Source organism: Canis lupus, chromosome X (genome assembly GCF_011100685.1).
Source record: "Canis lupus familiaris isolate Mischka breed German Shepherd chromosome X, alternate assembly UU_Cfam_GSD_1.0, whole genome shotgun sequence".
NCBI lineage: Eukaryota > Metazoa > Chordata > Mammalia > Carnivora > Canidae > Canis > Canis lupus.
Genome location: NC_049260.1, coordinates 42,067,482 through 42,137,914, shown reverse-complemented (window position 1 = coordinate 42,137,914; position 70,433 = coordinate 42,067,482). Strand labels below are relative to the sequence as shown.

The 70,433-nt window shown below is 47.3% G+C and overlaps 2 protein-coding genes across 3 annotated transcripts; both read right to left on the bottom strand.

Annotated features, from left to right (window-relative positions):
* Positions 1-25,310: 25,310 nt before the first annotated feature.
* Positions 25,311-40,177, bottom strand: SUV39H1 (suppressor of variegation 3-9 homolog 1). 2 transcript variants are annotated; one of them, XM_038587375.1, is made up of 6 exons: positions 40,081-40,177; positions 36,173-36,318; positions 34,007-34,669; positions 27,820-27,966; positions 27,608-27,737; positions 25,311-26,894 (listed from the first exon to the last, which is right to left on the bottom strand). In XM_038587375.1, exons 1-6 carry the CDS (start codon positions 40,118-40,120, stop codon positions 26,761-26,763), a joined length of 1,260 nt encoding a protein of 419 aa, XP_038443303.1. In that variant the 5' UTR covers positions 40,121-40,177; the 3' UTR covers positions 25,311-26,760. The 2 variants fall into 2 exon arrangements, with proteins under 2 accessions (XP_038443303.1, XP_038443304.1); XM_038587376.1 differs by lacking the exon at positions 40,081-40,177 and adding an exon at positions 38,397-38,569.
* Positions 40,178-43,111: 2,934 nt separating this feature from the next.
* Positions 43,112-50,323, bottom strand: WAS (WASP actin nucleation promoting factor). Its single transcript, XM_038587368.1, has 12 exons — positions 50,120-50,323; positions 49,678-49,818; positions 48,541-48,627; positions 48,338-48,440; positions 48,183-48,224; positions 48,037-48,090; positions 47,207-47,381; positions 46,126-46,168; positions 45,770-45,923; positions 45,158-45,567; positions 44,779-44,893; positions 43,112-43,414 (listed from the first exon to the last, which is right to left on the bottom strand). Exons 1-12 carry the CDS (start codon positions 50,249-50,251, stop codon positions 43,359-43,361), a joined length of 1,512 nt encoding a protein of 503 aa, XP_038443296.1. The 5' UTR covers positions 50,252-50,323; the 3' UTR covers positions 43,112-43,358.
* Positions 50,324-70,433: the final 20,110 nt, after the last annotated feature.

Here is a 70,433-nt window from a genome sequence, read left to right as displayed (position 1 = left end):
CACTAGTCACAGTGGATTAGGGGCCCACTGTGTTCCAGGAATATGACCTCGTTTTATATCTGCAATGGCCCTATTTCCAAATAAGGTCACACTCTGGGGTCCTATGGGTTAGGACTTCAACATATGAATTTGAGGGAGGTGGATATAAGTCAACCCATAAAAGATGTTTGGCATGGGAAAGGAAGGAAAGAGGGAGGGAAGAAGGGAGCAGCCCCCAACATCCAGAGTTGTCCCTGTACTTACAGTTAGGCCATGTTATTCTCCTATTAGACATAAACAGAATCTCACAGAATACTAACCTTAGACAAGGTTACTCTGAGACCGTGATGGGGTGAGACAAAGCAAAGCTAATTCATAATGTTGTCTCAGCACAGACAAAAACTGGTCATTGTGCCACCTACAAGATACCAAACATCCCCCTCTCTTGGTTAAAACGAGTGACTGCTTTTTTTTTTTTTTTTTAATACCAATTTCAGCTTTGTTCTCACTCTAGTCTGTCCTTGCTATAGATGAGATTTATTGAGATACCCAGTCATAAAACTGCTCTCACTTTCTGGCATTGTCCAATCTAGAGTGAGCTCCACTTCTTTTTTTTTTTTTTTTTTTTTTTTTTAATAATTTTTATTTATTTATGATAGTCACAGAGAGAGAGAGAGGCAGAGACACAGGCAGAGGGAGAAGCAGGCTCCATGCACCGGGAGCCTGATGTGGGATTCGATCCCGGGTCTCCAGGATCGCGCCCTGGGCCAAAGGCAGGCGCCAAACCGCTGCGCCACCCAGGGATCCCGAGCTCCACTTCTTTATGGCCTCCCCCAAACCACTTAACTGAAACCCAGATCCTATAATTGGTTCTTATTTCTTTTAAAAATATTTTATTCATTTATTTATTTGACAGAGAGAGAGGGGGAACACAAGCAGGGGGAGTGGAAGGCAGAGGAAGAGGGAGAAGCAGGCTCCCAGGGAGACTGACACGGAGATCAATCCCAGAATCCTGGGATCATGACTCAAGCCCAAGGCAGATGCTTAATGGACTGAGCCACTCAGGCACCCCACTTTTTTAAATTAAATAATTTTTTAGTAATCTCCCCCTATTTTTTAGTAACCCAACATGGGGCCTGAGCTCACAACCCTGAGATCAAGAGGCACATGCTCTTCTGACAGAGCCAGCCAGGTGCCCCTAATTGGTTCTTTCTGATACCCTCTTACTAAGGCATCTCTTGGCTCCCAAGGTGTGCATTCTCCCTCACTGAACTGAAATGAATAATGAACCCTACTTGTTCAACTATAGGTATGTTCCTGGGGGGTCTTTGGCTAAAGAGCACTGTCAAGTGGCATCCCTGATCTCTACCCACTGGTTGCCAGTAGCACCTCTCCCCTCCCAGCTATGACAACCAGAATGTCCTTAGGTATTGCCAGATGTTCCCTGGAGGGGAGGGAGGAGCAAGTTGCCTTCGGTTGAGAGCTACTGGTCCAGGGTATGAAGTGTTTGAGGAGCTTGGGGGTGTTTGTCTGAAGTTCTTGTTCTCTGAGAAGTGTTTGGGTCTGTTTCTCAGGATGTGAGGTCACCAGTCTATCTCAAGGTCTCTGCTCCAATGTTTGAGAGCCCTGAGCTCTTTGGGTTGCTGTATCCAGAAAGAGTGATCTCATCACGTGGCAAAATTCAGCCATGAGGCATTTGGGGCATACACACAGTGCCCTGGCTATATGCCAGTTGAGAAAGGCAATGAGAAATCAGAGTCGTGTGGTAAGTAGTGAACTCCTCCACATGGATTCATAGCCACCCCAGCTTCCTCGTCTGGACCAGGAAATACAGGTGGCCACTTCCTTCAGAACTTCTATCTTTCCCTTTGTTCTAGAGGTCACAGAATCTCCCTTGATACCATTTGTGGAGATTGTGTTGTGGAGAGGTGGTTGTTGTGTTTCCTGATACCAGCCCCAGAGTGGAGAGCCCTGTCTTGGGATAGACATTGCTCAGATGGATGTTGGAATCTTTTTCCACTCAGGCCTCGTCCACACCCAGTACACATGGGTGTTTGCAGCCTAGTGGAACCTGTTTCAGAGCCTGTAACCCAAGTCCCAGTTGGGTGGTAGGAGAGTTCAGCTTTTTGGAGCATCTCTTTCTAAACCTTAATTTGACCTACTGAGGTTTTTGCAAGACTGCTCTGAGTCAGTAGGGCAATGTACAGTCCACATACCTGTACTCTCCATATTTCAGCCCCCTTCTCCCTAATCACACATCCCTTCTGAAAGCAAAATTCAGGGCTGGGGAAAGGGATGATATACAGGTAAATGACATTTCTGGCCAGGAGCCAGCATGGGTCTGAGACTGTCTCAGTTGGAACATAAGAGTCATGTGCACATATTGCTTACTATAAATGTCTGTTAGGTTCAATAAAGAGTAAATATTCTCCAGAATTATGTTTCTATCTCTAGTTAACCCACAGTTTTACTTCAGCTGTTCCTTTGAGAACATACATAATGGGCTGTGCATCATAAGGCAAGTCTGCACAGTGAGAAAAAACATTGTTCTTGTGAAAATCCGGTTATAAGAGAGATAGGTTTGTACTTTCTCTCTCTCTCTCCAGGTGCCTCCAGGTTTGTACTTTTATGCAAGAGACAGGGTCTGAGCTCTGGAGAAAGGATTTGGGGGAGGGTCCAGAGCATTGGTGAATCAAAAAAGTCATAAGAGAAGTTAAAAAATAGTTGGTATCTTTATTTTTTTAAGTAGGCCCCATGCCCAGCATGGAGCCCAACACAGGGCTTGAACCCATCACCCTGAGATCAAGACCTGAACTGAGATCAAGAGTCAGATGTTTAACTGACTGAGCCACCCAGGCATCCCCAAAAGTAGTTTGAACTATTTGAACAAATGAAAATGAAAAGAAAACTTAAAAAATTTGTGGGATACAGCAAAGCAATACTTATATAGAGGAAACTTTTAAAGGCATTTTGGCTTCTGTCTTGCTTTTTCTTGGATCACTAGTGGAAGCCAGCCATCATGTTGTGAGGACACTCAAGCAGCCACATGGAGAGAGAGATCTATGCACCAAAGAACTGAGGCACCCCACCCAACAGCCATCACTAAATTGCCAGCAATGTGAGTGATCCAACTTGGGAGCAAAGCTTCCAGCCCAACTTGAGCCTTCTGATAACTGCATCCTGAAGGACTTAAAGTCAGAACCATGCAGCTAAGCTGCTCTTGAATTCCTGACTCCCCAAAACTGTGTGAGATGATTAGTGTTTGCTGTTGTCTTACGCTGCTAAGTTTTGGGTAATTTCTGGCATTTCTGAGTTCTTTGAGGGTCTCTGTCTAGGGTTCGAGATGTCTGAGCTTTTTGTGACCTGTATGCATATCTGGGCATTTGGGGCATTCCCTGTTTTACATTTTTAGGGCTCTGATCTCTTTAGGGATCTCTCTCTGTGTTTTTAGGTCACTGAACTATTTGGGGATCTAAGCCTCAAAGTGTGGGGATTCTGAGCTGTTTTTGGTTCATGGCCAGAATGTGATCATAACTGTTTGGGATCCTTAGTCCCCGGGTATGATGTCTCTAAGATACTTTGTACTTGGGTACAGAATTTGAAGTCTCTGAGCTCCTTTGCAGTCTGTGTTCTGGATGTGAGGTGTTCTGGGTGTCTTAGTTTTCATAGCCATGAACTCTTTGGAGGGTCACGTACAGGTTTTGTTTGTTCTTTGAAGTGTATGGAGTTTTAAGTCCCAGGAAGAGATATCATGAAGGTGACTGGAATCTGTATCCAGGCTGATAGGTGATGGAGCAGTTTGGGCCAGTGAGTCTCTAGATATAAAGTCTCTGCTGTGTTCAAAAGTCTATGTCCAGATATTCGTATTTCTGGTTTTGAAGGCAGGGGAAATCTGTGTTTCTGGATGTCAGCTCTCTGAACTGTTTACAGCTATATGTCCCACGATATGAACTTCCTGAGTTGTTTGTGGGTATGTGTTCCAAATGTGTGGGGTCTCTGACATGCTCGTGGCTCTGTGTTGCAGTATATGAGGTCTCTGTTCACAGGTATATGTACCAGGGTGTGAGGTATCTGAACTCTTTTGAATGTGTGTACATGAGATTATGAGGTCTCTGATCTGTTTGGGTGTGTGTTTCCCAGGACGAGAGAGGTTTTACTTGTTTGTGGGTGTATATTCCATTGTGTTAGTTCCCTAATCTATTTGGATGTGTATGTCTTGGGATGTGTTTCTGCTCTGTGGGTGTATGGTCTAATGGTGTAAATGTTTCTGATCCACTTGTGGGTATATGTCGCAGAGTATGAGGTCTCTGATCTGTTCATCATTGTATTTCTCAGGATGTGAGGTATCTCTTCTGGATGCATATCAAGGGTATGAGTTCTCTAATCTGTTTTTGGTTTTATGTCCCTGGATGTTAGATCTCTGGTCTCTGTGGGTATATGTGCCAATGTGTATATTCTCTGACATGTTTATGGGTGTATTTTTCAGTATATGAGGTCTCTGACATATTTGTGGATCTGTTTTCCTGGTTGGTATGTTTCTGAGCTTTTTTGGTTATGTGTTCTGGGGGTTTGAGCACTCTGGCCCATTTGTTGGAGGTATGTTGCAGGATATAAGGACTGTTCTGTCTGAGGGTGTATGTCCCAGAGTGTGAGGTCTCTGCTGTGTTTGTGGGTGTATGTCTGAGTGTGAGGTCTCTAAAATGTTTGTGGGTGCAGTTCCCAAGATGTAAGTTCCCTGAACTCTTTATGGATGTATATACCAGAAAATGAAATCTGTGATCTATTTGTGACTGTATGTTCCAGAACGTAAGGTCTCAGTGCTGTCTATCCCTATATATGTCCCAATATGTGAGGTCTCTCCTCATGGGTGTATATCAAGGGTACATGTTCTCTGATACTTTTGTATTGGTACTTCCCAGGGAATGAGGCCTCTGAGGTGTTTGGGGTGGGAGAATTTCATATAATGTGAGTTCTCAAATATGTTTGTGGCTATATGACCTAGCGTAAAGGTCTCTGATCTCTTTGGATGTGTATTATTTGAAGTCTCTGAGTTCTTTGTTGACGTACATCCCGAGGAGGGAGGTCTCTGATCTGTTTGTTGTTATATACCAGTATGTGAATCTGTCTTCACTGGTATACGTCAAGGTCTGTTTGTGGGTGTATTTCTCAGTGTATAAGGTCCCCTACCTGTTTCTAGGTATATGTTCCAAAGTAAGAAGCTCCTGATATGTCTCTGCATGTAAGATCTCTGACCTTCTCATAACTGTATCCGGAGCCTGAAGTCTTTCATCCCTATGATTATAATTCCCAGGTATCTTGTCTATGTTTTGTTTGTGGCAGTATGCCCTAGAATATTATGTGTCCACGTTGTTTCTGCAAGTATGTCCCTGTCGTGAGGTCTCTGATCTCTCCGAGAGTACATTCACCAGAATGGGAGATCTCTGATCATGTTTGTGGGTATATATCCTGGAGCGTGAGGTCACTGATGTTTGTGCATGTAAGCGCCAGAATTTGAGGTCTGTGATGTTTGTCACTATAATTATTAGTGTGTGAGGTGTCTTTCATGAGTGTATGCCAAGGGTGTAAGTTCTCTGATATGTTTGTGGTTGTATGAATGTGGGGGTGAGGTCTGTGGGTGTATGTCTCGGTGTGTGAAGTCTGTGAGGTCTTTTTGGATTTGCATCCTGTGATGTGAGGTCTCTGATCTTTTCAAGGGTTCATGACCCACAGTGTGAAGTATCTCATCTATTCCTTGTGTGTTTCCAAACATGTGAGGTCTCTCACCTGAGTGAGAGTGTATGTCCCATCATGTGAGGCCTCTTATTTGTTTGTGGGTCTATTCCCAAGATGGGAGCTCTCTCCTCTCTCTTTTTTTAAGACTTTATTTATTTATTCATGAGAGACACACACAGAGAGAGAGGCAGAGACACAGGCAGAGGGAGAAGCAGACTCCATGCAGGGAGCCCGACGTGGGACTCGATCCCAGGTCTCCAGGATCTCCCTGGGCTGAAGGCGGCGCTAAACCGCTGAGCCACCTGGGCTGCCTCTCTCTCCTCTCTTTTGAGCAGGAGGTCCCAATTTGAGAAGACTCTGCTTTGTGTCTAAGTATATTTCCTGCTATGTGAAGTCTCAGCTGTTTGTGGTATGTATTACAGGATTGGAGTTCCCTGATACACGTATGTATGTATGATGTATGATGTATGTATGTCTCAGGCTGTGAGGTTGTTGATCTCTCTGTTGGTGTATATCACCCAATGGGAGTCTCTGATCTATTTGCGTTTGTCAAAGGTGTAAAGTCTGATCTGGTTGTGCATATATGTCTCAGGATGTAAGGACCCTAGTTGTTTGTGGGTATACGCCCCAGAATATAAGGTCTCTGATCACTTGTGGATATATGTCCCAGAATGCCTTTCTTTACTTTTTACAGGTATATGTTCCAGGCTGTATAGGCTCTATGATTTGCTAGGAGGGTTATTTGCCAAGATTTGAGGTTTCTGATTTGTTTGTGGGCATATGTCATAGAATGTGAAGTCGTGGATCTTTTAGGGTGTGTATGTCCAGAACATAAGGTTTCTGACTTTTCTGTGGTTGTTTCAGGGTGTGAGGTCTCCTCTTTGTTCCTTCTTGTATGTTTCAGTACGTGCTGCCCGGTTATGAATTTTGTTAAGGATGTAAGTTCTCTGGTCTGTTTGTTGTATATTCTAGGATGTGAAGTCTCTGCTCTGCTTGGGAGTGAGTGTCCCAGTGTGTGAGGTGTCTGAGCTGTGCGTGTGTGTGTGTGTGTGTGTGTGTGTGTCCATCCTAGGAAGTAAGGGCTGTAATGGGCTTGTGGGTATATCCCAGGTTATGAGGTTTCTGCTCTGTTTTGGAGTGAATGACAGCAAGTGCCTTATGTGAACTCTTTATGGGTGTATGTTCCAGGCTTCGAGGGCTCTCATGTGATAGTCAGTATATGTGCTAGGTGCAAGAACCAGAATCTGTTTCTGGATGTACTACCTAGTTTGTGAGAGGTCTCTGAACTGTTTGTAGGTTTGTGTTGCAGGATTTGAAGTCTGTTATTTCTTTTCTTTTTTTTTTTTAAAGTAAGCTCTACGCTTACCATGGGCTCACACTCATGACCCCGAGATCAAGAGTCACACTTTATGGACTGAGCCAGCCAGGCACCCCCAGTCTATGATTTCCTTATGGCTATACTTTACAGGCTGTTAAGTCCCTGATCCATTTGTAGGTATATATAAGAGGTGTAAGCTCCCTGATTGGTCTGTGAGTGTATTTCACATCTCTGTCTGTGCCATGTACATCATATCTGTGGTCAGTTTAACTAAGTACTGGCCTCCAGTGATACCTATGTCCCAATCCCTGGAACCTGTGATTATGTTAACTTTCTGGCAAAAAGACTTTGTCAGTGTAATGAAGTGAAACACTTTGAGACTGGGAGCTTTGTGAGAGTGATACAAGCACATCAAAGATGGTGATATAAAGATAGAAACAAACTGCAAGAAGGAGATACGACAAGTGAAGCCAAGAGAAGAGAGATTAGATTAGAGAGAGGTTTGAAAATGAAACCTGCAGGCTTTGAAGGTGGGGGAAGGGGCCACAAGCCAGGGAATGTAGGCAGCCCTTGGAAAAGGCAAGGAAATGGATTCTGTCTTGGAGTCTCCGGGAGGAAGGCAGGTCTGCTGACAACTTGTTTTTATCTCTCTAGGACTCATTTGCAGCGTTCTGGCCTGTAGAAATATAAGATAATAAATGCATGTTGTTTTACAACACTGAGATTGCAGTGACTTGTTACAGCAGCAATAGGAAATGAATACAGTGGCCCAGGTCGTGAGGTCTCTCTCTCGTGGTCAGCATACACCCCAGGATGTGAACTCCCCCATCTGTTTGTGAGTGTGTGTCTGATGGGGGGAGGTCTCTGATCTATGTGCAGGTGGATGAACCAGGGTGTGAGGTCTCTGACCTATTTGAGAGTGAGTGTCCCAACATTTGTGGTCTCTGAGCTGTTTGTTGGGGTATGTCTCAGAATGCGAGGTCTCTGATCTGTTTGTGTGTGCCTATCCTGGCATGTGAGGCATCTGAACTGATTTGGGGTATAAGTACAGTATGTGAGGTCTTTATGCTGTTTGTATCTAGAATACAACTTCTAGATTATTAGGCCTCTAATGTGTTTCAGATATATTTCTGATGATAATGAACTTTCTACTTTCTTTGGTGGTATATATGCCAGAATATAAGGTCTTTACTCTGTTTAGTTATGAGTGTCTAGGATGTGAGGTTGGAAAGAGCTTGCTGTGTGAGTGTATGTCCCTTGACCCTTAATTCTCTGATCTCTTGTTAAGTATATGTCGCAGGATATGAACTCTCTGATCTCTTTGTGGATATATATCACAAGGTATTAGTTCTGTGGTCTTTTGTGGATCTTTCTTCATAGCACATCTGGTCTCAGAAGCATACGTTGCAGGATTTGAGGTCCCTGATCTATTCATGGGCACTTCTGGTTGTATACAGTCTCTGATGCGTTTTGGAGTACATCCCAAGATGAGCCCCCCGATTTGTTTGTTGGCATATTTCTCAGAGTGTGAGGTCTCTGATCTCTTTGCAGGCATATATTGCCAGGTTTGAGGTCTGTGGTCTCCATGGCTACATGTTCAGGTTGTGAGCTCCTGATTCTGTTTGTTGAAGTACACCCCAGGATGTGAACTCTCTGATCATTTGTGTGTGGGAGAGTATATGATGTGAAGATTCTGGTTTGTGTTCTGCTAAGTGAACCAGGCTAAAAGGGCTAGCATGTTTGAGGGGGTTTTCCCAAGATGTGAATTCCCTGATCGGTTTCTGAATGCATGTCCCAGGATGTCAGGTCTTAGCGCTATTTGTAAATGTACATCCCAGGCATGAGTACCCTGTGCTGATTGAGGGTGTTCATCCCAGCTTGTTAGGCCTCTGATGCAAGTATATGAGATTTCTGGTTTGTATCCTTGAACGTGTAACGGGATGTGAAGCTTCTTATTTGTTAAAGTGTGTATATTCAAGGTCTGAGATTTCTGAGCTCTTTGTGGATATATGTCTCAGGATTGAGGCTTCTGATCTATTTGCAGGTATGTGCCCCAGGATTTGAGCTCTCATTTCCTTATGGGTCTTATGTTAAGCATCTTTTTTTTAATAGATTTTATTTATTTATTCATGAGACACACACACACACACATACACACACACACACACACACACAGAGTTAGAGACACAGGCAGAGGGAGAAGCAGGCTCCATGCAGGGAGCCCGATGCGGGACTTGATCCCAGGTCCCCAGGATCACGCCCTGGGCTGAAGGTAGCGCTAAACCGCTGAGCCACCCAGGCTGCCCCAATGTTAAACATCTTTAATTATTCTGGTTGTATTCTCCAGGATGTGAAGTCTCTAATGTGTTGTGTTTTTTTTTTTAAGATTTTATTTATTTGAGAGAGAGCATGCACGAGAAGGAAGGAGTCTGGTTCTCCTTCTCCCTCTGCCCCTCTCCCTTCTTGTGCTCTCTCTCTCTTTCTCAAATAAATAAAATCTTTAAAAAAATGTTTTTAGGGATACCTGGGTGGCTCAGTGGTTGAGCATCTGCCTTTGGCTCAGGCCATGGTCCTGGGGTCCTAGGATCGAGTCCTGCCTCAGGCTCCCCAGGGGGGCCTGCTTCTCCCTCTGACTCTCTTTCTCTCTGTCTCTCATGAATAAACAAAATCTTTTTAAAATGTTTCTAAATTTTTTTAAATCAAAAAAATTATTTATTTATTTATGAGAGAGAGAGAGTGCACAGGTGGGGGTAGGGTCAGAGGGAGAGGGAGAAGCAGACTCCCCGCTGAGCAGGGAGCCCAATGTGGGGCTCCATCCCAGGACCCTGGGATTATGACCTGAGTCTAAGACAGACGCTAAACTGACTGAGCCATCCAAGCACTCCGTGTGTTATGGGTTCTTGTTGCAGGGTTTGGGATCTCTAAGCCATTTTTGTTGTATTTCTCAGATGAAGTCTCTGATCCATTTGTGTGGGTATATCACAGTATGTGAGTGTGTTTTTTTGGGGGGGTTGTCTCTTTTGCTTGTAAACCAATGGTATGAGGTCTGTTCTATCTGTGAGTATGTGTCCCGATTTTTGAGGTCCCAGACCTGTTTGTGGGTGTATGTCCCCGAATGTGTGTTTCTCTGCTCTCTTTAGATGTGTATCTGAGGGAAGGAGGTCTCTGATCACTTTCTAGATGTATGACTGCAGACGAGGGATGGGAGCTATTTCTAGTCTATATCCCAGGATTTTAGGTCTCTGAGCTTCTTGGAGGTATGGGTTTTGTAATTTGAGGTCTCTTCTCTACTGACTTAAGGCCTCTAAAGATGCTTGTGTCCTAATCCTTGGAAACTGTGAAGATGTAACCTTACATGTTAAAAGGTACTTTGAAGGCATGATTAAATTAAGCATCTCAAGGGGCGCCTGCACATCTCAGTTGGTTAAGCGTCTGCCTTTGGCTCAGGTCATGATCCTGGGGGGATCTTGGGGAGATCGTGGGATCGAGTCCCACATCGGGCTCCCTGCTCAGCAGGGTGTCTGCTTCTCCCTCTCTCTGCCCCTCCCCCCTGCTCATGCACTCTCTCTCCCTCTTTCTGTCTCTTCTCTTTCTCTCAAATAAATTTTTAAAAATCTTAAAAAATATTTAAGCATCTTGAGATGGGAAGGTTTTCTTAGATTTTCTAGGTGGGTCCAATGTAATCACAAGAGACCTGAAATGAGGGGATCCCTGGGTGGCTGAGGATCCCTGGGTGGTTTGGTGGTTTGGCGCCTGCCTTTGGCCCAGGGCGTTATCCTGGAGTACCGGGATCGAGTCCCTCGTCGGGCTACCTGCATGGAGCCTGCTTCTCCGTCTGCCTGTGTCTCTGCCCCTCTCTCTCTGTCTCTGTGTCTCTCATGAATAAATAAATGAAATCTTTATTTTAAAAAAAAAGGAGTCCTGAAATGAGAGGGACAAGACACAAGGTAATGACACAAGCCAAGTCACATACAGTGATCTGATGATGGAGATGTTTGTGGGTGTGTGTCCCAGCTTGTGAAGTCCTTGAGCAGTTCATGGGGGTATGTCCTGGGATGTGAAATTTCTAATTGTGCATATATACCTGTACTAGCTAAATAATAGGACTCAAAAGATGTCCAGTGAAGGACATGTGACCAGGGAGCCCTAATTAGGGAAGAGATTGATGATGGAGGCAGAAATCAGAGAAATTTGAAGATGAAGCATGGAGGACTTTCCAGTGAAGGGGCCAGGGGCCAAGAATACAGGAGCTCTGGAAACTGGAAAAGGCAAGGAAATGAATTCTCCCCTAGAGTCTCCAGAAGGAACACAGCTCTGCTCACACCTGACTTTAATACTGTAAGACCCATTTTTGGATTTCTAACCTACACAAATGTAATATAGTAAATAAATTTGTGTTTTTCCATGACACTAAAATTGTGGTGATTTGTTCCAACAACAATAAGAAATAAATATTTAAGAAATATTTTTAAGTATTAATTAATATATTCTTAAATATATTTAAAGAAATAAATACAGTGATGTTTCTGTCCGGTTGTCTGTTCACATCCTAGGAATGTGTTTGTGAGTGTGTCTGATGGTGGAGGCCTCTGATCTGTGTGTGGCCTCTGATCTGTGTGTGGGTGTATGAACTAAGGCAAGAGATCTCTGACCTATTTGAGAGTGTGTATCTCTAAATTGTGGATTTTGTGGGGTGTACATCTTGGGATGTATGGTCTCTGGTCTCTTTGTGAGTACATGTCCTTGGATGTGAGGTCCCTCTACTGATTTTGTGTGTCTCTTTCTATGAGGTCTGAGGTGGTTGTGAGTTATATCTAGGTTGTTAGGTCTGATAGTTCATGGGTATTTCCAAGATTTCTGATTCGTTTAGTTATATATGTACCAGGATGAGAGGTCCTCTGATCTGTTTGGATGTGTATATCTAGGTGTGAGGTATACAGCAGGTTGGGGGTGTCCTTAATTTGGCTCGAGTCTCTGATCTTTCTGTGGGTCTATGTCCCAAGATATGAGCACTCTGAACTCCTTGTGGGTGTTTTCTGAAAAAGACAAGTGCATAATCAGTCTTGAGGTATTTTTCCTAGACTATGAGGTCTCTTACTTGATTGTAGGTATATGTTACAAGACTTGAGATCTCTGATCTGTGAGTATGTTTCTCAGGCTGTAAGGTCTCTCATCTGTGTGTGGGTACATTTCTCAGATTTCACAGGTTTGTATTCAGACCTTTCTATCACGGTATTTTAATTTATTATCTCTTTGTGTGTGTAAGGGTGTGAGGTGTCTTCTGTTTGTGGTTATGTGTCCTAGTTTGAGAGGTCCCTACCTTGTGGGTGGGTACATGACACAGAACATGTGCCTCGTTCTTTTTTTTTTTTAATGTATTTCCAAGGATGGGAGGTCTCTAATCTCTTCGGAATCATATGACATGGGATGTGAGGTCTTTGACCTACTTATGGGTGTATGTCTCAGGATGGAATGTTTTTATTTTTTTAAGATTTTATTTATTTACTAATGAGAGAGGCAGAGACACAGGCAGAGGGAGAAGCAGGCTCCATGCAGGGAGCCTGACATGGGACTCGATCCTGGGTCTCCAGGATCACACCCTGAGCTGAAGGCAGTGCTAAACCGCTGAGCCACTGGGGTTGCCCTATTTTTTTATTTTTATTTTTATTTATTTTTTTAAAATTTTTTTTAAAATTTTTATTTATTTATGATAGTCACACACAGAGAGAGAGAGAGAGGCAGAGACACAGGCAGAGGGAGAAGCAGGCTCCATGCACCGGGAGCCCGATGTGGGATTCGATCCCGGGTCTCCAGGATCGCGCCCTGGGCCAAAGGCAGGCACCAAACCGCTGCGCCACCCAGGGATCCCTATTTTTTTATTTTTAAAGTAAACTTCATGCCTAGTGTGGGGCTTGAACTCATCGACTGAGCCAGCCAGGCACCCCAGGATGGGATGTTTTTAATTGCTCATGTATGTATATCTAAGGTTGGTAAAGGTCACTGAAAGACGTCTGTATTCTAATCTCTAGAACATGTGACTATGGGACCTTCCATGTTAAAAGGTCCTTTGGAAAAAAAAAAGCCCTTTGCAGATGTGATAAAGTAATTATCCTGAGTTGGGAGAGATTTTCCTGGATTTTCCAGGTGAGTCCAATGTAATCACAAGGGTCCTTACAGGAGAGAGGCAGGACAATCAGTCGGAGAAGATGACAGATATAGAAATCAGAGAGAGAGATTTGAGGATGAAACACTGCTTTGAAGTCAGAAGGAAGGGGCCACCAGCCAAGAATTGCAGGCAGCTTGAGAAGTAAAAGGCAAGGAAATAGATCCTCTCCCTAGAGCCTCTGGGAGCGATACAGTTCTGCCAACAACTTGATTTTAGCCCTTTGAAACCCATTTTTAGCTTCTGACCTGTGGAAAGGTAAAATTGTAAATTTGTGTTGTTTTACAATACTAAGATTGCAGTGACTTGTTACAGCAGCGATAGGAAATGAATTCAGTGGCCCAGGTTGTGAGGTCTATCTGGTGGTAGGTTCGTATCTCAGGATGTGAACTCCCCCCGCACCCCCTTATCCATTTGTGAATGTGTGTCTGATGGCAGGAGGTCTCTGATCCATGTGTGGGTGGATGAACCACAATGAGAGGTTTCAGAATGTTTGTGTGTGTGGGGGGCATGTCCCAGAATTCGTGGTTTCATAGCTGTTTGTGGGAATATGCCTTAGAATGTGAGGTCTCTGATCAGTTTGTGTGCACATGTCCTAGGATGCCAGGTGTCTGAGCTGATTTGGGGAATACATTCTATTATGTGAGGTTCATCAGATGTGTGTGGGTTATGTGCCAGTTGTTAGGTCTCTGATCTGTTTGGGGGTGCTTCTGGTAATAGGTTTCTGATTTGTTTGATCATGTATATACCACCAGCATGTTATATCTCTGATTTATTTAGGTTCATACGTCCAGAGCATGTGAGGTTTCTGAGCGTTTTCTGGGTGTATGTCCTTTGACTTGAGGCCTCTGATTTGTTTGCTGGTAAATGTCCCAGCACATGAGCTTGCTGATGTGTTTGTGGATCTTCATTGTAAGATTTTGGGTCTTAAAAAAAAAAGAGAGATTTCAGGTCTATAATCTGTTTCTAGTATTTTCTTAGCCTCTGAGGTATCTGACTTGATTGTGGTTTTGCATTGCAGGATTTCATATTTCTGATCCATTTGTGGGTCTGCGCCTTGGGTACATGTGGCCTCTGCATTGTTTGTGGATTATATCCCAGGATGTGAGCTTTATGATCTGTTTGTTACATATGACTCAGGGCTTGAGGTTTCTGATCTGTTTGTGGGTACATGTTGCAGAGTTTGAAGCCTGTGTTTTCTTTGTGTGATTGAGAGTTCTCTAATCTGTTTGTGGGTACGTATCCCAGGATTTGAGATTCCTGATCTGTTGGATGGTATATGTTACATGGTGTGAGGACTCTGGACTGTTCACAGCGTTTGAAGTCTCTGATATGTCTGTGGCTATGTGAGGTCTGGAATCTCTGTTGGTGGATGTTCTAAGGTGCAAACTCCCTGATGTGTTTGTGGGTAGTGTCGGATGGTATGAAATGTCTGATGTATGCCCTGGTCAGTGAACCAGAGTGTGAAGCCTCTGACCTGTTTGAGGGTATTCTCCCAGGATCTGAGTTCTCTTACCTGCTGGCTTTTAGCATGCCCTAGGAAATGTTTGGTCTCTGAACTCGTTATGGGTGTATGTCCCAGGAAAGGAGTTCTCTGAGCTGCTGGGACATGCATATTCAAATCTCTAGCTTTGGGGGGTATATTTCCAAGAATAAGAGATTTCTGATTTGTTTGCTGATATATATATGTATATATGTCAATATATCTGTATGTTGATAAATATCTGATCTGAAGGCGTATGTCTAAGCTGTGAGGTTATAGAGCTCCTGGTGGGTCATTTGCCTTGGTTTGAAACCTCTGACTTGTTTGAGAGCATGTCCCAGAATACAGTGCCTCCAATCTTTCTATGGGTACATGTTGCAAGATCTCAGGTCTATGATGGCCTTCTGGCTCGTTTTCCCAGCCTTGAGGCCTTTGACTTGATTGTTGATATATATGGTAGGATTTGAGATCTCTGATTTGTTTGCGGGTAGCTAGCTATCTCAGGTTGTGAGGCCTCTGGTATCTGTGTGGTCTACATCTCAAGGTGTCAGGCCTCTGCACTTACTGTGGGTGTATGTCCTACATGTCAGGCCTCTGACCTGTTTGTAGTTGCATGTGGCAAAATTTGAGGCCAGTGATCTCTTTTTAGTTGTATTTCTCGCATGAGGTCCCTGATCTGTTTGTGAGTGTGTATCATGGTATATGAGTGTCTGGTCTCTGTGTGGGCTTATCAAGGATGTGAGGCCTATTTGGTTTGTGGTTACATGTCCGAATGTGTGAGGTATGACCTGTGTGTAGGTTTATGTTTTAAAAATGTGTTTCTGGGTGGCTCGGTGGTTGGATGTCTGCCTTTGGCCCAAGGCGTGGTCCTGGAGTCCTGGGATTGGGTCCCACATCGGGCTCCCTGTGTGGAGCCTGCTTTTCTTTCTGCCTGTGTCTCTGCCTCTCTCTCTCTGTGTGTGTTTCTCATGAATAAATAAATAAAATCTTAAAAAAAAGAATGTGTTTCTCTTTGCAGTTTGTGTGTGTATGACCTAGATGGTGGGTTCTCTTAGGTTTGTGAGTTTAATTTCAAGTGCTTAAGGACTCAGAGCATTTTTTTAGTATGTGTCCCCAGGTGTGTGTGTGTGTGTGTGTGTGTGTGTGTGTGTGTGTGTGTGTGTTCTTTTTGGATGTGTGTTAGAGGGTGGAGGGTGTCTCACTTATATAGAAATGTATGGCTCTGAATGTGAGATCTGTGAGCTATTTGTGCATACATGTCTCTGGTGACCAAATAACAATACCCTGAAGATGTCCACTTCCTAATCCCTGGAACCTATAATTATGTTAATTTACATGGAGAGGGGGACTCTGCAGATAGGATTAAGCACCCTGAGATGGGGAAATTATCCCAGATTATCCAAGTAGGCACAATGTAATCATTCTATGAGGGACACACGAAGGCAAGAGTCTGAGAACACAATGTAGGAAGAAACACAGAGGCAGAATAACTGACATTATGACAAAAGCAGAGATCAAAGAGAAATAGAGGTGGAGATTGATGGATGCAAAGAGAGAGATTTGAAGATGAAACACTGCTGCCTTTGAAGGTGGAGGAAGAAGCCACGAGTTTAGGAACGCAAGTGTCCTATACGAACTAGATTCTCCCCCAGGAACTTCAGGAAGGAGTAAATACCTTGACTTTTACCCTCTTAGACTCCTTGTCAGTCTTCTGATCTGCAGAAATAGAAAATAATAAATGTGTGTTGTTTTACAACAAGAAGATTGGAGTGATTTGTTAACAGCAGCGAGTCTAGAGCCCTCAGAAGGTAAAAAGGCCTGCATCTTCAAGAAATGGGATCAACGTGGCCTTCTTTTTCTTTCTTTCTTTTCTCTTTTTTCTTTTTAGTAGGCTCCAGGCCAGTCACAGGCTCTGCTTGGCTAAGACAGCCAGGCACCCTGTAGCCTTCTTTTCTTTAAAAAAAAAAATTAAAAGGGAGGGGGTTGGGAAGAAAGGACTACAGTGTCCCAGGCTGTGAGGTCTCCATCTGGTTGTTGGTACACATCCAAGGATGTAAACACCTCAGTTTGTGAGTGTATGTCTAATTGTGGGAGGTCTCTGATCTGTGCGTGGGTGGATGAACCAGGGTGTGAGGTGTCTGATCTCTGTAATACAGAATTTGTGGGCCTAGCTGTTTTCGGGTATATGGCCTAGGAGAGGAGAATCTGATTTTGCAGACAGTTCCCAAGATGTGAATTCTCTGAACTATAGGGGGTGGTGTTCACGGAGTAAGGATTCTGACTTCTTTGTGGGTACACTTGCTTTTGCTCAAAAACACTGATCTGTTTCTGGGATTCTGTCCTAGAATATGAGACCAGTTATATACTTGCTTAATCTTGAATAAAACAAACACCCAGCTGTTTGTTTGTCTCTGTCTCATGGTGTGAAGCCCCTGGTGACTGAAGCAGGAATGAAGCAGGGTGTATATCCCGTGATGGAAATTCCCTCATCTTTTTTGTGGGTATTTGTCTGATAGCATGAAGTGTTTGATCTTTTCACTGATGAATGAATAGTGTATGAGGTCTCTGACTTATTTGATGTTTTTGGTGGTTTTTTTTCTAGGTGAGCTCTTTGGCCAGTTTCAGCACGTGTCCTAGGATGTGAGATCTGTGATGTTTTGTGAATGTACATCCCAGAGTTTTAGGTCTCTGAGCTGTTTGTGGGTGTTATGTTTCAGGTCGTCAGATGTCTGATGTCGTATGTGGATATTGTGAGCATTTCTGATCTGTTTGTTGGTATATACGTGGTGAAGTGAAATTCTTATCTGTTAAGGTCTATATATATCCAGGGTTTGAGACTTCTGAGCTCATTCTAGGTGTATGTTTCAGATGTGAGGCCTCTGATCTGGTGGTGCGTATGTGTCCCACATTGCCGGCTCTCTGATGTGACATCTCTGGGTGTATTTCATTTTTTTTTTAAGATTCATTCTCTTTTTTTAAATTTTTATTTATTTATGATAGTCACACAGAGAGAGAGAGAGAGAGAAGCAGAGACAGGCAGAGGGAGAAACAGGCTCCATGCACCGGGAGCCCGACGTGGGACTCGATCCTGGGTCTCCAGGTGTATTTTCGCCCTGGGTCAAAGGCAGGCGCCAAACCGCTGCGCCACCCAGGGATCCCTCTGGCTGTATTTCTGTGCACGTGAGGACTTTCACCTCTTTATTGGGAGGATCTCCGTTTGTGGGCATGTATCCTAGGATCTAAGCTCTCTGATATCCTTGAGACTATATGCCCCAAGATTTCAGGTATCTAAATTTATCTGGATGCATTTACCAGTGTGAGGTCCATAACCTGTTTGTTGGTTCATGTTGCAGGATTAAAGGTGTGGTTTTGGTTGTATTTCTCAGATCAGGTCTTTGATCTGATCGTGCATGTGTGTCACATATATGAGTGTGTTATCTCCTTGGATGCATTGGTAAAGAGCATTGAGGTCTCTTTTTGTTTCTGTGTCCAGTTTGTGAGGTCCCTGATGTTTGTGTGTGTGTGTGTGTGAGAAAGAGAGAGAAAGAGAGAGAGAGAGAGAGAATGTGAGATGCTTTTCTGCTCTTTTGGGTGTATGTCTCATGTTTAGAGGTCTCGTCTGTTTGGGGGTCCTAGAATGTGGGTCCCTGATCTTCGCGTAGGTGTATATCACAGCACATCAGGTTCCTGCTTGCTTTGGGTGTGTATGTCCCAGATAGTGGGTTCTCTTATAGTTTTGTAGGTCTAACTCCCAGAGTGTGAAGACTCTAAGCATTATCTAGTACATTATCTCAGAATGTACCTCGCTCACATTATGCATGTATGCTCCAGGGTGGAAGGTCTCTGATCTCTTTGGATGTGTAGAATTCCAGATGTATAGTCTTCAAGCACTTCATGTACATGTCCCAGGAGGTGAGGTTTCTCTTTGTGCACATATGTTCTGTTTTGTCATAATGGATCGCCAAATATGGGCTCACCCCATTCTTGGACCTTGTAAATATGCTGTCTTACTTGGAGAAAGGGATTTTGCAGATGTGTATTCATTAAGCACCATGAGATGGAACAGTTATCCTGTATTACCCAGGAGGACCCATTCTAATCACAAGGGTCTTTATGTTAGGGAGGTAGGACCTTTGGAAACCATAAAAAACAAAGTGACCGCGTATTCTGGCGGGTAGGGGGCATGCGATGATGGAAGTAGAGTCACAGAAAGCAGAATGTGATGGCAGAAGCAGAGGTCAGAGAGCAAGAAAGATATTTGAAGCTAAAACAACGAATCATCTGATCCCCTTGTGGGTTATGCCGCAAGATATCTACCATCTGGTGTATTTTGGGGGTATGCTTTTAAGCATGCAGAGTGTCTAACTTGATTGTGGATTTGAAGTCTCTGGTCTTTTTATTTTGTATGCTCTAGAATATGGGCTCTCTGAGATGTTTGTCCACGTATGTTACTGGATTGGAGGTCTCTGATCTGTGTGTGGATGCATGTGTGTGGGGCTGTGAAGTCTCTCTGTAACCTTTTGTCAGTGGACATCCTAGGATATGAGCCCTTTGATCTGTTTTTGGGTGTATTCCCTTATATGTGAGGACTGATCTGATTCCATGTGCGATTTGTAAGTTTTGAGGTATCTGATCTGTTGGTGTATATCCAAGGATGTGAAGTCTCCAGGGTATTTGTGAGTGTATTTCCCCATACAGGATTCTTCTGAGCTGTTTGTGAGTGTGTGTTTCAGAATGTATGTCTTTCTCCACCTTGTGTATTTTGCTGGTAGGAGGTCTCTGATCTGTTTGTGGCTGTCTTCCCAGGATTTCAGGTCATCAGTATGTTTCCAAGGGTGTGTCTCAGGATCTGTTGTCTGTATTCTTTGCAGGTATAGTCCTGGATATAAGGTCTCTGATTTGTTTGTTGTGTGTGTTCCAGGATGCAAGGTTTGTGAATGGTCTGGGGGTGTGTTTTGCAGGTCTTTATGTCTGGACTCTTTGAGGGTGTGTGTCCTAGGATGTGAAGTTTCTGTGCCCATTTCCCAGCATGTGAGGTCTGTGAACATTTTGTCACTCTGTGTCCTGGGATGTGATATTTCCAATCCCTTTATGTGTACTGTCAAACATTTGAGGTCTCTTATCTTTCTGTGGATGTATTCACCAGGATATTTTAGTGTATTTCCTAGAATGTGCATCTCTCTGCTCTCTTTCTATGTATGTCCGCGTGGGCAGTGTCTGATCTCCCTGTGGGTGTACATCCCATGGTGTATGCCCTCTGATGTTTTGCGGATATGAAGTCTCTGTTAGGACAGTGAGTATGTGTCCTAAGACATGAGTTCTCTGACCACTTTTTGGATTTGTGTTGCAGGATGAGAGGTCTTTCATCTAGTTCACCGTGTATTTCCAGCTTGCAAGGTGTATTACCTGTTTGCAGATATCCATCCAAGGGTATGACATCTCTGAGGGTCTGTGCCCCACGATGTCAGATTTGTTTGTTGGGTGCACATCAAGATACAAATTGACTGATCCCTTTGTGGTTGTGTGTCTCAGGATGGGAGAATCTGTTCTTGGTCTGTGTGTCAACAGCATGTGGTCTCTGATCTGTTTGTGGCTCTATGTCCCAGGTCATCTTTTTTTTTTTTTAGAGATTTTATTTATTTATTCATGAGACACACACACACACACACACACACACACACACACAGAAAGAGAGAGAGAGAGACAGAGACACAGGCAGAGAGGGAGAAGCAGAGGGAGAAGCAGGCTCCATGCAGGGAGCCTGACGTGGGACTCGATCCCGGGTCTCCAGGATCACACCCTGGGCTGAAGGCTGCACTAAACCGCTGAGCCACCCTGGGATCCCCCTGTCCCAGGTCATCTTGTTTTGCCTTTTCTTTGTCTCAGGATGTAAGATTTTGGGTTTATATCCTAGGCTTTGAGTATCTTTGTAGGTGTAGGTCCCAACATATGAAGTTTCTGATCCATTCTTTAGTTTATTTCCCAGGATATGAGTACTCAAAAAATGTTTGTGAGTATATGTCCTGGCATGTGAGGTCTCTGGTATGTTTATATGGGGATGTCTCAAGGGATTGAGGTCTACAATCTGTTTGTGGGCATACATCCCTGGATGCTATTTCTCTGAAATAGCTGTGGGTGTCTCTCTCCACTCATGTAGTTTTTGATCTTTTTTTTGAATTTATATTTTTATTCAAGATTAAGCAAGTATATAACTGGTATATTTGGTCAATAATCTAAAACTATTTTTCCATTATTGAAACATAGGTAAGATTGGTATCTTTTTTTATAAATTTATTTTGTATTGGTGTTCAATTTGCCAACATATAGAATAACACCCAGTGCTCATCCCACCAAGTGCCCCCCTCAGTGCCCATCACCCAGTCACCCCCACCTCCACCCACCTCCCTTTCTACCACCCCTAGTTTGTTTCCCAGAGTTAGGTCTCATTCATTTGGGGAATATAAAAAATAGTTTTTGATCTTTTTGTGAGTATGTCACAGGATGTGAGGTCTGTTCTTTAGGGGCATATATTTCCTAGAATTTAAATTCTCTGAGCTATTTTGTATGTACTTCCAGGATGTGAGGTCCCTGATCCGTTTGGGTCTATGTGTTCCAGGATTTGAAGTCTCTGATTGCTGCTCTGCATCCAGCATATTCTCTGAATTATATTTTGAGGTCTATACCCTAAGTCTCAGAAGGATTTCTGAATCCTAGAGCCAAGGGCTCTGAGTTTTTTCTGGTCCTACATACCAGGGGTGAGTTCACAGAACTGTTTGGGTGGCTGTGTCTACACTGTATGACCTCTGAGCTGTCTGGTCCCTGTGTCCCAGAATACATGGTCCCTGTGCTCTTTTGGTTTGAGAGTTTCTCAACATGTTTGGGGTATATTTTCAGGTGCAGAGTCTCTTCCTCTTGGGAAGTCTCAGTCATAGAGTGTGATACATCAGACTCATTAAGGGTCTATTCCAGGGTCATAGTCTCTGAGCTTTAAATGGGAGGAGGAGGGTGCCCAGTTAGTGAGTTTCCTGAGCTGTTTGGAGGTCTTCATTCAGTATGTGAAATCTCTTCACTTTGTGATGGTCTGTGTCGAGTATGGAGTCTCTGAACTACTCAGAACTCTCTCCTTTTAGGTATGAGGTGGCGGGGCTGTTTGGGATCTATGACTCTCAGAACTCAGGTGTGTTTGAGTATCTGTGTTCAACCTCTTCTGCTTTGAGCCCATGTCCCAGGGAATGAGTTATCTATGATGTGGGTTTTGTCCTCAGGTGTGATTTATCGGAGCAGTTTCAGGATCTGTTTCAAGTTTGATGTCTTTCTACTGATGTCTTTATACTTTTGGGGGCCTCTGAGGTGCTTTACCCTCTGTGACCCAGAGTGTGAGCTCTGTATCCCTTGGTGTTGAGATTCCTGTTGTGGTGTATTTTCAAGGGTGAGGTAGCTCCTGTTGGGAGTGTCTCATCCCAGGGTATGGGGTCTCTGAACCATCAGGGGTTTGTTTCCAGGGTTTGAGTGGTTTGGGGTTCTATTACTAATGACATTTCCTGGGTGTTTGGAGGTATTTGTCCAGGCATTATGTCCCTGAGCTGGGGGTGAGGGTGCGTTTGTGTCCTAGGGTGGAAGGTTTGTTAACTCTTAAGCATTTTGGCATTGTATATCTGATATGTGAGGTCTCTGGCCTGTTTGTGGGTCTCCTTTCCAGACTGTGAGGTTAATAAACTCTTTGAGGGTTTCTGTCCCATAATGGGAGGTGCCGAGCTATGTGGGCATATATCACCGACATGTGCTGTCTCTGAACTCTTTTGTATTTCTCTCCCTACTTGGTTAGAAGTTCTTTGGGTTGTTTGAGAGCCTGTGTCCACAACGTGAGATCCCTAAGCTGTTGTGAGTCTGTGTCCATTACTGGATCTCTCCTCTGTTTGTGGCAGACTGAACAGAATGTGAGGTGTCTAGGCCCTTTGGTGATCCGTGTCCGTGAGCGTCAGGTGTCTGAAATCTTTCTGGATATGGGTACAAAGTGGGAGTTCCATAAATGGTTTAGGGGTCTGAGTTCAGGGTGTGGTATTTCTGAATCATTCAGAGGTCTGTTGAGAGTGTATACCCTTCCTTTTGGGAAGACCTTGAGCTATTTGGGGATGTGAGCCTATGATATGAGGTTTCTAAGCCATTTGGAGTCTGCATCCAGGATGTGTGATCTGAGTTATTTGTGATCTGTATTCCAGGGCTTGCAGTCTCTAAGCTATGTAAAGGACTTGTGTCCGGATTTTCAGGTCTCTGAGCTCTTCTGTGAACCAGAGTGGAAGGCCTCTGAGCTGTTTGGGGATCTATCTCAGTGTATGAAGGCTCTGAGCTATTTGGGGGAAATCTGTCCAGTACATAACATCTCTGAACAGGAATCTATGTCAAGGGTGCAAGATCTCTGAGCTAGTTTAAGGCCTGTGTTTCAGCCTATGGGATTTTGGAGCTCTCTAGTATCATGTTCAGGGCATGAGGTCTCCGAGTTGGTCTGGTGGTCAGAGAAGAGGGTGTGAGGTCTATCTGTCCATCTTTATCCCAGTTTGTAAGTTCTCTGTGAAACTGGTGGGTCTTTATCCCTGGTTGTGAAGCTTTGCGGGGGTCTGTAATCAGATTTTCAGGTCTCTGAGCTCTTTGGGTACGTGAGTTACAAAGTGGGAGGTCTCTGAAGTTAGGTAGTCTTTCCTAAGCTGTCCTGACTCTGAACTCTTTTGGGGTCTGTGTCAGAAGGTACAGGAATGGGCAGCCCAGGTGGCTCAGCGGTTTAGCGCCGCCTTCAGCCCAGGGCCTGATCCTGGAGACCCGGGATTGAGTCCCATGTCGGGCTCCCTGCATGGAACCTGCTTCTCCCTCTGCCTGTGTCTCTGCCTCTCTCTCTCTTGAATAAATAAAATATTTTAAAAAAGAAGGTACAGGGCCACTGAGCAGTATATAGGTGTTTCCCAGGCTTGGTATTCTCTGAACAAGGTCTGTTTCTGGGCTGTGAGATCTCTCTGCTTTTTGGGAGTCTGCGTCTAAGACTTGAGTCTCTGAATTGTTTGTGGCACTCTGTTCTAGGGAGAGGCCTCTGGGATGCTTAGGGCTCTACTTTCCAGGGTATCTCTGAGCAATTTGGGGTTCTGTGTCCAAGGTAGGAGATTTCAGGATCATTTAGGGATTGGTGCTCAGAGCATGAGGCCTCAGCATTTGGGCAGTCTATGTCTAGGTGTCACATCTTCACTTCTGGAGAAGGGGGTGTCTACCCCAGGATGTGAAGTCTTGTTTGGGAATTGCCAATCATGGTGTAAAGGCTCTGAATAGCTTGGGTGGCAGTATCCCAGGTTGTGAGGTCTGAGATGTCTGTACCTCTCTATCCCAGAAAGCTCATTCTCTGATGTGGTGTGGGGTCTGACTCCCAGAATATAAGGTGACATTCGAGGACTTGGGAGCTCTTGGGGAGTCTGTGTCCCATTGTTCCAGTACAGCCTATGAGTTAGTTGGGGTCTGTGTCCAGGTGCGAGATCTCTGAGCTGCTTGAAGATAGGTATCTCAGAGTATGAGGTCTCAGTGGCCTCGGGTCAACATCCAGGTATAAGATCTATGGGCTGTTTGGAAGCCTGGTCCTAAGTCACAATGCCTGACCCACTTAGGATTCTGTCACCTGTAAGGTCTTCAAAATAGTTGGGTATCTGGGTCGCCGCATGTGAGGTTTCCTGAGCAAAGCAAAGGGCACTGGCTCATATTCCAACGGAGGGGTGATGAAATCAAGTTAGAAGATGGAAAGGTCATCTCTGTTCTCTTTCTACCCTGGCACATATAGGCACTCAATATTTGCAGAAAAAGCTACCCCCGGCATACAAAGACTTTTCTCTTTGAATGCAGTAGATAGGCTTTATTGTTGTTTTTTAGATTTTATTTATTTATTCATGAGAGACATAGAGAGGGAGAGGCAGAGACACAGGCAGAAGGAGAAGCAGGCTCCATGCAGGGAGCCCCAGGTGGGACTCAATCTCTGGTCTCCAGGATCACGCCCTGGGCCGGAGGCAGCGCTAAACCGCTGAGCCACCTGGGCTGCCCAGTAGATAGGCTTTCGGTTTAAAGCCTCTAAGAAAAGGGAGGGTCCAGCTCTAATCAGATCATATTTCTGTATTTCTACTGTATTTCTTATTTTTGTTTATGGGAAGTGATAATGGTTTGTCCATTAAGGCAGCAAGATTTAGTTTTTTTAAGATTTATTTATTTTACAGAGCAAAAGTACACGCCAGTGAGCATGGGGGAGGGGCAGAGGAAGAGGGATAGAGAATCTCAAGTAGACTCTGCACTAAGCACAGAGCCCAAAGCAGGGCTCAAGTTCATGACCCCGAGATCACGACCTGAGTTGATGTCTAAGAGTTGGACACTCAACTGACTGTACCACACAGGTGCCCCTGATTTAGTTTGCTTTTTCAGTACACTTTAAAAGTTTGGTTTAAAAAGCTTATTTTAGCTCACATTATGTAGATGATGGTGCAAGTGATACCCTATGGGGAACATTAGAGCAGATGGCTGCAGTCTGAGGAAAATGTTCCTGGGCCCCAGCACCCACCATTTTCAATGAACCCCCAACCCCCACCTATTTAAGGTCTTCAATCCCCACACCTTGGTTTGTTCAATGATTTGTTTTATTGATGCCCACCCTGGGCTAGGTAGGGCCAAGGGATATACAAGAGGAGAATCAGATTCAGTCCATGCCTGAAGGTCAGTCTGGGGGCAGGGAGCACAGACACAGACACAGACAGACACACAGATCTGGCATCTGGTGGCAGGGCACACAGTCTCACGTAGGGGCACTCTGAGCACATGTAGTCAGGGAAGGCTTCCTAGAGAAGACCTCATGGGGGAAGCAAGGGGCAAGGCAGCCATCAGAGCCTTTGCCTTGTGTATATTTGTGGACAGGTCACTTTTGAGACCAGTGGACCCAAGGTGAGTGCAGAGGGCTTGGGGGCTGAGGCCAGCAGGTGGCAGAGACTTCCCTCTTACCTTACCATACTCTCATGGGTAAACCATGGCTGCCCCCTGCCAGTCTTGGCCTGTACTTTGCCTTCTGCCACATGCACCCTTTCCTGGGGTCCACCTCCATAGTTTTCAAGGCTTCCCTGAGACAATCCACATGGATCAGGTGCTCTGCCCAGTGCCTGGCACCTCATCAACACCCCATCAATGCACATTTTTGTCCTAAGTGCTATCTACAGCCTAGCTAGGTCCTGGTTCCAGCACTAAGAAGTCCCAGCAGTCATCATGCCCCAGGTCAGGGGTCCCAGTACCCTCCACTCTCAAAAGCCCTGGGTGCCTTTTTTATATGCACTACCAGAGACAGAGTTCAGACCCAGTCCACCTCAAGGGCTGGCAAAGTCTGGACTACGTTCCTCTCACTGGTCAGTGGGCCATGGGCACCCACTTCTCTTCCAGTGGCATAGGAGTGTCCACTTCTCAGATGTGCAACCCTGAAAAAGAGACCCTACAGCTCTTAGGCCCAACACTAGCCGGCACAGGAGCATGAGCAAAAACCAGCCACAGCCTCAGCCCTGGAGATCTTCTTTCTTTCACTAGCACAAAGTTTCTGTGGTAGGGGAAACAAGAGGGCTGGGAACTCAGGGCTCTAATGTCAGCCTGCCCTGGGGCTGCTTCCCCACACCCTTGGGGCAGTAGGGAGAGGGCCTGCAACAGACCTCTCAAGCTCCAGGCAGAAGCAGGTGCAAAAACAAACATTCTTCTGTTCTGGGGCCAGGCTGGGGTTCACCCCTTAGACCTCCTTGATTAGGCCATGAATCAAAAACCGCAGAAAGTCCTGGTGTTCAAAAATTACTTTTGAAGGTGGGTAGGGATTTGTAAGTGCAACCCACAGATAGGGCTGGGATGGGGAAAGGGGACTCCTAGAGTCAGTCCTCACCGTAACCCCACATCCCCAAGCACGGGGCAGGTGGGAACAGGTGGGGGCAGGTAGAGGCAGGCAGGAGGCCCTGGCAGTCATTCCTCAACAGGAGGGCAGCAGTGGGTGGGTGGGTGGGGCAGGCGGCTTTAGGCCCCCACTGTCTGGCCTCAGACTTCAAAGGGCTAGAAGAGGTATTTGCGGCAGGATTCAGTCCCACACTTGCATTCAATACGGACCCGCTTCTTGGGGGAGCCGGGGAGCCCGGCCAGGCCAAAGTTGGAGTCCATGCGGGTGCTCTCCATGTCCACGGGGTCCACTGTGGAGTCACAGCCAGGGAGGGCAGGAGGGGGAAGGGACTTGTTAGAAGGCCAAGGTGAAGTGTCCCGCTGCCCTTTTCACCATGAGACCCAGGAATCTTGGGTGCTGGGAGTACATCTGGGATTTAGGTCAGGAGGGGGTTGTGGGCTTGGTGGTTTGGGGATAGGGCCAGGGATCAGCATTGGAGGGGTGTTCAGGTGTTGGGAAGATGGCCAGGAATTGGGGGTTCTGGAGGAAGGCAGGGGTCGGGGAAGGGCCAAGTCAGAAGTCAGGAATGGTCACCTAGACATCCAGAGGGGCATCTAAACTCTCCTGTCAAAGATCCCCCCAACCTGGAGTATGTCAGAGGTAGCTAGTTTGTCAAGAAGGGGACTGGCTGGAGGCCACAAGAGTGTCTAGATGCTTGGAATGAGCAAGGCCAAGGGGGTTAGGAGTGGGGAGAATTGGGAGGACTAAGGAAATTCAGAGTCAGGAGGAGTGTCTTAAGTCTTGAACCAAACATCCTCCCCCAGGAGTCTTGGGAGAAGTCTGTGTGAGTGTCTCAGGGTTGGGGTCCAGGGGCTGGAAATGAGGGGACTCGAGACAGGCATAGGTCCAGGAGTCCAGATGGGACACTGGGAATCCGGAAGAGCATCCTAAAGCTCCCTGGGGAGGGGTCCTTGTGTCCCATGTCACTGTGTGCCCCTGCCCCCAGTCCCTTGCCACCCCCACCTTGCATGTTGTAATCAAAGGTGAGCTCCTCGCCTGCCCGGATGGTTCTTGTGGCAAAGAAAGCGATGCGGGGCAGTCGCTCATCAAGGTTGTCTATGAAGACGTTGTACACCTGGAGGTTGGGGTCACACTAGGCAAAAAAGAACAGCGGGAAGGTGAGGAGGGGCCCCAGCCTGCTCCTCCCGACCCCCGCCCACCTGCAGGGTACCCACACTGTGGTTGACAAAATGGGAGATGTTGCCATAATAGGCGGCATCCACGGTGTACACGTCCTCCACGTAGTCCAGGTCGAAGAGGTAGGTGGCGCCCTGGCGGTCGTAGATCTGGCCCCGCCGCTCCGCCTCCTCTGAGGTAATGATCTGGGGAGAGGGCCGTGGGGGAGGGGAGAATGGCCAAGAAAGCTCAGGAAAACCAGCACAGCTCCTGAGCCCAGGCCCAGCGGGGCTAGGAGGTATGGACACATGGGGATCTGCAATGCAGAGGGTCTCTCAGCGCCCTGAGAGAGGGGCTGGGCCTCAGCTGCCTGTCACCCATCCCTCCTGATGGCATGGCGTCCCTCGATGGTGGATGGAGGCTGGCCACAAGGTCCAGCAGTGAGAGAGAGAGAGATCCATAGTAAGACATAGTGAGGCGATCAAGGGCAAGAAAAGGACCCAGAGCTCACAGGGAGGGGTGGGTGTTAGGGGGAGGAAGAGAGAGGTGCAAGAAAGCCTGAGGTGCCATGAGACCCAGTACAAGAGAAGGCACCAGTGCTGGACTGCACACAAGGCGGTGAGGACACGGAGAGGAGAAAGCAGCCTGGACCCGTGGGAAAGGGAGACAGAATGAATGGGAAAGAGACTCAGACAAGAGAGCTCGAGGCAGAGACTTAAAAGCAGACAGAATCTTATTATGAAAGAGCCTGGTCCAGAGAGAAGATCAAGACCCTTGCTGGGAGTCTGAGATGGCAAGAACGAAGCTAAGGCCAAAATCTCAGAAGACAAAAGGAGGCAAGAGCAGGGGTGAGAGCTCTTCCTCGGCCCTAATGCTGAGCAGTGCCAGCAACTGGGACCTAAGACAGTAGTAGAGATTTCCTCCTCCCCAGCTGGATCTCTGGCTGTCCTGGAAAGCCCCCGCCTCTCCGTCCCTCATGTCCCCTCTTCCTCCTTGGGCCGACCACAGCCTTCTGGTAATCCCTAAGAGGAGCCAACCATGCCCTACTCTGGAGGAGGGTCCCACGGGACCCGAGACTGCCCCCTCTTCAGCCTGGAGTGCCTCCAGACCAGGGCAGATCTCATTCTCCACCCCTGGGCTTCCTGCTACCTCTGCCCACCCCTCAGAGACAAATGCCCACACAGTGAAAAGAAACACCAAAGTACCCTTTATTTTTACTCTGCCGTCTAGCCCAGTGACCTCTCTTTCAATAGTCCTAGAGGCAACTCAAATACTCTTCCCCCCACACCCCTTCTTCCCTCTCCTTTCATCAGAGACCCATTGGCCACCACCACCCCTGCCACATGACACAACCCCAAACCTGCCCTGGCTTCCCTCCTTGCTCACCCTCATGCCAGCTGCGACCATGCTCTTCCTACTTCCAGTCCTGGCCACCCTCCATTTTCTCTAGCCAGGACAGCTGCACTAGTGTCCTCACTGTCTCCTCCCTGCCTCTTAAACCAGCACCTCCACCCTCTGCTCCAGGCCAAATCCTAATCAAGACCAAGGTCTATCCCTCGGGCCACAAGGCTCACTGCCCTGGACTCCGGCTCCACTGAGGAACCTGGCCTCCCCCACACTCCAAATTCATGCTTGTTCATTCGTTAATTTATCCACTGGATTTTTATGAGGCCTACCCTGTGCCTGGTCCCAGCATGCAGGGGACAGTGTCTGCAGGGGGAGACACAGGGACCAGGCCTGGTCCTGGCCCTCTGGGTCACAGCCTGGTGAAAGAGAGATGGACTCGGATACCCTGATGCAAGATGCTGATCAGAAACACTGCTTAGGGTTCCCAGGGCAGTAAGAGAGCAATACACTATCTAAAGCAAGCTACAGGTCATAAAAGGGCTTTGACAGCAGGTGAAGAGTGGGGACTCTCTCCTGAGGGTTGCAACAGGAGCCACAGAAGTGGTCTGAGGAGGAGTACATCAAGGTCTGTCTCCCTCCACCTCCCGAAAACACATACTCTTTGTGGGGTCAGCACAACAGATGTTACTTTTCTGCAGCCTTCCTGACCCTCCTGATCCCCAGTGGCTATGAGGAAGCTGCTGCCTTTCTGAAGCTCTCTGAAGGCCTGGACTGAAGGGCAGTCTCTGCTGGCTCATGAGCATGCTGGGTAGCATCTAAGCCAGCTTTTTCCTTTCTACATCCTCCCCAGTCTCCATCTTCCCGCCTGTTCTGCCTCTACCTGCTCCCTGAGTCTCACCAAGAGTGAGTCATACGGTGAGCCCTCCAGGGCATAAACGGCTCCTTCTCCAGTCTTCTTTCCAGTCCTACTGTGAGGGCAGGCCTACCCTGAAATTTTGGGAACAAAGCAAACCATGTCCCTGCTCCCTAGCAGGTCTCCAGAATGACTGGGGAAGACAGATGGGCTAGAAGCTGGCAGCCTGGAAAGGGGGTTGACAGTGAACAGGACTCAGAAGACTCATGGTCAGGCTGCTGCCCTGTCCCCATTCTGGATTTGGGATCCTGAATGTTCTCTCCTTCTGCCAGTTTCTTCAGCCAAAAACAAAACAAAACAAAACAAAACAAAAAACCTTCTACCAGGTCTGGCAGCACACCAGTTTTAGACACTTGGGCCCTTTTTTACCCACTTTATTAGCTTGGTGACTCTGAGTCTGTTACTATACCTCTCTGGGCCTCGGCTCTCATCTGTAGAATGGGGATGACAATGACAGTAACATCAACCCAAAAGGAGCCCTTGTAAAGCTCCAACACAATCAGGGATGTGAAAGAGATTTCTGTTCTTGACACTGAGCACTGTTAGGAATGGTTATGAGTACCAGTCTTATCCCAGTAGAACATGCTCCCTTGTTTTTATGTGCCCTTTCCCAAGAAGGGAAATGCTAATTAAATGATGACACACCGTCATTTAATTAAACTAATTAAGTGGGATGCATGTTCATTTCAGTGTTGGTAAAATATGAAGCAAATGCTTGTCTTAGAATGGATAAACTAGGCTGTTGTTCTCTGCTGGGCAAAGGTGGGGATGTTCTGATGGAACATGGAAGGGTGCAAAGGAGAGGAAGGGCAGCTCACGTGGAAGGACTGCTGGTGCAGAGCCAGGAGGGCATATGTCATGTCCAGATTGTAGGAGAGCACAGCAGCGGCCAGACATGGAGTGCATGCCCTCTATTATGTGACACCAGGAAGAGTCTGGGACAGCACCAGTAACTGAATAAATTAATACTTCTATAATGAAATCTATGAATATTCATCCCAAGTAGGATCTCAAGTAGGCTACAAACAGGCCTGGATCAGGTCTGGTCAGGTTTTACAGCCAGATGGGTTACAAAAGCCTGGGTTTTCTGAGCATTTTGGATTTTCTGAATTTTAGACTGTAATGGCTAATGTTTATCAAAAACGTACTGTTTAAGTGCTTCTTCCAATTGCTTCACATATCACAACTCATTTAAGTCTTAGAACAAGTGAATGGTGTGGGTGCTATCACCACTCCTATGCTACAGACTGGGAAACAGACACACAAAGGGTAAGTGCTGCTGAGCAGTGGAGCTAGGCTCCAACCTCAGGCAGTCAGGCTGCAGCGCCCACCGTCCCAACCATCCATCTGACTGCGCTGCCTCCTCATAGGGGATGCACGAAGAGGAGCTTGGCTCTGGCAGTTTTGGGGGGCCTGTGGTGCCATCAGGAGGCCCCGTAGGCCTGATGGTGTCAGAAGGGGGCCTGGAAGTCACAGAATGTGGCAGGAGGGAGGCTGAGAAAAGCTTGAGGAGAATGTGTGTGGAGCAACGAAGACTGGAGACAGGGGTGAGAAGCCCCAAAAGCCCCCATGTTGACAGCATGAAACACTACAGACACTAAGGAAGAACAGCCAGAACAGCATCCTGACCAGGGGGTCTAGGGGGCTGTGGACTCTCCCTCCTCTTTACTTGTCAGGATCCTCTGTGTTATAAAGAGATTTTCCTCGAGAGTGTCAGTACAGTGAGGCTGAAGACACTCCCTTCTCTGGACCTCCCCTAGAACGGGCAGGCTCCTGTGGGAGCTGGATGCCTCCTCCTCCAGACTGTCAGGGGCTCTGGAGTATGCACATGTCCTCCTTCAGACTGGGGACACCCCTCTGGGCTGTTAACATCTCTTCCACTGTTAGCACCCCTCTCAGATCTAGACACCTCCTCCAGACTGTCAGGATCCTGAGGGTGTGGACACTTTCTCCAGGCTGTCAAGAGTTCTCTTAGGTGTAGGCCTGATCTCCTTCAGACTGCCCTAATACCTCTGGGGTGAGGACACTTCTTTTTCCGGACTGTCAGGATGGTATGGGTATGGACACTTCCTAAGTTGCACTGCCAGGGTCCTCTGGAGTGTGGAGAGCTTGCTCTCTGCCTCCAGGTCACTCTGGGACGTAGATACCTCTTCCCACAAATTATCAGGACCCCTGCCCCAGACTGTCAGGAGCCCTCTGGGGTATGGCCACCTCTTCCTTCCTCCAGACCTTCGATGTGTAGACATTTCTTCCACCAGACCATCAGGATTATCTGAGTGTAGACTTCTTGTCTAGACTGTCAGGGTCCTCTGAAGTGCAGACTGCTCTACTTCTAGATTACCTCTGCCCCCTGGGGTTATGACCCTCTCTACTTTATGGTTCATTTCTGGGACTCTCTCCTCTCCCATCAGTGTCATTACAGTGTGGACACCTTCAAGTGTGTGTCCCTTTGGCCAATTTCTGTCACTTCCCAACTATATCACACCTCTAAGAGACCTTTAAAAATATGAAGGTATTTGGGGTTGTCACCATTACAGCACACTCCTGGATTTAAATGGTCAAGGTCCAGGGATGTTAAATGTTCCCCCAAAGCATGAGATGGTCCTACATAAAAAGAACTGCTCCACCCCAGATGCACATCACATCCCACCTTAGCACATGACACTTGTATTACAGACACTTGCTGGTTATTCTCACAAACTCATTTTGTTTTCCACCAGGGCACATGACTCAATCACACTTCCTAGCCTCCCTTGCACCAAGGTAAGGCCAGTCACTCGGTTCCAGTCAGTCAGCATGGGCAGAAGTGATGGGTACTGTGTCCAAGCCTGGCCCATTAGCAACCTCCCCTTCTACCACGACTCTCAGCCTACTTGCCAGCAATGCTGAGTGAGGACTGCCAGCGGCTCCAAGGCACAGCAAAGGCACAAGAGGGAAGGAGCCTGGGTGGCCACACCATTGTGTGGAAGGATACTACTCAAATAGCCATGTAGGACTGTTACATTTCTAATGTGTAAAGCCACTAAGATCTGGGGGTTATATGGTAGGTGGCTAGTCTGCCTAATACAGCTGACCCTTGAACAACACATTGAACTATGTGGGTCCACTTACATGAACATTTTTTTTTGATAAATACAGTATAGTACTGTAAATGTTACTTTCTCTTCCTTATGATTTTTCTTATTAACACTTTCTTTTCTCTAGCTTACTTTCTTGTAAGAATACAAAATATAATACATATGCTATGCATAATATATATTAAAATGCAAATATAAAATAATGTGTATAATAGTATATATAATACATATAAAATATGTATTAATCAACTATGTTATTGTAAGGTCAACAGTACACTACTAGTAGCTAAGTTTCTGTGGAGTCAGAAGTTACATGCAGATTTGACTAAGAGGGAGATGTCAGAGGAGGATAACTGCCCCCCCCCACCATGTTGTTCTAGGGTCAACTGTATACCCTGCCTTTCCCCAGTGTCCTGCAAATCTGGAGGAAGAGGCAGCCAACATAAGGCATGTCTATGTCCTACTCCAAAGTGTTCATGTTCAGATTAGTAAAAGATGTTCCTCCTGGTCAAACACTGCTTGGTGGTAAGCTGAGCCCTTGCAAAACAAGTAGTGCCTTTTCAAGTAGTGCCTTTTCAGGTGACACAACCCTATGCAGACCACATGGGCTGTTAAAAGGAACACTCCCTAGATTTCAGTTCCTGCTTTCCTATTCAATAGGTACCCTTATGAGGTCAACCAGTCCAGAAGTCTATTTCAGCATGCTTTCAACTACCAGCTGGATATCCGCGCCCCTGCCAGGATGTCCCTATCAACACTCAGGTTAACCGCCCCCACCTTTCCCTGAACAGGAAAAGCAGGGACATGGCGGGCATACAGTGAGGCGAGCTGGGCGCACACAATGGAAACACAATGGTGGGAAGAGCTGCGCGCGCGCGCACACACACACATTGGGTCCCGGCTCCCTACCTCTCCCACGTACTCCATGACGAAACTGTTCTTGCGGATCTTCTCCAGCGTACGGACGCCCCAGCCACGCCCGTCATCCGTGCGGAAGATGCAGAGGTCATAGCGGATGCCCTTCTGTACCACACGGTTGGGGCAGTCATAGCCACAGCGGCAGCGGGAGTTGCACTCGTAGATGGGCAGCCCGGCACGCAGCCGCACCTGACCCTGGTCATTGTAGGCAAACTTGTGCAGCGATGCCCCAGGGCAGCAGCCTCCAGCGGGGGCCCACAGACAGTCCTGGCACTCACAGCCCACCGCCACCTGGTTGAGGGTGATGCCCTCACCAACACGGTACTCATTGATGTATACAAAAGCCCGCGGGGGGCCGTCCAGGTCCACCTCATTCTCCACAGTGATGCGTCCCAGGTGGCTGCGCTTGGCATTGAGCTCCTGCTCCCAGCGCCGGAGCGCCCGCCTCTGCTTGGCTTTCTGTACCAGGTAGTTGGCCAAGCTTGGGTCCAGGTGCCGGGGGGGCTTTGATCGCTGGTGCCGCCGGAGCAGCTCCCTTTCTAAGTCCTTGTGGAACTGCTTGAGAATGCGTACACACTTGAGATTCTGCCGTGGCTCCCAGGTGCTCTCTGAGTCTGGGTATCCACGCCATTTTACCAGGTAATACTCTTGTTCCTGTTGGGGGACCAGGGGATGGGGGCCCCATAAGTGGCGATACCCTTGGACCAGCCCTTGTGGGACTTCCATCTCAAAGCTAGTGGATAACACCCAAACTATTCCCATCGCCTTTTCTGGAATGACTCCATGTGGTGGTTAAAAAAGCATTGGTTTCAGGGAGCCTGGGTGGCTCAGTCAGTTAAGCATCTACCCTCAGGTTATGATCCTGGGATCAAGCCCCATATCTGGCTCCCTGCTCAGCAGGGAGTCTGTTTCTCCCTCCCTCTCTGCCCCCCAACCCCCCCCCCCCGAGCTCCTTCTCTCAAATAAAATATTTTTTAAAATTATTTTTACAAAAAGCATGGGCTCTAGAGTGAGGATCCCTAGGTTCAAATCTCACTCTCCCCCTTATTACAGTCTAAATTCCAAGTTTTAATTTAATCTACTCCCTCCTATCTCTTTCCTCTCATCAGTCCCTCCTTCTAAGCTGTTCAGGCCCGAACTCTTGGAAGTCATAACATTGACTTCTCTTTCTCATTCCCCACATCTAACCTCAGCAAATCCTGGCAGCCTCACCTTTCAACTACATCCAGAATCCAACCACTTCAAACCACCGTCACTGCTACCACCATCATCACTTGCCTGGATTACGGTAGTAGGCCTCCTCACTGGTCTCCTCCGTTCCACCCTTGCCCCCTACAATCTGTTCTCCACTCAGCAGGCAGAGAGATATTTTCTTGCAGAGAGCAGCTATAGTATACAGTTTAACGGGGTTGTAAAAACCCTGGGTACAAATTCGGAATCTATGGCTCCCTGGCTATGTGGCCTTAGGCAAGTTATTTAACTTTGCTGACCCTTGGTTTCCCCATCTATACATAAAGAAAAAAAAAGCTGACATTTTTGTAGCATTCAGGATGTAGCATGTACTACTTCTATATCTTATTAACTAATCTAACCCTCACAACTCTTTATGAGCTAGATACTGTTTATTGGTTGTCTCCATTTTATAAATGAGGAAAATGAACCACAGAGAATTTGGGTAAGTATCCCAGGGCTATAGGGCCAAAATTTGAACCCAACCATACTGGCTCCAATCTGTTCTCTTTATCCTGCCATTGCCTCCTCTGGCAATGGCAACAGTTCCCCACAGAGCTGTTTGGGGGATTAAATGGGTTTCTGAGAGGAAGTGCCAGCATACTGAATGTCCTTCAATAATCACTAGCTATCAACATCTCCATTTCTGCACTCAACATCTCAATCTTTGCACTTGGTTTGTATTCCTATGGAGGTGGAAAGAAAGACTTATTTGGGGATTCATTCTGGCTCCTGCCCCTCTGAGAAAGCCACTTAATTTCCTCACCTGCACAATGAGGATGATAAGAAGTCCTACTAAACCTAATTTTTTAAGATCAGAGAACATTCCCTTTGGAAACAGATGCAGGAAGTGGGGGTGGAGGAAGAGGGAAGTAAGCCAGCTTCCTTGAGACACCCCTGCCCTGGCCATGGGCACCCCAGACTCACGCGTATCTTCTTGTAATCACACAGGTACTCGACTTCAAAGTCATAGAGATTCCTCTTGGAGATGCCGAGGGCAGGGCAGGAGAGCTTGGCCAGACGGCACAGGTCCTGTAGCTGATTCCAAGACGACTTGCAACACACACTGCAGCCTAGAACAAGGAGGCCAGAAAGAACTTACTGGGTATCCTGCTGAAGGCACCGATCAAAGGGGACCCCAAATCCTTTCTGGGACTTCCAAAGAACTGCCTCAGAGTCAGTGAGATTTAATCCACAGGCTTTCTCCATGCTGAGACCCTTCTACATCAAAAAATGTGCCACTTCCTTCAGCCCCAGTGCTCATTCCAAGGCCATCCCCCCCACCCCAGCTGTAGCCCTCAAAGTGAGATCTGCTGCAGGAATTGTCCTAAAGGAATCTATTCCTAGAGCTTCCCCTCCATACTATTCCTAAAACTGCCTGCAAACCTGCAGTTGGGTTCAGGACCTAATCATCCCTCTCCCCACTTTGCAAAATAAAGAGAACAACCCCCATCTCAGTAGGGTGCATTGCCCTGAGGGAACTGATGGGGCTGGGATTACAACCTGTAGGCCCCAAACAAAGGCTTAACTGGAAAGACAGGTCTGGAATCCCTTATCTGAAACTCCTGGGGCTACTTTACTTGTGTTTAGGAATTCAGATTTTTTTTTTTTTTTTACAAGTGTAGTCCGAGGTATACCCCATGCACTACCTAACACCCGCTATGTGGTCAGGGGCATCAAGCCATAATCAAACACATTAGTAATTCTGCAGCAAAAAAATCTGAATTTTCTATATTAAATAGGAGAAATAAAGAGGCAAGATAGTCCCACTTTATAGTCTAGTTTTGCCCCTAAATTGCGCCAAACTTAAGTTTTCAGAGCTTTTTAGATTTCAAAATTATGAATGAGAGACTGTGGAATGGTATTAGATTTCAGGAAGCTTCCTTGAATGATTAGCCTGGGTGCCTTAAACCTACAAGGTATATTTTTTCACACCGCATTTTAGCTTGCCGTCTCATCTACATTTCTGTGAAGGGTAAAGCTCACCCAAAGGAGTACGCTCTGAATTCAGGAACCAGCAAAACAGTATAGGTTATTGACAATTCTTTTAAATATACCTGGAATGTTTCTGGTGCTATCAGAAATTTTCAAGACGCCGATTTAAAGGAAAGAAAAAGACTTCTGATTCAAGGCACAATGTGCTTTAAAGCCATTTTATCAAATCATTCCATTGAACACTAATTCCAAATGCAGTCAGTACTCATCCTATTTTTAATATCGTCTACCTCCCGTTAAAAAAATCAGACATTTGAACTCCTAATGAAATACTGCAGACGTCAACCTGAAAACGTACAAGAGCATTGCAAAATTATTTCGTGTGCACAACCCCCCCTCCACTGAGGCAGGCCTAGTGGAGACTCAGCCTGTGCCCACGCTTTCCTCTCCCTATGATGCCTCTCCCTTTCAAGCCCCTTAACTTGCATTTGAAACCCCACTAAAGTGGTCCCAAACTAACCTCTCCAGCTGCTGGCTCCGCACTGGCCACAGGTGGATTCCTACCTCTCAGAGGTCCCCCTCACACTGTGGAGGCCATCCTCCCCGCAGCTATCCTCACCCAGAGGAGCCCACCCTCCCCAACATACTGGAAAAGTCACCCCTCTTTCCCTACACACGAGGGAGTCCAGCTCTCCTATCAGAGAAGCCCCCTTTCCCCTCTTCCCTGGGGAGTCTTCTCTACAGCAAACCCTTTCCCCATCACGCGGAAAGGAGATACCCTCACCATGAAGAGTCCTCTGTCCCCCACTCTGAAAAGGAGGTCCGTCCCCTTCCCTTCCCTCCCCTTCCGGCGTCTCGCGTGGACACCAACCGGGTAACGGTCACTGGCGGCCGATTTTCCCGCGCGCGGGTGCGGCCTCCCCGACAAGCCCCCGCGCGTGCGCGCGCCGACTGGTCGCGATCAGAGGCGCGCGCCCCCCTGCCGCGTCCCCACTTAGCCCCGCGCCCGCCGCGTTCGGAGGCACGCGCCCCCTCCCCTCAGCCCCGCCCAGCCCCGCGCGCCAGGCCCGGGTTCCAAGAGCCCCATCCTTTCCGCGCCAAGCTTCCGGCTCCTGGCTCCGTGGCCTCAGACGCCGGGGCCCCAAGCCCGCGACGCCACCCCTCTAGCCCACCCGGCCCGGCCAGCAGGCCGGCGCCGCTACCGCCACTGCTTCACCTTTTAAATTTTCCGCCATCTTTCCCCACGGCTAACGACATTCGGGCCTAACCGGCCTCGCGAGAAGAGAGCTCGCGCGGGCGTGGCCGAGAACGCGCAGCCTATTGGCCGCACGGCGCCGCGAGCATAGCCCGCGCGGACCAACCGGCGAGCCGTGACCGGACCCCTCCCCGCTACCCCGCTCGGTCCCGAAGGCGGGTGCTCGCCAGCGCTTTCCCAGAGTGCGTCTGGGCGGCAGCCGCAGCGGCGGCAACTGAGGTTGCCGGAGGCCCTACCCGTACGCTGGTCTGTCTGTCACGCTGTCAGCCAATCACGTTGTCAGCCGGCCGCACGGGGGATTCTCCGTCCTGTCAGACCCCCAATTACCACCGTCACTCGGTCGTCACCACATTTTAACCCCAAGCTGGCCGTGACTCCCAAGATGGACTGTCACCACGTACAGCTGCTCAGCCAGTCCCCAGAATTAAATCAGACAATGGGTCCATCACCACAGACAACTGTTTAGTCAGACCCCGGTCCCCCACCCCCATTCACAGGGTCTGTCAGTCAACGGCAGCATCCGTTCGTGGCCAGCTGCGAGTCTTAAGGCAGACACGCATTCCTAACAACTACACTGTTAGCCGGCCTATCATTCCCTCTGGCTGCCCCTTTTTCACACAGTCAAGCAGCCGGTCTCTCCATCTCTTGCTCTGGGGGCAGCCCTGAATCCCCCTTGGGAAAGCCTCTCACAGCCACCAGCCGTGGCTCAGGTGGGCCGTGATTAGGTGAGGACAGGCTGTCATTGTCATCTGATGTCGCCCTCTCAGGCAGTCACACTGTCCAGTGTTGGTCAATATTTAATTCCCTCAGGTTACTCCTCATTCACGCCATGATCAGGCAATTATTCCCTCAAAGAAATAGTCACAGCAACTAAAGCCTCCATGCCACCTGACAGTGGGTCAGCAGTCTGTCACTTCTCAGCGAGGTATGCCCACCATTGGTCAGTCATTTGGTCAGTCTCCGTGGGGCTCCCTCCAGGCGGCTGTGATTCCAACCTGATACAGCCATCCAGTCAGGCAGCTACACTGGTATTTCAACTGGTCAGATGGCCTGTGAGTCGTTCACTGCTCTTCATCGTTTTGTCAGTCGCCAGGCAGCCATTCTCAGCATCTGACTGACCACACATGGTCTATGTGGTCAGGGTGGACAGTCACTCACCAGATACAGTTGCCTATCAGGCAGTCACAGATCTGTCCCTCAGTCAGCCCGAAATTCCTTCAGGGTAGCCCTCCTTTACACTGCATCAGACAGTGTAACATCCAGACACTCCCTCAGGCCAGATGTGACTCCTAGCAATAGTCAGCCACGCACAACATCCCGCCGCCCAGGCAGCAGCAACAGCACACACCACCAGTCAGCCAGCTTGTCAGTCCCTTGGGAGGCTGCCTGTCTTCTACACTATCAGACCACCAGTCCCAGCCAGTCCCAGGTGGGCATAATTTAGTTAGATATTCAGTACCTCCTACCATCAGGCAACTGCACTGTCAGTTCCTCAAAGCGCCCCTTTCCCTGTTGGCACATGAGTTATGTGGTCAACCAAATGATTACAGTTAAGCAGATGGTTGTTCTGTCCACCTGCCAGTCTAGCTCTGAGCTTGTTGGAGAAATAGACGGTCAGTCTGAAGTTCCATCAGCTCCTGCTTACCATGACTGGAACAATCAGCAGCATACGTCCCACCACGCATCCTCTTCCTTCCCTTATTCCTTCTAGAACACAGTCAGATGCTGGTCCTTGCGTGCTCCCAGTCTCCCCCAAAAGGTAAAACCCTCCTATTCCCAGGAGCCTAGTCCAACCCATAAGAATGGCTTAAGGCCCGACTGAATCTGGAGGGGGTGATGTAGGAGCATGTGGGTGTTGGGCAAACATCCCTTTGCCAATTTGAAAGATAAAACTGCCAGTTATGTTACCAGCAAAAGATGAGTTTATTCAGGAATAGCTGAGAATTGCAACGCAGAACAAGCAAGTTATGGCAAAACCATATGCAAGTCCAATAAACAAAGGAGAACATTATGTTATGGAGAAGGAGGAGGTTGGGAGGGGTTTGGAACAAAAATCTATTGGACAACAGCAAGAGTTCATACTGATGATGGTTTCTCATTGGCTGAGTTGCAGGAGTAGTCAGTTTCTTAAAGGAGATAGGATGTACATCTTTCCTTTGTTGGGGGCCTATAATTGACCATTCTTTCCTGTTGAGATACTTCTGTTGGGTGTGTAGCTGAAACTTTTTGCAGTAGACATTGTGCTGTAGGCTTCCTCTACCAGCCTCCCCTTCTAACATCCTGAGTCCATTTAAGTAAGGTTTCCCTTTCTTAATTTTCACACCGTGGTCCTCCCCAAACAGTATATATAATGTAATGAGTAGAGGCATGGATCTTGGAGCCTAGCTACCTGGATTCAAATGGTAGCATTTGCTAAATTGTGTGACCTTAGGCAGTTTCTTCATCTGAAAATGTCAGATGAGTGGCTTTGGGGTGGGTATCTCCCACTCATCTGGAAATCAATCTTTCTGGACTAGCATCTGTCCAGGAGACCTCAAAAGGAAGAGGCCACCCTATTATTACTGTGTCCCAATCCCAGCCATTTGTCTGTTCATTCAGCACTACTTTAGTGCCAACTGTGTATATTGCCTTGCCCAGTGCTGGGGCCAAATAAGGTCTTCTCCATTCCAAGCTGTATAGGTTTGACCTGTTTTCAATGCAAACCCCATCTTTGAGTGTACCACACATTTAGGAGAGGTCACAGGCCATGGGTGATCAGTGTCATGCGTTTTCACAAGCAAACATAACTGTGGGACCAGAACAAAGGTTAAGAAACATCTCCAGCCAGAGATCCAGGAACACTTAATTCTGGAACATCTCTGAATTCTGGCTGCATCTCCCAAGCACTGGTGAGTCATAACTTAATTCGCAGTACTTTTTTGGTCTTCCTTGGTGATACATACAATAATGGTGCATTTTATGATCAGTGGTGACTCAGGATCAACCAGTAGTAGGAAGATTAATAGCAGCAGTGGCATCTAATGTTTGTAGTCACCTTAAGGAGCCAGGAACTTTGCAGACACTTTAATTCTGCAACCTTGCAAAGTATGCATTTTTTTTGTCTCAAATTAAAGATGGGGAAAACTGAGGCCCAGAAGGGTCAAGCAACTTGCCCATGGTCAGTACTGGTTTGCCAAGCCCATGCCTGCCGTAGGCAGTGCTCCTGAGGATTCAGGGGTTGTATGATACAAGGTCTTCTCCATGACAAAGCCTGCTGAGGGGGTCCCAGCACACTGGATTTCTAGAGTTTCCTAGCAGGGAGTGGGGAGGCAGGTGAGTGATGCTGACAGGCCCTTCCTAGACTCAGCTGGCCCCTGGTGACCTGGCTGAGGTGGGGTGGGGAGTAGAGTGGAAGGTGAAGAACCATGAAAGAATTAAAAGGAACTTGAGACTCCCTCCTTCTTCAGCTTCTGTGGCTTCAGGGCAGTTCTTAAGGAGCAAAGTCAGCTCCCACTTCCCACACCTCCACCCTCACCGTGGCTCTCCTTTGCTCCTTCCCCTAGCCCACAGCCTGCACCTCTGATGTTTCAGAAATTCATCCACTGGTCTTGCAGATGAATGAAGCCTGATCTCTCCAGATTCCTCCTTACTGTTCTCTTTCTCCCCCACTCTCCTCTTCCTCCCCTAAAGCTAGGATACCTGAGATCTCCTTATCCACCAGATTTCAGAAATGAGAAGGAGGAGATACCTCTTCCAAGGCTCTGATGTGCAAGAGCGTCTATCACTCCCCCTGGAAATAGCTTTAAACACCAGGGACAGTTTTGAGTTGCTCCTTTTTTTTGGTGAGTAATTTCCTAGAAGAGGAGGGGGGAATCAGTTACATACTGTTATCTGGCCCATTGTATAAATGAAGAAACAGGCTCAGAGGTGGGGGGTCTTTCCCAGGTTCTAGAGCAGATCTATCTTATTACTAAGTCTTTGCTTCTTTGGTTGCCATTGGTCAGGACTTAGTTTGCTCTGAGAACTAGGCAGAACCAAATTTTAAAATTGAGAAAGGGATCCTGCCCATCAAGATCCTGGTGTGTGAGTTGTGTACATGGAGAGTAAGTCTGACCATCGAGTATTCTCTTGATCTAATATTGTGTTGATTAGACTTTTTTTAAATAAGTAAGTAAAGGAATAAATAACTCCTGATCATTCACCATGCTCAACCTCCAAGCTTTCCCTACCTCAAGGCTTTGCACGGGCTGTTCCCTCTGCCTGGAATGCCCTCCCCGCAAAGGTTTATTGGTTGACTCCTCTCTCTTTAGATTCTTCACAACTGTCACCTCCTCCGGGTGGCTTTCCCTAAATTTTCCATCTGAAGCTGTTCCCCCTCAGCCTATCACAGCACTTGTCATGATCTGAAACTATCTGTTGTTTCTGTTTGATTCCTGGTTTTGTATCTGTCTCCTCCAATAGAATGTTGGCCTCATTAGGTTTTCTTCCCACTGGTTTAGCTCCAACCCCTAAAGTAGTGCTGGGCAACAAATGTTTTTGGAAAGAAAGGCAGAAGGAAACAAAGAAATAAATGAGGGAACAAATGAGTGAATGTACACAGGTAAGGCTAAATAAATGAAATGGGATAGGTGAATAAAAGACACTTTGGGGGAAAAGGACCCCAAATTTCCACATTTGGAATATAAACCAATTTGAGATTAGAGAAACAAAAAGACAGTTATTTTATTTTGGTTTAAAACTCATTATGTGAGAAGCACTGAGAAATTCTGTATAAAAAGGGGCCCTGGCTACTGCTAGGGTGAATGTTTGAGGACCAGTCAGAGATAACTGCATTGGAAGGGTTGGTGGGGAAGAAACGGGACCTGAGGGCCTGGAGGCCAGGAGTGGAGGACAGCAAGCAGCAGCTGCCGGGGGAGGAGGCTCAGAACAGGTGCAGAAGGTGACTCAGTCATCCCATTCATCGTCGTCATCCTCGTCGCCGGCCTGGTCCTCCCCTTCGTCTGAGAGGGAGAGAAAAAGCGGAACTCAGGATGGGCAGAAGGGTTCAAAGGCCGTGGGTGATGTAATGTTCTTGGGGTCTGAGAGGTCAGGACTCAGGGTCTGGGGCAGGGGGCTGAGATCTCCTGCTAGGAAGTCAGATCTGGGGGCCTGTGCAGTTGGATGAGCAAGGGGCCCACCCAGAGGAGGGAGAGTTAGGGTGTAGGTTGAAGTTGGAATCAAAGTTAATACCATTGTCAGAAATGTAGTTAGGTGGGTTACTGCCCAACTATGTGGTTACTGCCACACAAGGGTTAATGTTAACAGGCTTGTTATTTACTGGGGTGAATTTTAAGTATTATAAGCAAAGGTGGAGTACATTACAATAGTGCTGTTCCATAACAGGCTAATGTTAATATTGTTGACCTATAATGGGTTATTGATATCACTGTCAAAAGAGGAAGTTTGTTATAATATTGTCATATAATGGATTCATATTAATCTGTGGGCTTACTCTGGGATTAATGTTAATACTGTCAGTAATCTGTTGAGGTTCACATTACCCTCATCTAATTGTCATATAATAGTAATATTATTGACACAATTAGGGGATGAATGTTATGATAGATTGGGTTGGTTATGATATTATTATCACATTACAAGCTAATGTTCATCTATTGACACAGAGTTCAAGTTAATATTATTGCCTATGGTGGGGTCCTTTATAATATCATCACATATGGGCTAATGTTATACACTACTGGACATACAGGATTAATATTAATATTGTGGCCATGCCTTGGCATTAATGTTAATGTTATTGTCAAAGAGTGAATTCTATTATTGTTCCATAATGACAGTGTTAATATTGTCACAAAGAAGACAAACGTGAGAGTCATGATGGGGTTAATGTTACTATGGATACAGGACACCTGGGTGGCTCAGAGGTTGAGCATTTACCTTCTGATCAGGGCAGGGATCAAGTCCCACATCAGGCTCCCTGCGAGGAGCCGGCTTCTCCCTCTGCCTATGTCTCTGCCTCTCTCTGTGTCTCTCATGAATAAATAAGTAAATCTTTAAAAGAAATGTACTATGAGGGGATCCCTGGGTGGCGCAGCGGTTTGGCGCCTGCCTTTGGCCCAGGGCGCGATCCTGGAGATCCGGGATCGAATCCCACATCGGGCTCCTGGTGCATGGAGCCTGCTTCTCCCTCTGCCTGTGTCTCTGCCTCTCTCTCTCTCTCTCTCTCTCTCTCTGTGACTATCATAAATAAATAAAAAAAAAAAAAAAAGAAATGTACTATGAATGGTAACCGGTAGAGTTGTTCTTAGGCCAACACTAGCCCTAGGAACTGGGCTCACTGTCCTGGCAAAGGGCAGGCTCTCACCTGAGGAGTGGATGGCTCTGCTTCTCTTCTGCATCACGTGCATCAGGGCTCCCACCAACCCTTCTGAGCTCTGAGTTGGAGGCTGCAGTGCTGAGCTCTCTGGGGCCCCAGGGGTCTGGAGCAAGCAGGATCCAGCATAGAGGGTTCAGGGCCCATGATAGGAGCACACCTCCCTGCCCCTTCCTCATTATTTCCCCTCCCATATTCTCAAGTCCCCTTCTAGGTTCCCAGCCTGCCTCTCCCCACCAGCCTCCCAGCCCTATCACTGAAACCCAAAAGCCTGGGACCTCCATCAGTTTGGCCCTGGCCCCCTAATATCCAGACATGCCCAGCACACCCAAGTCCCAGATCCCCAATCCTCCATCTTGCCCGTCTTCACCTTGTTCAGCTGAATTCCCTGCCGGATTTGATCCAAAAGCGCCCCCCGACCTCCACCAGGAGTCGGGCCCCCAGAAGGCCCCAGAGCAGGAGGAGGGGGAGGGACTGGCCCCTCCTCAGAGCTGGGTGGTGGTGGTGGTGGTGGTGGTGGTGGTGGTGGAGGCACAGGAGGCCCTCCAGCTCCAGGGGGTGGAGGGGGCAGTGGTCCAGAACGTCCAGTGGCTGGCGGGGGTGGTGGTGGAGGGCCCCCTCGGCCTGAGGGTGGGGGTCCCCGGGGAGTTGGCGGGGGTGGAGCATTTCCCAAAGGAACAGGGGGCAGTGGACCAGAACGACCCTTGTTGCTCCCTATAGTAGGGGGCCGGGAAGCCTGGTTTCCTCCTCTGGATGGTGGTGGGGGTGGTGGAAGCGGCTCTGAGGGGGGAAAATAACATAGCTATTGTTATAATTATCTTCAGAGCCTCAGTTTTGCTCATTTGTAAAATGGCACCCCAACTGACCAACTCCTGATTCAAGCACTATAAGGGTTTCCATGAGAACTGAATGACTAGCAGTGTATCTCTTAGAAACCAGCTACTAGGGTTGGAGAAGACGGAGGGTGGGGGGGGGTGCTCACCCTGGCGCCTCATCTCTTGCCGCACAGCCTCCAGCCCACCCTGGTCCTCAATGAAGTCATAGATAAGTTTAGAGGTCTCGGCATCTGTGAGCTGGGCCTCACTGATTCCTGCCTTGGAGAACAGTTTCCGCAGATCCGGGTCCAGGTTGTTTACCTGCCCAGGAGGAGAAAGGCCAGGGGAGGAGTGGGGGAATAAGGTGGATAGGGGAGGGGCACTGATTATCACTGGGTCCATCTCAGAGGGAGACCTGAGAGGAGTGTAGAAAGGGTGGGGTCTGTGGGTAGGTCTGAGCCAGGGGACTTTGGATGGGTAGGTGGGTATTTAAGCAGGTCAAGGGGTCTTTGGAATTACTCACGTCAAATCCATTCTGGGGGTCCCACCCCACGTGGCTGACATGTCTGGGGGAGGTGAGGAGATCCCAGTGAAGCCCCACTGCCCTTCCTTCCCTCCTTTTCTAGTGAAGCCCACTTGCCCTCCCCTGCCCAGAGGGACTCGGAAAGGCCAGAATTAATGGATGAGTCATAAGTGAATAAATGAGTGACTGAATGAGAACAGTTCATAGCTTGTAGTGCCCATCTATCCATCCATCCCTTTTTCTACTATCCATCAACCCATCCATTTGTCCACCTAGCCATTTGCATTCACCTGTCAGACCACCAGTCTATTGTATATTTGTTTTTCCACTCATCTGCCCACATATATTTGTTTACCCAGTTGTCTGCCAATCTGTCTTCACATACCTTTGTCCATCCACTCATGTGCCCACCTTTCAATCCATCCACTCTTTTGTCTACCCATTCAACCACACTTCTATTTATCCACTGAACTGTCCATTCATCCACATATCTGGCCACCTATCCATCCCCATCCACCTTCTCTGTGAATCAACCAGATATCCATTCGTCTGTCCACATACTCATCCACTCACCCATCCATCTATCCACCTACTTCCCATTTACCCATCTATCCAACCACCTATCCATTCATTCCCCAACCAACTCATTCATTCATTCATTCATTCATTCATTTATTCATTCATTCATCCAACCATTTATCTATCTACCCACCCATTCACTCACCCACCAGCCCACACAGGGCAGGACCAGCCCACACAGGGCAGTCCACACAGGGCAGGACCAAGGTGAACCAAGTGAGGTGACTAAGGTGCAAAATTTAAGGAGGTCCTTACTCTCAGAGGCATGAATTGCAGTTGTGGGACCCTTAGAGTAACTGCCTCTGTACATTTTGCAACCTTGGAACCTCACTTGCCTTTCCCTAGGCCTGGCCTTGCACCTACCCAACTCTCCACTCATCTGCCTACCCACTCACCCATCCATCTGCCCAACCTTCCATCCACCCAGCTCTCTTCCTGTCCAACTTTTCATCTGCCCCCCCACCAACAGGGACCTGTGGGACTAGTGGGGAGAGGTTCTCACTTGAATCCACTGGGTGCACCAATATCAGCCTTGCTGATCTTCTTCTTCCCTGAGCGTTTCTTATCAGTTGGGCCAGGCCCAAGTGCTGGGAGCCCACGGTACCGTGAACTCGTGATGTCCGGGTTCTGGATGTCCACTGTTACTAGCCCCAGGGACAGTGGGCCAGTTGCTGGGCCTGTGGGGATAATAGGGTGATTGAGCCATTGACCTACTTACCTACCAACCAAAGCGTAGGGGCAGAAGACAGGAAGAGTGTTGGGGGAATCTGCATGTGTGTTTGATGGTCATGGAGGGAGTAGATGAGGGGTCCAATTAGGGTTTATGGAGAAGTGGATGAGTGGGTCCCACAAACCAGTCTTAACTTCACCAATTCATTTATTTATTCATTGACTCCTGCTTATCACTTAAGTATTGATTCATTAATTCTGGCTCATTGACCAGAATTTGTTAAATTATTCAGTCAGTCATTGCTTTCTTCACTGATTGAAATGTTACATCACTTATTCATTTATTTGCTGTTCAGTCACTCATTCATTAATTTAGTCAGTCAACCATCCATCCATCCGTCCATCCGTCCTTCCATCCATATATCCACATACTCATTCACCTATACATCTGTACACTCACCTATACATCTATACATCTATGTTTCCATCTTCCCATCAATTCATCCTCCACCCATCTATCCATCCACCCACCCACCCATCCATTTGCCCACTTATCTCTGCACTCACCCAACTCACCCAACTACTCGCCCATCTCCACCCATCTATTCATTACTCCCCCATCCATCTGTCCACCCAGAGACACAGGGAAGAATCAGCACTCACCCCCTTGGTCTCCGGCTGGGTGTGGGGGCAAGGGTGGGGGCCCTCCTCTTCTCTCTGGAAAGATGGAATGGGTAGAGAACTATTACAACTCTGCCACAGGTTCCCGGACCAGCCCCTTCTTATCCTCCTTGAACTTGAGGACTCACCTTCACTGACTGGTGCTGGGGGTGAGGGTAGCTGGCGTCTGTCTGTGGAGAGACAGGTGGACTGAGAACCAGAACCATCAAGAGGGGTTTTTCCAGCTCGCTTCTCTTACATACCCTTCTGCCCCACTTCCTTTCTTCCCCCAAGGCCTCCTCACCTCCACTTTGCCTCTGATTCCTTTTTTGTATCTTCTCCTGCACCAGGGCTCGGAAGGCCTGGGCCTCGCCCTCGTCTGCAAAGTTCAGCCCTGCTTGGCAGTCCTACACACATCTTGGGCTCAGTAGCCTTCCAGCCCCCCACCACCTTTCCCATTTCATCCCCACACCCCAACTGAGGCCCAACGGTTGAGTCGTCACTCACATCTCCAGCAAAGGTGTGGAAGAAGGGGGTAGGAGTGGAATAGACCAACTGTGAGTACAGCTCCTGTTCCCAGAGCAGCCGGCCAGCCTGGAGAATTTGGGGGGAAGCACACTGGTACTGAGGCATGCCCTGGGTGGCAGGCCTCTGTATCTGGACAAGGAGAATGGTGGCCTAATTTGGGGCCCCGGGATCAGATTGGAGATTTCCAGCTTATCAGCAGAGAGTTGGGAATCCATATGTCAGATGTGGAGGGTTGGGGTCCTTAGGACTTAGGAGTATAAGGCTTAGATATTGCAGTGAGAGATTTGTATTTGGGGTTCAGAGCCCAAGATGTGGGACTTAGGCTTGAATGTGAGGATCTAGGACTCCAATCCTAGGAAACTGAGACCATACATAGACTCCATCTTACATCTTTTCTTTATGGGGGCCTTCATTTGGGCAGGTGGGGCTCCAGTACTGGGAGTTGGGGTTGAGATTTGAGATTCAGACATACAGACTTGAAAGTTGAGGGGTGGAGAATTCAGTCAAGGGATATACAGTTTGATGTTTGTGAAGCAGAACTATGGCTTAGGAGCTAGGCAAACCTTTAGTGTCCAGGAGTTTTGATGGGGGATTTCTGGGACCCAAAATGCGGAGTTTAGAACAGATTTGAGGTTCAGGTAAAAATACAGTGCACATTTTTTTTTTTTTAGTTAATGAAACAGACTAGATTTAAGAACTATACTAATATTTTTTGTAGGGGGGGGTATAGATCTTGACAAGGGGTCAGTCATCAAAGACAAAGAAAGCCAAACCAGGGATGCCTGGGTGGCTCAGAGGTTGAGCATCTGCCTTTGACTCAGGGCGTGGTCCCAGAGTCGCGGGATCAAGTCCCGCATCGGGCTCCCTGCATGGAGCCTGCTTCTCCTCCCTCTTACTATGTCTCTGCCTCTCTCTGTGTGTCTCTCATGAATAAACAAATAAAATCTTAAAAAAAAAAAGAAAGAAAGCCAAACCACAGTTTGACATCTGGATGAAGTCTTTGGTCCTGGGACTCAGGGGTTCACTGATCTGTCTAAGGCCTTGGGGCTATGGACACAGATCTGGGTTTGCAGGTTGAACACTGGTTTGCATGTCCAGTGGGGGGACGGGGGTCACCTGAAGGCCATAAAGACGGATGAAATAGGACTTCTGGGGGTTATCCTTCACGAAGCACACAGCCCCACAATGCTCCTTGGTCCAGTGCTCAGCTCCAGGAGGCAGTGCCAGGTACAGCTGAACAACAGCGGTGGCCAGTGTCTGGGAGGGAAGAGCAGGGCTCAGTGGAATCTGGTCAGCCAGAGGGTCCATGGCTGTCCTGATTTCAAAGGAAGAGCCACAGCCAGAGGGAAAGCAGACAGACACTGAAATCAAGATCTTCCTGGGACTGGTGAATGGGGGTAAGTGGATTTTCAGAGAGGAGGTGATGGAGAAGAGAAGGAAGAGGGGGAGAGGAAGAGAGAAGGACAGAAGAAGGATGGGAAAGATGAGGAGTCAGAAGAGGAGAGGAAGAGGAGGAAAAGGAGGGAGACAGGGAAGGCCAGGAGATTCTCCAGCTCACCCAGCATTTCCGACCCAGCATCTCGAAGAGTCGCTGGTTCTCGTGGTCCTGGAGGAGTGTGGAGGGTATGTTCTGCTGAACCCCTGGTCCTCCGCGACCCCCAGACCTGCCTCCCACAGGGCCCCCACTCATGGTGCCTCCTGCCCTTGTCCTCTCCGGCTAGGCTCTGGGTGCAGGGTAAGAAGAGGAACTTCCGCAGTGTGCAGGGGAACAGGAAGTACAAAAAACCACAAGGGAAACAAGTCCTCCAGGGGCCCCTGGGTGGCCCCAGCTGCCTCCTCCCTCCCTAGGACAGGCTTGGACCCTCCTCCTTCAGAATGGGGCCCTGCTCCATTTGACTAGTCAAGACCCATCTTTTGGACCAGCCCAGCTCATGTCCTCCTCCTTTTTTTTACTCCCTGAGGTCCATCTCCCTCTGACTGGCTCAGATCCTCCTCCCTCTGATTAGCTGCAAGCAAGAGGTAGGCCTCTGCTGCACTTCTGCCTGAGGACACCATGGCAGGGAGCAATCAGCGGGGTGGGGGGTCTCATTCTTCCCCAAAGCATCCAGTTGGTCTGGGCCTGAAGCCCAAGGCCCCTCATGCTGAAGGGTTACAGTGTTAAAACTTTTCCTCTGGGGTGCCTGAGTGGCTCAGCTGGTTAAGCGTCTGCCTTCACCTCAAGTCATGATCCCAGCATCCTGAGATGAGCCCACCACTCCCACCCCTCCAGTCGGATTCCTTGCTCAGCGGGTAGTCTGTTTCTTCCTTTCTCCCTCCCTCTGCTCTTGTGCTCTTCCCTCACTCATCACTCATCGGGCTCACACTCTCTCTTTCCGAGAGAAAGAAAAGAAAGAAAGAAGAAAGAAAGAAAAAGAAAGAAAGAAAGAAAGAAAAAGAAAGAAAGAAAGAAGAAAGAAAGAAAGAAAGAAAGGAAAGAAAGAAAGAAAGAAAGAAAGAAAGAAAGAAAGAAAGAAAGAAAGAAAGAAAGAAAGAAATTAATTTTCCTCTGACACTGTGAGTGCCTGGGATCCCACCCCTCTCCTGAGACTCCCAACAACTCACATAGACCCAGCTCACTTCCCCATCCCTCACCCCTGCCTCCCAGTAGTTCCCAGATCACTTTCTGTTTATCATCCCTTGATAGCATATATGTACACCTTGGCAACGTCTTGTTTAATCCTCATCACTTTTGAACTTTTAAAAATCTGTAATCTCCAGAGTCTTGCTTTTTTCCCATGCAACATCTACTTTGATCCAACATTCGTGTGTGCCAGACAGGGTTCTGACCTCTGTAAATACTGACCCATCTAAATCCCCCTAACAGCCTATGGGACATACACTCTTACCATGTCCATTTGATAGTGGGAAACAAGGAAACAGAGGCACACTGATTTTTCCAGTAGCTCTCAGTTAGCAAGTGATGGGGCCCCATGGATCCCACACCAGGTAGGCTGGGTCCAGAGTGCACACTTCCCATTACTGGGCTCCAAGGCCTTCTCTCTGGTAAAATCTGGATCTGCCTATAACAGTGGCCACTCCTTTTCGCTGCTACACGATATTCTTTTGTTTGACTGTATGATCTGTTTATTCATATTCTCCTGTTAACAGATATTTAGGCCATTTTTGGCTTTTGCTGTGAGTAGCTACACTGCTGTGGGTACTCCTGTACACATCTCCTGATCCACATGGGCGCACACATACACTTGGGAGGGGAATTGGGGGACCTATAGGGTTTGCCCATCTCCAGAATGACCAGATCATTCCAGATTGTTCCCCCAAATGGATGCTAGCTCAGTCCTCATACCTCCCTAGGCCTCAGTTGCTTTACCATTTGCAGACATGAAGCTCTCAGCTTCATACAGCAGTCCAGGGGAGCTAACATCTCCCTGGGGTGTGACTGACATTTCTGGGTACCTGAAGGGAAACAGCACTTAGAAAGATGGCACCCACAGTCCTGCCAGGAAACCTGGCTTGAAGTTTCCTTCTGGTGTGGCAATTCCCACCTCCCTCCCCTCCCCTCCCCTCCCCCCCTCCCCTCCCCTCCCCTCCTCTCCCCTCCCCTCCCCTCCTCTCCCCTCCCCTCCCTTCCCCTCCTCACAACTTACCTTTTGGCACCCACAATTCACCAGGCAATTTTGTACCTCCAAGCCTGGAGTGCCTTCCAGCCTGTTCTTGGGGCAAGACCCTGCTTTATTCCTTAAAAAGCCATTGCATTCATTTTAATACTGCTCATCGTGCTCTTGCCAAGTGCAAAGCCTATCTCCGGTATCTGGCACAAACAAGACACTCAATAAATGTTTACTGAAGGAATCAGTGAGGGCTTAGTGTCTAATTTGATTCAGTGTTTTCTGAGCTTTTTCTAAGGGCTTTATGTTTATTAACTCATTTCATATTCACAGGTGACCCCATGAGGTAAGCACTACTCTTATCCCCATTTTACTGATAGGGAAGCTGAGGCCCAGAGAAATTAGCTAACTTGCCCAAGATCACCCAGCTCGTAAATGGTGGTGCTGAGGCCAAATAAGTGACAAATGATTCCTAATCTGTCAAGTGCCACATGGGGGTAGAGAGAAAAATTCTTCTGCTCCTTCTGTGTCTTTTGTTCTCCACCTTCCTCCTCCTTCTTTCTCTGCCCCTAGATCTGTCTCCCTTAAGTCTATACCAGTGGGCCTTAAGCCTCTGCTACATTTGCTGGCTATTTATTTTTTAAAATATTTTTATTTATTTATTTGAGTGAGAGAATGAGTGAGAGAGAACAGGAGCAGGGGGGAAGGGGCAGAGGGAGAGGGAGGAGCAGACACCCCGCTGAGCAGGAGAGCCCCTTGCAGAGCTCCATTCCATGATCTGAGCCAAAGGCAGACACATAACTGGCTAAGCCACCCAGAATCCTCACTAGTTGTTTTTTAAATTAACATTTAAAAGTTCTATATTTCCAGGGCACCTCAGTTGAGCATCTGACTCTTGTTTCAGTTCAGGTCATGATCTTAGGGTCATGGAATTGAGTGGCTTCCAGCTCAGTGGGAGGTCTGCTTAAGTTTCTCTCTCCCTCTGCCCTCCCCTCAAATAAATAAAGAAATCTCTTTTAAAAAGGGCTCCTGGGACTCCTGGGTGGCTGGGTGTTTGGCGCCTGCCTTCAGCCCAGGTCATGATCCTGGGGTCCAGGGATCGAGTCCCACGTCTGTCTCCCTGCATGGAGCCTGCTTCTCCCTCTCCCTCTGTCTCTGCTTCTCTGTGTCTCTCATGAATGAATAAATAAAATCTTTAAAAAAAATAAAAAGTACAAAGGGTGCCTGGTTGGCTCAGTCAGTTAAGCATCTGCCTTCAGCTAAGGTCATGATCTCAGGGTCTTGGGATGGAGCCCCACATTGGTCTCCCCGCTCAGCTGGGAGTCTGCTTTTCCTTTCCCTCTGTCCCTCCCCCTGCTCATGCTCTCTCACTCAAATAAATAAATAAAATCTTTTAAAAAGTTATATATTTCCTGTTCTTCTAAGTATCAGACAGCTTTAAAATTTATATTTTTCTCTAAGTAAAAAAACCTAAAGTAGGGTTTTGTTGTTTTAGTCCCTAACGGAATGAGTTTCCCCACCCTGGAATATAGCGATTTTGTAATCATTTTTCATATTATCCAGATTTTTTTTCAAGATTTTATTTCTTTATTCATGACAGACACACAGAGAGAGAAGCAGAGACACAGGCAGAGGGAGAAGCAGGCTCCACGCAGGGAGCCTGATGTGGGACTTGATCCCGGGTCTCCAGGATCACGCCCCAGGCTGAAGGCGGCACTAAACCGCTGGGCCACCGGGGCTGCCCTATTATCCAGATTCTTGAATCACTTTGTTGACCTGCATAAATACTTGGGAGCTAGCTTATTTCACTTTTATGTAGCCCCATTGATTCTTGCTTTTCTGCACTGGATGACAGTATTTGCTGATGAGGTAACCTCAAAGGTAATTTGCTCTCCAGGACCTTCACAGAGATTTAAAAACAAGAACAAGGCAGCCCTGGTGGCTCAGTGGTTTAGTGCCTCCCTTGGCCCAGGGCATGATCCTGGAGACCCGGGATCAAGTCCCACATCAGGCTCCCTGCATGGAGCTTTCTTCTCCCTCTACCTGTGTCTCTGCCTCTCTCTCTCTCTCTCTCATGAATAAATAAATAAAATCTTAAAAGAAAGAACAAAAATCTTAATTTAGGGCAGCCCTGGTGGCGCAGCGGTTTGGCGCCGCCTGCAGCCTGGGGTGTGATCCTGGAGACGGGGGATCGAGTCCCATGTCGGGCTCCCTGCATGGAGCCTGCTTCTCCCTCTCCCTCTGCCTGTGTCTCTGCCTCTCTCTCTCTGTGTCTATGAATAAATAAATAAAATCTTTTAAAAAAATCTTAATTTAAAAAAAAATCTTAATTTAGCTTCTATGGTTCTCAGCAGGAGGGTGGGTCCAATATGAGTCAGTCTACCACAGCCAGGAGCAGCAGTTCAAATTTACTTCTTAGGGGGATCCCTGGGTGGCTCAGTCGTTTAGCACCTGCCTTTGGCCCAGGGCATGATCCTGGAGTCCCCAGAATCGAGTCCTGCATCAGGGTCCCTCCATGGAGCCTGCTTCTCCCTCTGCCTGTGTCTCTGTCTCCCTCCCTCTCCCTCTCTGCCTGTCTCTCATGAATAAATAAATAAAATCTTTTAAAAAACTTTCTTAGTAAGCCAGCAAATCCCCAGAAACCCCCAAGAACCAGGATATACCCAATAACTTAGACCATCCTGATGTCCCTCTGCCACCTCCTCCTGCCACTGCACTCCCCACCAGGGTTACCAGATGGAGAACCATTTCCTGTTTATATCCTGTGCTTATTTTGCTTTATTCTGAAAGGATATTGCCTACAAGATCCTGGCTGCCACACCTCAAGCCCTGAGTAGGAAATAAGACACAGCCAGTGATGAGAAATGGGGGTGGGGTGTCTTCCATGCTTTGGCCCTACCACACAACTGAGTCCATGGAGGAGATGTAGGCACAGGTAAGGTTCCTACTGTTGTCCTCTAAGACCAAACTGAGGCCAAGATGGCAAAATTTCCTTTGCCACGCCATCTTTCTCCTCCCCTTACGTCCCCGTCTCCCGTGGTCCTCTGGCCTCTGACTGAGGGTAAGGGGTCCTTCCTAGGGTCAGGCCTAAGGAAACAGCAGTTCCCAACCCTCTGACCCAATCCTTTGACCATCCTGGAATGACATTCAGATACATTATAAGACTCAGTGGTATGGGACTGTCCCCCCAGACCCCCTCCCATTCAATGCCGACGCACCCCCATCATTGTGACAACCAAAGTCTACCAACCAGAAATTCCATAAATACACCCCCAGGGCAGGAAGGAACATGACTCTTCTCTGCCTTGTTCATTGCCTTATGCCCACCATCCTGGCACAAGACCCTGCATGCAGTTCACTCACTCTTTGTGGAATAATTATCATATAGTCAAGTTATCTGTGCTGTGATTTACTGCCCTCTTTCCACACGGCTCCCCTGCCTGCTCTTCAGGGGAAAGGGGGAAGAAAACTCAGTGCAGGGGCCAGCCTCTCCCACAGAGGTGTCCAAACTGTTCATGGATGCTATGGGCAAGAGTGCTTTTATAGGGGTCCTAAGGAGAGGGGCTGATTTCTAGTTCTGGTGGGGGTGGAATGAGGATGGGGGTGCACAGAAAAGCAGAGACACCTGGAAAGATAAGAATGGTTCAGTGGTGGGGCCCCTGGCTGGCTCAGTGGGTAGAGCATGTGACTTTTGACTTCAGGGTCATGAGTTCAAGCCCCATGTTGGGCGTAGAGTTTACTTTAATAAGAAAGAAAAAATGCGGTTAGAACCACAGGTTCTAGAACCCCACAGCCTGGCTCTGGCTGTGCCACTTACGAGCTATTTTTGTTTGTTTTTAGATTTTATTTATGAGAGAGACAGAGAGAGAGAGAGAGAGAGAAAGAGAGAGAGAGAGACAGAGAGATTGAGAGAACAAGGAGGGCAGGGAGGAGCAGAGGGAAAGGGAGAAGCAGACTCCCCAGAGCAGAGAGCACCACATGGGGCGGGATCCCAGGACTCTGGGATCACGACCTGAGCTGAAAGCAGACGCTTCGCCTACTCAGCCACCCAGGTGACCCCACTTAGGAACTGTTTAAAGGTCTGGGAACCTCTCAGTGCCTCACCTCGCTCATCCATAGCAGTTGAGATTATTGGGAAGACTAAATGAGATAATTCATGCAAAGTGATTAGGACGTTATAATTATGCATTATTGTTGTTTTAACTGAAATAGCTGAGTTCAGCTATTAGATGAATGAACTATCAAGCCTCAGCCTAGCATTCTCACACCCTCGCCCCAATCCTCTCCTCACCCTCCTCCATAGCACTTTCAGGTCCCACCGCCCTTGGTGGATGGCCAGAGACCCAGAACACCTGACCACCTTCCGCTGCCCTTTCTCTACTCTCCCTCGCTGCAAAGACCATCTGAGATCCATTCCGTGGGCCCCAGCCGGACTCCTCCAGGACCCTGACACGGTCCTGGAGCCCTCCTTGCCAATCTTGGACGTACCACCCACCACTTGTTTCCTGCCCTGCTCTCCAACCTGCACAGGAAAACAGCCCTCCCCTACCCTTCTGGGTTTGTGGCTGCTAACCTCGGACCAGCCGGGAAGCCAAAGGTCCCCTTCTAGTCCTAGTCCCTCCACTGCCCACACCCTCAAATTCACCAACTCTCCCTAGATCGGTGCTCACTACCTCCCTGCACCGCAGTGTCTGTGACACCAGAACTGCGCACACCCGAGTGTGTATGACCCCCATGCGGGTCCAAAACCGGGAGTATCCACTTCCCGGTCTGTGTGTCCCAAGGGCAGCCCACATCCTTGACCGTGTAAACCCCTCTGAGTGTTAACGGTGCAGCCTGGAATGCGGGCGTGGGGAGGAACGCAAAACGGAACAGTCCGCCCCGGACCGTGCCACTAGGAAGGGGACGGCCACCTTGCAGCACACCATTTGTTTGTGGGGGAGGATCACGACAGCTGCCTCAATCCCTAATGGAGAGCGGAACGTCGCAATCTTGCTTATCCCAAGAACACGTCCCGAACTCCCGACTCCCACCCGCCTCAGGCGCGCCTCACGCTCCGATCGCGCCCCAACCTCTTTCCCATCGCCACCTTAGCCTCCCTGCCCCCCCTCGATTTCTTAGAAGCCGCTGTCATTATACCCGAGTCCCCAATTGGCTCAGGGCGCGGACGAGCGGATCGGAGACTGTCGTGGGCTCTGATTGGACGACGGCCGAATTCTTCCTGGGTGCGGGAGACTAACTTAGCCCGCCTCCGCTCGCGCGCCGGACGCCCATTGGTCACGCACTCGGGGCGTGTGCAGTGGCTGCCAGCCCCCGGCGCGCGCCGCTGAAACTAGGCTTTGGAGATTTCCGGTCTTGGGTTCGAGTACCGCCTGGCCGGGGAGTGAGAGGGGCTCAACTGTAAGAAGGGGCAGAAGGTGGTGCTTCCCGTGGGCGGTGAGGGAAATTACGTAGGGGGCCGCGGCGCCCCGTGTAAACTCCAGATTGTAAACTCTTAACAAATCCGGTAGGGTTTTCATGCCTGCACACAAGGGTTCTTGCGTTCACTCATTACCTGGTTAACACGAAATAAAGGGTGTTGAGTTTCGGTTCTAGAAAATACTCTTAGAAGTTACTATGATAAAATTAAGCCGCATTAGGATGGGCACAGGTAGGGTGTCTGGCACTCCCAATACCGTAAATTGCAGAGTGAACGTCTGATGGTCTTTGGATTCAGTGTACTAAAATTATTACTTTTACTCCTCTGAGAGCGGGTACAAAGTTTGTCATGGCGAGGGATTTGACGAAGTATGCTTAAGAGAATAAATACTTTCCCCAGTTTTTGATGCACAAAGTGATGGTTTTGGAGCTTTAGGCCTGGCCAGAGGGGACAGGATTGTTGCAATTAACATGTTATTTAATATACATCGTAGGTGTTATAGCCAGTTACCTGCTTTGAAGTTTGCGATTTTCACATTATATGTATGCAAAAAACATATAAGTATATATGGTGTGCATTGTAAAATACATATAAATAACTATAAATAGATAAGTCCTAGGGATATAGACTATGTAGATAGAGGAGTGGGGCCTCCGTTCACTGTCCTGGGTCAGTCACATGCTGAAAGCCAAATAACTTGATAATTTCACATGGTGCTCTCAATTTTAGGAAGTCTGAGTCCTGAGCCCCCTGCCTTTACCAGGTTGGGGACATTTCCCTTAATTTGCTTGGAAACTCCAAATCTATGCCCAGCACTGCCTCCACTGCTAAAAACCCATCTGGACTTTTCATCAGCTCTGATCCCAGGAAGATTGTTATTTTGAGTGTGTGCATGGGTGCTTGGGGTGTTGGGTAGAACAAATCAAAGGTTCCGTTACAGCGTGGGTACTTTGTCATCACTGAATGTTTCTGATGGTGGCTGGGTTTATAACATGCGTTAGTTTAGTATCTTCACCTAGGGGCAATTGTTAGTGAGAGGTAAATTGGTATTATTTTTTCTGGTAAATTGTTTTTGTTTGGGATCTTGCCCTAATGATTGTAGTATGGTGTAACCCAACATGCAATAGCTCTACAGTGTCTTTCCAGAAATACACCCAAAAGTGACACAATTGAAGAAGACAGAGGGAAACAAAAGAAAATGTTCAACTTATAAATAAAAGAATGAGCCTATTTGAAAAAAATAAAATGCTGAAAGAAAACATCCAATGAATGGAGCTTGCATCGTATGCTGGTAGCCCTTTCAATTACACGAATTTCTTCATCAGCAGCCCCAGGTTAGATCTAGATTACAAGCAACTTGAGAAAAGTTGTTTTGTGTTTATTTGCTAGGTTTGGCAACTATGGGAAAATACAATGCATGTGTGTTTAGAATCTTATGATCAATGGAGCTTTCAGGAAATTGGGTGATAAATATGTACAAATACATAGTATTAGCATAATTTGCATGAGTCCTCCAAGAGAGTCAGGAAGCTTTAAAAATGTCTTTATTTTTGACCAACAATGGTCCTTTAAAATCAAAGCAGGGCAGCCTGGGTGGCTCAGTGGTTTAGCGCGGACTTCAGCCCAGGGCATGATCCTGGAGACCCTGAATCGAGTCCCACATCGGGCTCCCTGCATGGAGCCTGCTTCTCCCTCCACCTGTGTCTGCCTCTCTCTTTCTCTCTCTCATGAATAAATAAATAAAATCTTTAAAAAAGAAAATCAAAGCAAAATCTCGTAAAACTATTTTTTCACTTTTGATTTTTTTAAAATTTGTGACTGAAAGATATTTTGTGAATGTTTACAAATACTCAGGAGGCTGAGCTTGGGGGCTAGCCACAGAGTGGGATGGGGGGAGTGGGGCAGGGCTGCGCAGCCAGGACATTTGGGGGGCAGGGATTAAAAAAAAAAGAAAAAAAATCCTCCTTTCAAAAAATTTTCCCGATTAATTAGTAATAGTCTTATCAAAGATAGATGAACTTCTGTGTAAAATTTGAATTATAAAATATATAAAACTGTAAAATTAAGAATTACGAATTATAGTGGTGCATGGTATTTGGCACTGGGTGAGGCCAGGTACCAAACAGAATCTCTCCTCCCTCCTTAAGGCTCTGAATATCTACTGTGAAATCCCTGAATGCCCTAGCTATTGGGATTTCAAAGACAGTAAAAGTAGGTGCCAGGATACAGTGCAGTGAGTGGCCAGGCAGCTTCTGAGCCTCACTCCAAAGATAAAGTTTTCCCAGAAGTAAGAAACCATGTGTTGAAATCAAAACAACTAACCAGAATAAAATACCTCGAAATCGATTTATAACTAAATGTATTTGGGTAGATTGTTTGTGAAGATGATGTGATAGACTGAATTGTATCCCTGGAAATCGTATGTTGAGGCCCTCACCCCTAATGTGACTGTATTGGAGATAGGGACTTTAAGGAGATAACTAAGGTCAAATGAGGTCACAAGGGTGGGGACCCTTATCCAAGAGGAGTGGTGACCTTAGAAGTAGAAGAAGAGATACCAGAAAAGGGGCACCTGGATAGCTCAGTGATCGAGCATCTGCCTTCGGCTCAGGTCGTGATCCTAGGGTCCTGAGATCGAGTCCCACATTGGGCTCCCCACAGGGAGTCTGCTTCTCCCTCTGCTTTTATCTCTGCCTCTCTCTCTGTCTGTCTCATGAATAAATAAATAAAATCTTTCAAAAAGAGAGAGAGACACCGGAGATGTGTGTGTAGAGAAAAGGCTATCTGCAAGCCAAGGAGAGAGTGCAGAAGAAACCAAACTTGCCTACACCTTGATCTTGGACTTGCAGCCTCTAGAACTGTGAAGAAAAAGAGTTCTCTTGCTTATGCCAACCGGCCTGTGGTGTTCTGTAGGGGCAGCCCTAGCTTATTCATACAGATGGCCACCAACAGTCCTCCAGATATGTAGTCATGCCTTAGCACTGTGATTTTTGTGGCTCCCATATCCAGAGGTGGAGCGTATTTCCTCAGCCTTTGAACTCAGGCTGGCATTGTGACTTGCTCTGGCCAACAGCATGTCATTATGTGAGACCCAGAGCCTAGCCCTCAAGAGGCATGCAGCTTCAGGGCACCTGGGTGGCTCGGTTAAGTGTTGGCCTTTGGCTCAGGTCACGATCCCGGAATCCTGGGATCAAGGCCCACATCCAGCAACCTGCTCTCTCAAATAAATAAATAAGATCTTTTTAAAAAATTATTTAAAAAATAATAAAATAATGCCTGGGTGGCTCAGTGGTTGAGCCATCTGCCTTCAGCTCAGGTGGTGATCCTGGGACCCTGGGATCCAGTCCCACATCAGGATCCCCACAGGGAGCCTGCTTCTCCGTCTGCCTATGTCTCTGCCTATCTCTCTGTGTGTCTCTCATGAATAAATAATAAAATCTTAAAAGAGGCATGCAACTTCTGCCTTGGCCATGGAGGAGCACAGCCCTGTGCCCTCCATGTGAGGAATCTGGAGATTGAGAGGAAGGGTGGCAGAGAACCAAGACACTCCCAATGACAGCCAGCACCAAATCGCCAGACCCTCCCACGGGACAGAGCAGAGGAAAATCTAAGAGAGGCATCACCAGCTGATCCCAGCTCCAAAATTCCCTACCTACAGGATTGGGAGCAAATCCCCTTTTGTGACACAAAGCCACGAAGTTTTGCAGTTACATTGCAACAGGAAATGAACTGGCACAGCATTCTCCTCTCCCTGAACAGGGCTGAGTGAACCTGACAATGTTCCCAAAGGGCAGATCTTGTTTTGGCAGCCAGAGGACCAGTCCTTGGCAGGCCAGCAACTAGTGCAAGCAGACAGACCGCCAGTCCCCCCAGGGCTAGGAGCCTCGGTGTGACGCTCAGCACTTGTCTGCTTCAATTCTCTTTCCCCAGATTCGGAGTCAGTAGTAGACTTTGCTGTCTCTGAAAATGTGGTGATGACCACTGGAAAGTCCAAAAACAAAGAAAGGTGTTTATTTGGGGCACCTGGGTGGCTCAGTCAGTTGAGCATCTGTTTGGGGCTCGGGTCATGATCCCGGAGTCCTGGGATTGATCCCTGCGTAGGGCTCCCTGCTCAATGGGGAGTCTGCTTCTCCCTCTCCCGCTCCCCCTGCTTGTAGGCTCACACTGCTCTCTCTCTTTCTGCCAAATAAATGATTTATTTATCATTCATCCTGAGCAAGGAGCCCAATGTGATGAGATGCTGGGGCTCGAACCCAGGACCTAGGGATCATGACCTAAGCTGAAGGCAGACACTTAACCACAGAGCCACCCAGGCTCCCCCAAAAAGGTTTCTTTTTTTATTGGAGTTCAATTTGCCAACATACAGCATAACACCCAGTGCTCATCCCACTAAGTGTCCCACTCAGTACCCATCACCCAGTCACCCCAACCCCCTGCCCACCTCCCTTTCCACCACCTCTTGTTCATTCCCAGAGTTAGGAGTCTCTCGTGTTCTGTCACCCTCACTGATATTTTCCACTCATTTTCTCTCCTTTCCCCTTTATTCCCTTTCACTATTTTTTATACTCCCCGAATGAATGAGACCATATAATGTTTGTCCTTCTCCGATTGACTTACTTCACTCAGCATAATACCCTCCAGTTCCATCCACGTTGAAGCAAATGGTGGGTATTTGTCGTTTCTAATGGCTGAGGAATATTCCATTGTATACATAGACCACAGCTTCTTTATCCATTCATCTGCCGATGGACACCGAGGCTCCTTCCACAGTTTGGCTATTATGGACATTGCTGCTAGAAACATCGGGGTGCAGGTGTCTCCGCGTTCCACTGCATCTGTATCTTTGGGGTAAATCCCCAGCAGTGCAATTGCTGGGTCGTAGGGCAGGTCTATTTTTAACTCTTTGAGGAACCTCCACACAGTTTTCCAGAGTGGCTGCACCAGTTCACATTCCCACCAACAGGGCAAGAGGGTTCCCCTTTCTCCACATCCTCTCCAACATCTGTTGTTTTCTGTCTTGTTAATTTTCCCTATTCTCACTGGTGTGAGGTGGTATCTCATTGTGGTTTTGATTTGTATTTCCCTGATGGCAAGTGATGCGGAGCATTTTCTCCTGTGCTTGTTGGCCATGTCTATGTCTTCCTCTGTGAGATCTCTGTTCAGGTCTTTTGCCCATTTCATGATTGGATTGTTTGTTTCTTTGCTGTTGAGTTGAATAAGTTCTTTATAGATCTTGGAAACTAGCCCTTTATCTGATACGTCATTTGCAAATATCTTCTCCCATTTGTAGGTTGTCTTTTAGTTATGTTGACTGTTTCTTTTGCTGTGCAGAAGCTTCTTTTCTTGATGAAGTCCCAATAGTTCATTTTGCTTTTGTTTCTCTTGCCTTCGTGGATGTATCTTGTAAGAAGTTACTGTGGCTGAGTTAAAAAAGGGTGTTGCCTGTGTTCTCCTCTAGGATTTTGATGGATTCTTGTCTCACATTTAGATCTTTCCTCCATTTTCAGTTTATCTTTGTGTATGGGGTAAGAGAATGGTCTGTTTCATTCTTCTGCACGTGGCTGTCCAATTGTCCCAGCACCATTTATTGAAGATACTGTCCTTTTTCCAGTGGATAGTCTTTCCTGCTTTGTCAAATATTAGTTGACTATAGAGTTGAGGGTCCACTTCTGGATTCTCTATTCTGTTCCATTGATCTATGTGTCTGTTTTTGGGCCAGTACCACACTGTCTTGATGACCACAGCTTTGTAGTATAACCTGAAATCTGGCATTGTGATGCCCCCAGATATGGTTTTCTTTTTCAATATTCCCCTGGCTATTCGGGGTCTTTTCTGATTCCACACAAATCTTTTTTTTAATAGTTTTTTCTTTATTTATTTATGATAGTCACACAGAGAGAGAGAGAAAGGCAGAGACACAGGCAGAGGGAGAAGCAGGCTCCATGCACCGGGAGCCCGACGTGGGATTAGATCCCGGGTCTCCAGGATCGCGCCCTGGGCCAAAGGCAGGCGCCAAACCACTGCGCCACCCAGGGATCCCCCCCTGATTCTACACAAATCTTAAGATGATTTGTTCCAACTCTCTGAAGCAAAAAAAAAAATTTCTTTAAGCAATTATGAGTCTTCACCCAGGAAATGTTCACTACAAGGTATATTATTGGAAGTGATAGTATATCATTTGAATACCTAGTTATTATTCTGAATAACCAAGATGAAAGTGCTGTATAATTTTAAATGTGGAAGCAGCATTCTTCAAGATCTAGAGAGAAAAGTATTGAAATCGCCTGATTATTTGAATACATACACTCAGTGTATTACAGAGCTCTTTTTACTGCCAAAGAGTAGTCGGAATTTTTGCTTGGTTTCAAACCAAATCCATAACATTAAAATGCATCATAATTTCCATCAGCAACTTGTTAGCATTGGGCGAGGGGAAATCCCTCTTTGCACAAAGACATGTGATTTCTCTTTTTTAAGATTTTATTTATTTGGAGAGAGAGAACACAAGTGGTGCTGGGGTGGGGGGTGTGCACAGAGGGAGAAGCAGACTCCCCGGTGAGCAGGGAGAATGATGCAGGGCTTGATCCTGGGCTCCAGGATCATGACCTGAGCCAGAGGCAGAATCTTAACCAACTGAGCCACCCAGGTGCCCCCAAAGACATGTGATTTCTGCTGAAGACTTTCAAAGACATTCTCTAATGCAATGTTATAAAAAGATCTTTTAGGGACGCCTGGGTGGCTCAGTGGTTGAGTGTCTGCCTCCAGCTCAGGACGTGATCCTGAGGTCCTGGAATCGAATCCCACATTGGGCTCCCTGCAGGGGGCCTGCTTTTCCCTCTGCCTGTGTCTCAAGCAGACTCTGCACGGAGCATGGAGCCCAATGTGGGGCTCCATCTCATTACTCTGCGATAATGACCTGAGCTGAAATCAAGAGCTGGATGCTCAGCTGACTAAGCCACCCAGGCACTCCAACATTCAACAAGTATTTGTGAGTGCCAGCTCTATCCCAGGCACTGTGTTCAGCCCAATGGTAAACAACCTGGGCAGAGCTGCTGCCCTCACAAAGCCGCCATTTAGAGAGGAAGATAGGTCACCAGACAATTATTGATTGTTTGGCTCTAAATGAGGAATTCATGATTAGTTAAGTGAATAAATGATCTCTCATTCTTTTTTTTCCAGCTTTACTGAGATAGAATTGATAAACAGGGGCATCTAGAAGGCTTAGTGATTGAGTGTCTGCCTTTGGCTCAAGTCGTGATCCCAGGGTCCTTGGATCGAGTCCCACATTGGGCTCCCCGCGGGGAGCCTGCTTCTCCCTCTGCCTATGTCTCTGCCTCGCTTTCTGTGTCTCTCGTGAATAAATAAATAAAATCTTAAAAAAAAGAATTGACAAATGAAAAACATTCCACAATGTATTGTATATCAAATCATCCCATTGTATGCCCTAAATGTATATGATTTTTATTTGTCAAATGTTGACCACAATCAAGTTACTAATACATCAGCCCCGGTGGCTCAGCGGTTTAACACCACCTTCAGCCCAGGGCATAATCCTGGAGACCAGGGATTGAGTCCCACATCAGGTTCCCTGCATGGAGCCTGCTTCTCCCTCTGCTTGTGCCTGTCTCTCATGAATAAATAAAAATAATAATTAAAAATCTTTTTTAAAAAGTTACTAACACATCCTATCACCTCATAAAGCTACTTTGAGCGTGTGTGTGTAGAAAACAGTTCTATTCTCTTAGCAAATGTCAAGTATGCAATGCAGTATTGTTAGCTAGAGTCACCTTGCTGTACATTGGATTTCCAGAACTCACTCATCTTATAATTGGAAGTTTGTACCCTTTGACCATCATCTTCCCATTTCCTCCACCTCTCCCCTCCTGCTAGCTCCTGGCAACTACAATCTCATTCTCAAGACATCATTACAGGGGCGTCCAGCTGGCTCAGTGGGTGGACCATGTGACTCTTGATCTCATGGTTGTGGGCCCAAGGTCCATGCTGGGTGTAGAGATTACTGTAAAATCTTTCAGGGGGATTCCTGGGTGGCTCAGTGGTTCAGCGCCTGCCTTCAGCCCAGGGCATGATCCTGGAGACCCAGGATCGAGTCCCACGTCGGGCTCTCTGCATGGAGCCTGCTTCTCCCTCTGCCTGTGTCTCTGCCTCTCTCTCTCTCCATGTCTATCATGAATAAATAAAATCTTTAAAAATAAATAAAATCTTTTAAAAAGGCATCATTACAGCATTGTCTTTTTAAAAAAATATTTATCTATTTATGTAAAGTCTACACCCAATGTGGAGCTTGAACTCATGACCTGGAGATCAAGAGTTGCATGCTCCTCCACCTGAACCAGCCAGGCACCCCAGAATTGTGTCTTTTTTTTAAGATGAGATCATGATCCTGGGGTCCTGATATCAAGCCCTGTGCTTTGGCTCCCTGCTCAGTGAGGAGTCGGCTTCTCCCTCTCCCTCTGCCCCTCCCCCTACTCATGGATGCTCTCTCTCAAATAAATAAATAAATAAATAAATTTTATTTTTTTTAAAGATTTATTTATTTATTTATTTATTTATTTATTTATTTATTTATTATAGACAGAGAGAGAGAGAGAGAGAGAGAGGCAGAGACACAGGCAGAGGGAGAAGCAGGCTCCATGCCGTGAGCCCGATGTGGGACTCGATCCCGGGACTTCAGGATCGTGCCCTGGGCCAAAGGCAGGTGCTAAACCGCTGAGCCACCCAGGGATCCCCTAAATAAATTTATTTTTTTTTTAATTTTTATTTATTTATGATGGTCACAGAGAGAGAGAGAGAGAGAGAGAGGCAGAGACACAGGCAGAGGGAGAAGCAGGCCCCATGCACCGGGAGCCCGACGTGGGATTTGATCCCGGGTCTCCAGGATCGCGCCCCGGGCCAAAGGCAGGCGCCAAACCGCTGCGCCACCCAGGGATCCCCTAAATAAATTTATTTTAAAAAAGATTTTATTTATTTATTCATGAGAGGCACAGAGAGAGGCAGAGACACAGGCAGAGGGAGAAGCAGGCTCCATGCAGGGAGCCCGATATGGGACTCAATCCCGGGTCTCCAGGATCACGCCCTGGGCAGAAGGCAGGCGTTCAACTGCTGAACCACCCAGGGATCCCGTGGTGGAGATTTCTTTAGTGCATCTCTGCATCCATGAATTGAAACTTTCAGGATTGGGATACCTGGGTGGCTTAGTGGTTGGGCATCTGCCTTTGGCTCAGGTTGTGATCCCAGGGTCCCCACAGGGAGCCTGTTTCTCCCCTCTGCCTATGTCTCTGCCTCTCTCTGTGTGTCTCTCATGAATAAATAAAATCTTAAAAAGAAAAGAAACTTTCAGGATTGATTTCCCTTTTGGTGGAATATATAACTTGTGAAACATGGCCTGATGGCCCGCAACTGTAGTAACCAGCTGCTGGTTTGGTCAACTCTCATCGATGCCTTCCCCAACAAGAGCTCTATCCCTGCTAAGGATGGGTGGGGGTTGACCTGATGAATCATTGCAGTACCTCTACTCTATCAGATGTCTATTGAACATGCCAGGCACTCTGTCAGGTGCTCCATCTATATTCTCTCCTTTCACCTTCATGACAACCCCACGAAGTGGCTATTTTGTCCCCATTTTACTAATGAGGAAACTGAGATTCAGAGAATTTAGGTGACCTGTTTGCTTAAGGTCACAAAGGCAGCACAAATAAGGCTGGGCCCTATCCTCTAAAACCTGGCTCCTAGTACCTGCCTCTCACCTCATTCATCTAGCAAACTCCTATTCATCCTACAGATCTTAGCTGAGATCCTACTCTCCCGGGAACTCCTTTCATGGCATTCTGAATTCTGTTGCCTCCCCTGTGTGCTCCCCAGCTTCCTGGACTTGCCCCAACTCATTTACTACAAACTTAAGTATTCCTACTCTGTAATCAGTAAATAGGCAAGGGACTTTGGCCTTATTTCAGTTTCAGGTGTATGGGAGACATTAAAGAACTAGCTATTAGAGGGGCCAGGCTGGCTTGGTCGGTAGACCATGTGACTCTTGTCCTCAGGGTTGTAAGTTCAAGCCCCACATTGGGCATGGAGTCTACTTAAAATTTTTTTAAAAGTAGCTATGGGTGGGGAGTGCCTGGGTGGCTCAGTCAGTTAAGCCTCTGCCTTCAGCTAGGGTCATGATCTCGGAGTCTTAGGATCAAGCCCTGCATGAGGCTCCCTGTTCAGCAGGGAAGTCTGCTTCTTCTGTCCCCCTCCCAGCGAGCTCCCTCTCTCTCTCAAATAAATAAATAAAATCATATTTTAAAAAATAGCTGTCAGATGAGTAGCTAAATGAAGGTATGAATGATGCACTCCAAAGATTTTCCACAACCCCCCTCCAGTCTCCTGTACCACACAGTACCCTTCCTTACATAGGACTAGGTCAGTGCTGAGCCCTTTGGGGTGGGGGACAGAGTACAGACACGAAGGACCCCCACCCTTGTGGGTACACTGCGAGTTAGGGAGACATTATATTTCTTTTTCTTGGCTTGAAATCAGACTTTTCCAGGCTTCCACAAATAGACCATGGTTTCTATGCTATCTCCCCATTTCTCCCCAAATCATTATTGATGACAAGTGGGATACGGCCACACCAATTTCTTAAACCAAGAAGGGATCACAGGTACTGCTGGGCCTTAACACCACCAAAAAGACCCTTCATTTGCCTTTGGCAAGAAATTCCCATTTCTCCCAAAAGGTCTTCTGAAGTTTTACCAGTACCCCCAAATTTCCTTAGCCCCTCAGCATATGTCCCATTTTATGTTATGGAAAGGTGGAAGTTACCTTCTCTCCTTCCTGCTCAGTCTGTAATATTTTCACACCCATTTTTTTTTAACTAGAAGTTTGTTCCTCTTTATCTTTTTCACCTATACTACCCATCCCTCCACCCTCCTCTCCTCTGGCAACCACCAGTTTGTTTTCTTTATTTATGAGTCTGTTTTGTTTTGTTTTGTTTTTCTTTTGTTCCTTTTTGTTTTTTAGATTCCACATGTAAATGAAATCATATGGTATCTGCCTTTTTCTTTTTTTTTTAATTTTTTTTTTTTTTTTTTTTTATTTATGATAGGCACACAGTGAGAGAGAGAGAGGCAGAGACACAGGCAGAGGGAGAAGCAGGCTCCATGCACCGGGAGCCCGACGTGGGATTCGATCCTGGGTCTCCAGGATCGCGCCCTGGGCCAAAGGCAGGCGCCAAACTGCTGCGCCACCCAGGGATCCCGGTATCTGCCTTTTTCTATTTAATTTCACTTAGCATTATATCCTGTAGGCCCATCTATGTTTCGCAAATGGCAAGATCTCATTCTTTTTTTTTAATTAAAGATTTTTATGTATTTATTCATGAGGGACACAGAGAGAGAGAGAGAGAGAGAGAGAGAGAGAGAGAGAGGCAGAGACATAGAGGGAGACACAGGTTCCCTGCGGGAAGACCAAGGTGGGACTCAGTCCCGGGACTCCGGAATCACGACCAGAGCCAAAGGCCAGACGCTCAACCACTGAGCCACCTAGGCGTCCCAATAAATAAAATCTTAAAAAAAAAAAAAGAGCTGTTCTGACAGGTGTGAAGTGAGATCTCATTGTGGGTTTGATTTGCACTTCCCTTATGATGAGTGATGCTGAGCATCTTTCCATGTCTGTTCTTCTCACCCATTCCTGCTTCCTTCTCTGGATCTCTGGAGCCCCAGAGGATGACATGGCTATATTCTGAGATTTTGGCCTTCCTACTTTTTTTATGTGAAAAGAAAAAGTGTTCTTTCATTCATAAAATGATGGTGAAAATAGTTAGAAGTTGAGGCTTTGTTAGTTTTTTTTTTTTTTTGAAGATTGTATTTATTTATTCCTGAGACACACATACACACAGACAGAGAGAAGCAGAAACACAGGTGAGGGAGAAGCAGGCTCCACGCAGGGAGCCCGATGCGGGACTCGATTCCGGGTCTCCAGGATCCCGCCCTGGGCTGAAGGGGGCGCTAAACCGCTGCGCCACCCGGGCTGCCCCCAAAGCAATTTCTTTCTTTTTCTTTTTCTTTCTTTCTTTCTTTCTTTCTTTCTTTCTTTCTTTCTTTCTTTCTTTCTTTCTTTCTTTCTTTCTTCTTTCTTTCTTTCTTCTTTCTTTCTTCCTTCTTTCTTTCTTTCTTTCTTTCTTCTTTTCTTTCTTCTTTCTTTTCTTTTTAAATATTTTACTTATTTATTTATGAGATGCAGAGACACAGGCAGAGGGAGAAGCAGTCTCCACGCAGGGAGCCCGACGTGGGACTCGATCCCTGGTCTCCAGGATCAGGCCGTGGGCTGAAGGGGGCGCTTAACCGCTGAGCCACCAGGGCTGCCCCCCAAAGCAATTTCTAACCTCTTTGGAAACACTGGAGAATGGCAACCGAGCAAAGGTGGTAGGACTCGGGTGATTTTTACGGGGAAGATTTCAGACACGCGTCAACTGATTAGTAAAGGCATTAATTAAAGGGACTAGTCTTCGGCAAGATCCCAATGTCTTTTCCCCTTTGATTCCAATCAAACATCGACTTTGGTTACTCAGTTTTTCCAGAGGGTGGCAGCGGGAATGTCTTCTTTGCTGTGGCATTGCCAAGAGGCGGCCCTCAGGAGGTCACTCTGTGACCGGGGGGTAGTAGGTGCAGTTTCGCCATTAAAGAACCCAAGCCTGGGGACGCCTGGGTGGCTCAGTGGTTGAGCTTCTGCCTTTGGCTTAGGTCTGATCTTGGGGTCCTGGGATCGAGTCCCGGTATGGGGCTCCCAGTAGGGAGCTTGCTTCCTCTTCTGCCTGTGTCTCTGCCTCTCTCTCTATGTCTCTCATG

Coding starts and splice junctions, on each gene's coding strand:
- SUV39H1 (XM_038587375.1), bottom strand. CDS start 40,120: ATGCGTGGTGGGACGTATGCTGCTGATTGTTCCAGTCATG. Junction 34,670..36,172: donor GTGATTACAAGAAGATACGC/GTGAGTCTGGGG, acceptor GTCCCCCAACAG/GAACAAGAGTATTACCTGGT. Junction 26,895..27,607: donor CTTTGATTACAACATGCAAG/GTGGGGGTGGCA, acceptor GTGACTCCACAG/TGGACCCCGTGGACATGGAG.
- WAS (XM_038587368.1), bottom strand. CDS start 50,251: ATGAGTGGGGGCCCTGTGGGAGGCAGGTCTGGGGGTCGCGGAGGACCA. Junction 49,819..50,119: donor TGCTGGGTCGGAAATGCTGG/GTGAGCTGGAGA, acceptor CTTCCCTCCCAG/ACACTGGCCACCGCTGTTGT. Junction 44,894..45,157: donor AGGGAATTCAGCTGAACAAG/GTGAAGACGGGC, acceptor TGCTTGCTCCAG/ACCCCTGGGGCCCCAGAGAG.